The sequence below is a fragment of the Hevea brasiliensis genome, chromosome 17, assembly GCF_030052815.1.
Source record: "Hevea brasiliensis isolate MT/VB/25A 57/8 chromosome 17, ASM3005281v1, whole genome shotgun sequence".
NCBI classification, from domain to species: Eukaryota; Viridiplantae; Streptophyta; class Magnoliopsida; order Malpighiales; family Euphorbiaceae; genus Hevea; species Hevea brasiliensis.
In genome coordinates, this window is record NC_079509.1 from 5,273,839 (window position 1) to 5,333,021 (window position 59,183).

The 59,183-nt window shown below is 32.3% G+C and overlaps 4 protein-coding genes across 6 annotated transcripts; 2 read left to right on the top strand and 2 right to left on the bottom strand.

Moving 5' to 3' along the window:
* The first annotated feature begins 9,465 nt into the window (after positions 1 to 9,465).
* Positions 9,466 to 10,156, top strand: LOC110670205 (putative zinc finger A20 and AN1 domain-containing stress-associated protein 8). The gene has a single exon (XM_021832179.2). It carries the CDS (start codon positions 9,654 to 9,656, stop codon positions 10,080 to 10,082), a length of 429 nt encoding a protein of 142 aa, XP_021687871.2. The 5' UTR covers positions 9,466 to 9,653; the 3' UTR covers positions 10,083 to 10,156.
* A 2,177-nt stretch (positions 10,157 to 12,333) lies between these two features.
* Positions 12,334 to 13,238, top strand: LOC110670211 (putative zinc finger A20 and AN1 domain-containing stress-associated protein 8). Its single transcript, XM_021832188.2, has one exon. It carries the CDS (start codon positions 12,694 to 12,696, stop codon positions 13,120 to 13,122), a length of 429 nt encoding a protein of 142 aa, XP_021687880.2. The 5' UTR covers positions 12,334 to 12,693; the 3' UTR covers positions 13,123 to 13,238.
* Positions 13,239 to 15,580: 2,342 nt separating this feature from the next.
* Positions 15,581 to 17,479, bottom strand: LOC110670147 (protein PSK SIMULATOR 1). Its single transcript, XM_021832102.2, has one exon. The coding sequence runs from the start codon at positions 17,182 to 17,184 to the stop codon at positions 15,778 to 15,780; it is 1,407 nt and encodes a 468-aa protein (XP_021687794.2). The 5' UTR covers positions 17,185 to 17,479; the 3' UTR covers positions 15,581 to 15,777.
* A 6,209-nt stretch (positions 17,480 to 23,688) lies between these two features.
* LOC110670164 (cleavage and polyadenylation specificity factor subunit 1) lies at positions 23,689 to 46,186 on the bottom strand. Of its 3 annotated transcripts, XM_021832123.2 has the most exons (26): positions 45,572 to 46,186; positions 45,206 to 45,352; positions 44,892 to 45,045; positions 43,720 to 43,855; positions 43,167 to 43,312; positions 42,413 to 42,508; positions 42,266 to 42,318; positions 41,712 to 41,843; positions 40,588 to 40,639; positions 40,343 to 40,462; positions 39,903 to 40,037; positions 39,105 to 39,233; positions 38,723 to 38,800; positions 32,071 to 32,211; positions 31,516 to 31,610; positions 30,916 to 31,112; positions 28,290 to 29,077; positions 28,052 to 28,132; positions 27,884 to 27,949; positions 27,721 to 27,798; positions 27,159 to 27,389; positions 26,791 to 26,922; positions 26,446 to 26,622; positions 25,766 to 25,951; positions 24,578 to 24,960; positions 23,689 to 24,230 (listed from the first exon to the last, which is right to left on the bottom strand). In XM_021832123.2, exons 1-26 carry the CDS (start codon positions 45,892 to 45,894, stop codon positions 24,116 to 24,118), a joined length of 4,371 nt encoding a protein of 1,456 aa, XP_021687815.2. In that variant the 5' UTR covers positions 45,895 to 46,186; the 3' UTR covers positions 23,689 to 24,115. The 3 variants fall into 3 exon arrangements, with proteins under 3 accessions (XP_021687815.2, XP_057994904.1, XP_021687816.2); XM_058138921.1 differs by lacking the exon at positions 45,572 to 46,186 and having other exon boundaries at positions 44,892 to 45,025; positions 45,206 to 45,322; XM_021832124.2 differs by lacking the exons at positions 44,892 to 45,045; positions 45,206 to 45,352; positions 45,572 to 46,186 and adding an exon at positions 43,936 to 44,001.
* Positions 46,187 to 59,183: the final 12,997 nt, after the last annotated feature.

Consider the following 59,183-nt stretch of genomic DNA (forward strand, 5'->3'; position numbering starts at 1 on the left):
TGTTTATCGTGTTTACAAGTCGGGTGAGTCGAAAACTCCCCGTTGGAAAGTTCATTTTATGGCCGGACTCTGTCCGTTTGTTTTCTTGAATTTGGGCCCAATGGGCCTTAGAGTTGGGTTAATGAATAGTTAAGGCTTACTACGGGCCTCGGGGGCTTTAGGCTGGCCCAGGTCCTAGTGCCGATTCGGCCCATAGGTTGGGTCGTGACATAATGAGTTTTTGAAAATATAAACATTATTTGTTAATAAAGGCAATATGCGTAAATTAAATTATAAATATCTTAAATAATATTTACATCAAATTTAAGTTGACTTCGAATTTTATGTGCTACTCAGTATTAAATTTATTTATATAAATTATTAATTAAATATAAAATATATATTTTTATAATAATATTTATTTTTATATATTATATTTTAAATAAATAGAATATAAATATTTTATAAAATTATTAAAATTTTTAAATATAAATTATTAATAAAAAAAATATTTTGTCAATCAAAGAATAGCCTAACGAGTCTTACATTATCAAATTATTCACCTTTATAGTAAGAAAGAGAGAGAGCCACTTACTATATAGATTATTAAATAGAATATATAAATTTAAATAGTTTAGATATTATAAGTTTAATAATAATTGAATTTATGATGCATTTAAATAATGTATAATAAAATTTAAAATAAAATTTAAATATTAAAAATATTAATTGAATTTAAATTTAATATAAAATAATTTTTATAAATACTTTACCGTTGTTATCCCTAATTTGGAATCCATATGAGAAAGTTTTCAATAAATTTCACCGCTTCTCTACAGAGCACTTATACACATTTGATTTTGAGAATGTTGATCTAAGTATGATGGTCAAAGGTTGAATGCTAGGCTTTAAATAAGACTCGAATTTTTTTTGCCCTTTTCTATTTTCTCCCGTTTAGAAACTGAAATTTTATAAAAATTCAACTAAATTGAACTTTTTTTTTAATATCAATTTTCATTTTATAAAAAGAAATTCAATTTTTTTAATTTAAAAAAATTAATTAAAAACATAAATTAAATAAAATTATATAAAAATTTAGTTGATTTTTTTTATTATAAATAATCTATTCCAATGAAATTTTTTAGAAATTCTTTATGAATTTCAAATTCTTATTTATGAAGGGATGGGAGAAGTGGGAGGGGAATGGGGATAATAGTAATTTTGGAATTAAAATTTATTTTTATAATCGATTTTAATATCAAGTTTTGATTTATGAAAATTTATATTTAATTTAAATGAAGATATTATTCTATAAATGAAATAAAAATAATGATATAATTATTTTTTAAAATAAAAAATAAATAAATTTGTAATTTTTAATAAATTTAAAGAGAAATTATAATTTATCTCAAATTTTAGTATTTTAACTGTTATACGTTATTTTTTTTATAAAAATATCAAAGCCGTTGGATAATGGAATCGTTCTTCTTCCGTAATTTAATCATCTTTTCAATTTTATTAACGATTATTTTTTATCAATTAAATAACATATTAAAAATATATTTACAGAAATATTCAAATTTGAATGATCTAAAACCAAAAATATTCAATTAATGAAAAAACAAATAATATGCTTATGAAGATCGATAAAAAAGGATTACTTTAATGTTTTATACAATGATCTCATGCAATCAATAATCAAAATCTATACTTTTTCAGAGCCTAGTATCCATCTTATCACCCTTGATGATCGGATTTCTCTTAACCAAGAGTTCACGATCAGCGCTCTTGAAATCGAACGTATTAGATCTTTTATATTTACGAGGAGATCTCTTCCTAAAGAATATGTTCAAGCTTTTAAGATTGATCAATTTTTCACTCCAGAGCTTCACTGTTGAACAGTATGTCACCTTAGAGATTCCTCATTTATTAATCCCTAAATAGAGACAAGAAGGATACTCTCATCTTCATTTTGGAGCCGTTAGATTCATCCTTAACCTTCATAGCAGAAGAGGACTTTCAGTAAATGCCTAAGTCTCACTACTAAATATTCATTTCTTACAGTACGAACACGTTGTAATAGAGACATGTTTGACTACACTACATGTTGGGAGTGTAGTACTTACATTTTTCTCAAACTACAATCTCTCTCTGGGAGATTCACATCTTTGTACTGCTTTGAAAGTACAAGTACAACTCACTGGAGCAGAGCAAGTAACATCATCTATGATAAACACTCTTCATCATCAGATTATCTAACGATCACAAGATCATGCACTAGATCTTTCCCAAGCCTCTGTTTCTAACAATGCTTTGTTAGTTCTAGCTGACACCGAGATGACTCCTATGATCGTCTAAATACCCAAACAACTTCCAAGAAATGAGCTTGAGCAACTCATTCCAAAAGTCTAGTTAACCAATTATGAGAAGCTGCATGCCACTATGTAGCCCATCCAGATTACTGAATCTTCATTAAAAAGAAATGCATATGTGTAACGATCCAACCTATAGGCTGGACCGGCACTAGAACCTGGGCCAGCTTAAAGCCCTTAAGGCCCGTAGTAAGCTTAACTATTCCTCAACCCATGACTAGACCCACAATTTAGGCCCAATATGCATATAAAATAATTTAAATTAAACTGTTATAATTTTATTTCGGGCCAACTTAGCCCAGTAATTATCAGAAACTAAAATTAGGGGAGCCCAGCTCAACCCTGTTACATTATTTACAAACTATTTAAAACTCATAAAAATTTTTCATTTATTAATATAAAAACTTAAATTCTTACAGTCCCTGACAGGATTAATGCTACTACTAGTACATGCGGAGTTTTAAATTATAAATTTAGACAATAATAATACAGTTAAGTAATTTTTTCATAACCTGCGAGGAAAGGAACAAGTTATTCTGAAAAAAATCTCCTCCTGTAGCCTGGAAAAATAAGGTGAACAGAAATGAGCGTTCGACTCAGAGAATAAAATATCAATTTTAACCATAATCTCTATAGTTATCTAAAGCTAATGCACCCTGTTGAGTGAAATGCAACATCGTCATAAATTTCATACAAATCAAATCAAATAGGCAATTTGGACCACTCACACACCCGATAATGTCAAACAATACATATATAGAAGCTGATCCCCAATACAATCCTCTTAATCCAACCTCTGCCAGCGAAGATCTCAAGCCATACTTTCTCTTAATAAACCAAATACGGGTTCCCAGCGAAGAACTCAAACCGTGTCTACCCCGAAGGACCGGGTCCCAGTGAAGATCTCAAGCCGTGTTTACCTGTCCTGTCCATATCCAACACCATACCACATGCACGCTAATGCACGCACACTGCTCCAAATTACCACAAACAACATCCATGACACTTTAACAGTTGTGAATGCAATATAAAACGTGCCTAGAGTTCTTTGTGTTCCTAAAACTCCGAAGAGGCATCAGTTAGGGAGTACAATTTAGGAATAGTAAAAGGCTGAAACTATCTCTTATACTTCAATCCCTTAGGCAGGATCTTTAAATGTTTCGCTTGTTGGTATAAATCAAAACCAATAAGAAGGTCCTTGTCTGGAAGATCAAAACCAATGATTTTGGTCCATAGGATGCAGGTAGAAAAAAACTGAATACCAATTGGGTGTTTGGTAATCATATTTGTCTTGAAAACATTTTCATCTGCAGCTCTGAAGTACTCCGTATGTGGAACCCAATGGTCTGAAGGGAGGATGGCAGGGTTCATCATGCTTTTGTGAGCTCCTATGTCTAGAAACCCAATAACATTAATGGGTCTCTCATATTTCCTAGGCAGGATATGTAAAGGAACCAAAGGTATGGGAACAGTGTTTGGACCATAAGTAGAATAGTTGGACTGGATGTTTTGGGCCAAATAGAAAGGGTAATGGGCCTCAGAATCAGACTCTGAGTCTTCTAAGGATGGAAATTGGAGTTGGTCAAAGTCATCATCATCTGCTCCAAGAGCAGACATAGTTTCTTCATCTGGTCCTTCCTGTTCCGAGAACAGTGACTCAACATCATCATTATCCAGAGACACATGGGAGGCTTGTTGAATATGTTGTATGAGCTTTAATGTCTTATTTGGATTTTTAAGACAATTCTTTGCATAGTGGCCTCTGTTGCCACAGATATAACATCGATCAGTCTTGCGAGTACCCTGGCGTTTTCTCCTGAAATACTGAACTAATATCTTTCCCCTTGGATGCTTAGAGGAGTATTTTTTATTGGGATACTTCTGTCGATGCTTCTTCTTCTTTGTTTTGCGCACACAATTCTTCTCCTTGCATTTGATAGCCAAATGAGACTTTTGACATACATGCTTCAAAGTCTTGCTGTTATTAATAATATCCATGAACAGCTTCTGCCGTTCACACATCTTTTCTAGGTAAGCTAATGTCATTTGATGGATTTCACCAATTGAGATAGTATTTATGTCTTTTTTGGTTGCTGCAAGAGACCGGTGTAATTCTAGCTGTAATTCTTCTGGAAGAGAGGCAATGTATGTGTGATGGAGATTAATGTCATTAAATTCATTAAGGAGATAATAATGTTGAACCATTCTTTAGTAATGTCTTTCAATATCAGCTCTTTTAAGAGAGCAATAGCACATATAAAAAAACTCCTGGCGTAGTTGTTTATTATACAAGGAGGCATCTCCTAGAAACTCAAAGAAAATAGCATTAACGGCTTGCAGAATAGTCAAGTGGTTGGTAATCTTCAAGGGAGGCAAACTAGTCTTGGAGGGATCCAATTGCTCTAGAAAAGAATTCTTTTAAAACAGCATGCGAATCAGCTCCCTCTCTCAGCATTTGGACGTCTAACCATGCTTTGAACTCAACAAGGTGATCTCTCCATTTGGATGGATGGATGTCATCTAAAGTGAACCACGAACCAGAGCTAGGTTTAGACTGTTGTTGGGTATTTGGAAGCTCAAAATTTAACTCCACTTGTTCATCATCTGGAATTTCCACTTGGGGTTCCTGAGCAGGAACAGGACCTGTGGTTGTACCACTGGTGGAATCTGTAGTAGGGGCTGGACCCGTTTGGGAGGAAGTCGACTGTTGTCGGGGAGGATCAGCCATAAGTAAGGCTGTAATGTTCATGTTTTGACTCATTTTCAGTTTTAATCAGAATTTGCCTTCAGAAATAAAAATCTATGTGTTCTTAAATCCATGGCTTTCTAATTCTCTTTCTCTTTCTCCTGAAACCCTGAGAATGTGTATTAGACATGTATAGCCAGTGACACGTATACTCTGCACTTGCCTCTACAGAGGATTCTGTGTATCAGAAATGTCTCTGTAATTATATGAATTGCGACGGTCTCTTTATTATACATACATGCTTAGTACAAAAGGGCTCTACCCTGAGAGTACCTATGGAAAGGAAAGCGGCATTGAGCATTAGTGCGATTTATGTATGTATGGTGAGGAGCTCCTGGCCCCAATAGTTCAAAAGCATAACTGAATGGGGAATATGCTAGAGCAAGAATAGCTATGAAAGGATTTTGTATCTTATGTGGAGAGAATGGGCTATAAGGGATAGGTGTTTCGGGTGGTCTGTGAAGATCAACTTCAACCTGGGCTAACTGCTATTTCAGCCTTTTGATTTTTGCTTCTTTCTGATTGAACTTCATACCAAACTTTCTTTGCTGAATTAAGGATCGGAGATCCTTATCTAATTGGGTAATTTTGGCTTGTAAGTCCCTGTACATGTTTTGGGCAAATAAGGTGAAAGAATCCACCTTTTGATCAAGAGTGTGAGTTCTGGTGAGGACTTGATCAATTTTAGAATCAATACGCTGCAGTGTCTTATTTTGGACTGCTGCATTCTTCGTTTGCTAGTTTAATACTTCTTCTGCTTGGGTAATTGGGACTGGTTGACCCTCAGCATCGACCTTGGTGGAGCATACAAAAGGTCTCGTAGAGATCTTTGTCTGCTGGTCTGTTTGTTGTGCCAAAGGAGGAAAGTCTGCCTCATGTGAAGCAGGAGAAAACATCATACATGGTTGTACGACTGGTAGTGCAGGAGGTGGAGTAGACTTCAAAATAGGAGGACGAGGACAAGAAAGTCCTTGCTTTCTGAGTATTTCTAATGCAAGCTCGTAGACAAGAAGGGGATTCCTTTGCTTAGTCTGTTCATGAATCCTAGAAAAAATGTGTGAATAGCATAAGCTATTCAGGGATATTATTGATAACAGCAAGACTTTGAAGCATGTATGTCAAAAGTCCCATTTGGCTATTAAATGCAAGGAGAAGAATTGTGTGTGCAAAACAAAGAAGAAGAAGCATCGACAGAAGTGTCCCAGTCAAAAATACTCCTCTAAGCATCCAAAGGGAAAGAGATCAGTTCGGTATTTCGGGAGAAAACGCCAGGGTACTCGCAAGACTGATCGATGTTATATCTGTGGCAATAGAGGCCACTATGCTTCTCCCAAGGAAGAATGAAAATTCAAATTACCACAATCCTTAATTAAATTAGATTTTTATAAAATTATAGTTTTCGAATCAAAGGAAGGAGTTTCCAAAATGGTGTAAGCAACAAAGAATTTTGGTTCTATTTATAGCCACTAATCTAGCTTATCACCTTGGCGATGGGATTTTGCTAAACCAAGCGTTCACCATTAGTGTTTTTGAAAATGAATGTGCATGAATGCTCTTTAGGGAAGTGGTGATAGACTCATTTGGATCGTAAAGCAGATTGGAATAGGTTAAGTCAAACTCGGGATTAAATAGAGTTAATAGTCTGTATTCATGAACAAGTTCGAAATTAGAATATAGGGAGTTGATTATAGTCTTTCCTTACTTAAACTTGAATTGGAATCGGTTTGAATAGGCTATTGCAAACAAAAATGACTCAATTTATTATTTTTTTTTAAGGAAAAAAATTTATATTGGGCCCCTCTAATTTGTTTGCATTACAAACTATATAAAAGATGTCTAAATATTTACTGTAATTTGATAATATCTAAAGTCGTAACCGTTTCGAATCCAAATCATTACGGTTTAGTATTGAAATTGGTCCAAATTATAAGATTGACCGAAATCGGCAATTCCAGTACGAAATTGGCCCACGGCCAAGTCTAAGTGTTGAAACATGCAAAAAACAAAAAAAAACCTCTGTCACAAGGGCATTCAAACTCAGTGATGGTAATGGATAAAATATTTTTAAAATTTATATAATTAAAATTTAAATTTATTAATATGTTTAATATTTAAATTATTATAAATTTTAAAAAAATTATCATAAATTATTTAAATTCATAATAAATTTAATTATTATTATATAAATAATATATATGAATTTATTTATTTTATATTTTTATTAATAATTCATATAAAACATATATTTTTTAATTTTTTATAATTAAAATGAAGTATAATGAACTGAATAATGACTTGTGAGGTACAAAGCAAAACGTTACTATAAAAGTGAATAATCTCAATAAGATTATTTATTGATCATAAAATATATTTTTTTAATAATAGTTTATATTTTTAAAATTTATATTTTTATAAAATATTTAAATTTTATTTATTTAAATATAGTATATAAAAAAATATTATTATAAAATATATATTTTATATTTAATTAATCATTTATAAAATGAATTTGGTAACTGTACCACATAAAATTTAAACTTAACTTCGAATTCAGTATGAGTATTTTTTTATTAAAAAAATTTAAAATCATTTTAAATCTAATTATATATTATTAAACTATCTTAATTGGATCATATATTCAAAAATATTTGACTCTAGAGGAGAAGGCTATTAGGTTCAAACTAAATAAATCTACCGAATTGATTTAATTCAATAATTTGGTTTGTTTTATTTGGTAATTTGGTTCATTTTAGTTTTGGATTTTAAGATTCTAAGTTATTTTAATTTGATTTGATTTTGGGAAAGCAATTTCAGCAAAACCAAATTAGGGGAAAATAAGGTCCAAATCAAGGTAAAAATGTGAAACAAAGTGAAAATCAAATCCAAATCAAGGTAAAAATATGAAAATTAGATCAAATTAAAAAGCTCAAAATAATTTATTCAAATTAAACCAAACTAAATCAATAATATTTATAAATTCAGTTAATTTAATTTTATTTGATTCGATTTAATTTAATTCAATTTTCCTAATATTTCAGTTTAGTTTAATTTTTAATATTTATAAATTTAATTAATTTAATTTTCATAATTTAATTCAATTCAATTTGAATCAAATGCTCCACCTCTACTCAAAACCCGACTTGTTATTGCAACTCCCACGTATATTCTTTACGGTTGAACCAGAAGCAATTTTCGAATCGTTTCTTTTTAAAAGCAAAGTGAAGGTAATAATAATATTTATTCATTTTAAAAAATAATTAACAAATATACTAATAAATAAAAAATTAATAAATATTAAAAATGGAGGAAATTTATTAAAAGCAATGTCGTTTCATAGGAGCTGTGAAAATTAAAAGTGCAGCTAGTGTTTTTTTTTTTTTTTCTTACATTATTAGTTTAATAATTTCTATTCATAGATCAAACTACTATGATTATTCGATTGGATACATAAAAAGGTTTTGCAATTTATCATCGAATGAAACACCTTTTTCGTCAATTTATTAATTTAAATATTCTGTTCATGACCATTATTTTTTTTAATTATAAACACTTCAACTTAAATTTATTTAGAAAAACTATAATAATATGTTTTTTTTTTATTTTAAATCTATATTTTGTGTTGATTTAATGAAAATTATTTTTTTCTTTTTCAAGTAATGCTCTATTTTAGTTATAATAATAATAATAAATTATATAATTTCAATAATGAAAAATTATTGAATATACTAGATGCATATATATATATATATATATATATATATATATATATATCAATTTATATTTATCGTTCAAATCTTTTTCGCAATGATTAATAAAGTAATTAAATCATTTAAATTATAATAAAATACAAATTATTATTTATTTAGTCTAATTAAAAGATATATGATGAGATATTAAGGTGAATTTTAAAATATTATATAAATAATTATTGTACTTATTATAAATAAGGATAAAATTAAAAAAAAAATAATAATTATAGACAAAATTTTTAAAAAGTGACATATTAAAATAGACAATATGATTAATTTTTTCTTAAATTATAGAGAATTTAAAATTCACAAAACCGATATATTTTATAATTTGCTCCCAATAATTATTATACATGCAACTTTTTTATGTATAGGTAAGTCTTCAATGTGAATTAGGATGGGTATGTGCAAAACATCTGAAAAATAATGCTTAATGATTAATATATTTATTAGCATCATTAATTAATTATGATTAACATATTCCATTTAAATGGAAAGAAATCCTTATTCGAGAACTTTTCTCCTTTTTTTGCATTACAATTGCAAGTTGAAAGGACTTCCTCCAGAGAATGTTCCAGAACATACAGCAACCTTTCCTCTCAGGAATTTACTTGAACTTCAAATCCAATTCCAAGACTGAAACATAAATAAACAAATCCCTTCTCTTCTCTCTATATATATAACAAACGCTACACGTATTCTATTCAATTCATCATCGAATCTCACACACCAAGAAGATTTTGAGATCTTTCTTGTTCTCAGGGATCGTCTTCATAGATCATAATCATCTCAAGAAGAAGAAAGAATATGGATTCGCAGAAAAGCACATGTAATCCAATGTGCGCCAAGGGCTGTGGCTTCTTTGGGACAGCAGAGAACTATAACCTCTGCTCCAAGTGCTACAACGACTATATCAAAGAGGAGCTAATTGCTAAATCGAGTATGTCTGTCAAACCAGCAGCTACACCAATTGATACCCACCAATCTTTATCAACCAGGACCGAAGAAACGGATAGGACAGTTGCCTCGGGTTCAACCTTAAAGAATAGATGTGAGAGTTGCAATAAGAAGGTGGGTTTCACAGGGTTCGAGTGCCGCTGCGGGAAGGTCTTCTGTGGGTTTCACCGCTTCCCTAAAGAGCACTCGTGCACGTTCGATTTCAAGAGCGCTGATCGTGAACTCTTGGTTAAGAGAAATCCGATCATCAAGGGTGATAAGATGGATACTAGGCTCTGAAAAAGTATAGATTTTGATTATTGATTGCATGAGATCATTGTATAAAACATTAAAGTAATCCTTTTTTATCTATCTTCATAAGCATATTATTTGTTTTTTCATTAATTGAATATTTTTGGTTTTAGATCATTCAAATTTGAATATTTCTGTAAATATATTTTTAATATGTTATTTAATTGATAAAAAATAATCGTTAATAAAATTGAAAAGATGATTAAATTACGGAAGAAGAACGATTCCATTATCCAACGGCTTTGATATTTTTATAAAAAAAAATAACGTATAACAGTTAAAATACTAAAATTTGAGATAAATTATAATTTCTCTTTAAATTTATTAAAAATTACAAATTTATTTATTTTTTATTTAAAAAAATAATTATATCATGATTTTTATTTCATTTATAGAATAATATCTTCATTTAAATTAAATATAAATTTTCATAAATATACTTGATATTAAAATCGATTATAAAAATAAATTTTAATTCCAAAATTACTATTATCCCCATTCCCCTCCCACTTCTCCCATCCCTTCATAAATAAGAATTTGAAATTCATAAAGAATTTCTAAAAAATTTCATTGGAATAGATTATTTATAATAAAAAAAAATCAACTAAATTTTTATATAATTTTATTTGATTTATGTTTTTAATTAATTTTTTTAAATTAAAAAAATTGAATTTCTTTTTATAAAATGAAAATTGATATTAAAAAAAAAGTTCAATTTAGTTGAATTTTTATAAAATTTCAGTTTGTAAACGGGAGAAAATAGAAAAGGGCAAAAAATTCGAGTCTTATTTAAAGCCTAGCATTCAACCTTTGACCATCATACTTAGCTCAACCAAGATCAACATTCTCAGAATCAAATGTGTATAAGTGCTCTTTAGAGAAGCGGTGAAATTTATTGAAAACTTTCTCATATGGATTCCAAATTAGGATAACAACAATAAAGCATTTATGAAAATTATTTTATTTTAAATTTAAATTTAATTAATATTTTTAATATTTAAATTTTATTTTAAATTTTATTATACATTATTTAAGTGCATCATAAATTCAATCATTATTAAACTTATAATACCTAAACCATTTAAATTTATGTATTCTATTTAATAATTTATATAGTAAGTAGCTCTCTCTCTCTTTCTTACTATAAAGGTGAATAATTTGATCATGTAAGACCCATTAGATTATTCTTTGATTGACAAAATATATTTTTTATTAATAATTTATATTTAAAAATTTTAATAATTTTATAAAATATTTATATTCTATTTATTTAAAATATAATATATAAAAATAAATATTATTATAAAAATATATATTTTATATTTAATTAATAATTTATATAAATAAATTTAATACTGAGTAGCACATAAAATTGGAATTCAACTTAAATTTGATGTAAATATTATTTAAGATATTTATAATTTAATTTACGCATATTGCCTTTATTAACAAATAATGTTTATATTGTCAAAAACTCATTAAAATTTTTCCAACTTTTGCCACTATTAATGCAATGGTTCTTCCATTTATTTCTCTGTTAAAGCTCTGTGAAATAATTAATATGATCTTTGACTCGAATATTAAAGAAAAAACCCATTTACCCTTCCTTTACTTTGTCTTATCATTGCTTCCTTCCTTTTTCTTCAAAATAAAAATACAAATAAATTTAATTAAAAATCAACAAATAAAATGAAAACAACACTCATTGAGCATGAAAGGCTTTCCTTCGCAGCTAACAATTGAGCATCTTCTGTTGCAACTCCTCTCAAGTGGTTCAGCTCAGACATGATCCCAGCCATAATGATTTATGATCACAAATTTGAAGTCTACATGATCTCTTAATTTGCAGAGCCATTTTCGAACATTGTCAATCATAAACCAAAAACTTTATAGGGTAAAACAAAAACAAAAACAAAAACTTTCAGTTGAGCTATGATTGGAACAATTAGCAGGTGATGATTCCAACAACAAAACAATCTCCATGAGCTAACCCACTTCACTCTTTGTCCGCAGAAGTTTTGGGACCTTCCATTATTCAGCATGAAAACAGAGCATAAGGCAGTCTCCATAAATCTTGAATTTCATTTATAAATAAAATTATTTTATTTATGAAAAATTATAATAATACGAAAGTTTTTTTTTTTTTTTGCTATCAAACTATTATATGTTTATTTAATGAAAACTTTTTTTTTTTTAAACATCTGAAAAGTAGTATCATTAATTAATTACGCTTAACGATTCCAATTAAATGAAAAGAGATTGTTTATTCCTTATTCGAGAGCTTTTCCGATTTCCCTAATGCAGTTCGATTAGGAAACTGAAATCTGCTCCAGAGAAGATTCCAGGACATACAGCAGCTTTTCCTCTCAGGAATTGAACTTCAAATCCAACCCCAAGACTGAAATATAAATAAACAAATCCCTTCCCTTTTTTCTATAAATATAATAAACGCTTGAGTCGAATAAACACATATCCTAAACAATTCATCAATTCTAATCTCAAAATCAAGAACAACAACAACAAGAAGAAGTTTAGAGATCTTTCTTGCTCTCAGGTATCGTCTTCATAAATCATAATCACCGCAAGAACAAGAAAGGATATGGATTCGCAGAAAAGCACATGTAATCCAATGTGTGCTAAGGGCTGCGGCTTCTTTGGCACAGCAGAGAACTATAACCTCTGCTCCAAGTGCTACAACGATTATATCAAAGAGGAGCTAATTGCTAAATCGAATGAGTCTATCAACCCAGCAGCTACACCAATTGTTACCCACCAAACTTTATCAACCAAGACCAAAGAAACGGATACGACAATTGCCTCAGGTTCAACCTTAAAGAATAGATGTGAGAGTTGCAATAAGAAGGTGGGTTTCACAGGGTTCGCGTGCCGCTGCAGGAAGGTCTTCTGTGGGTTTCACCGTTTCCCTAAAGAGCACTCGTGCACGTTCGATTTTAAGAACGCTGATCGTGAACTCTTGGTTAAGAGAAATCCGATCGTAAAGGGTGATAAGATGAATACTAGGCTCTGAATAGAGAGATTATTCTATCCAACAGTCTTACGCATAATCTATAGATTTTAATTATTGATTACATGAGATCGTTGTATTTTAAAATTTCTTTCTGATTAGGGTTGAGATTCATCGTTTCTTGCTCATTTTAGGAATCTTTTTGTCGAATTTTGCTTTTAGATTAATTACTTCAATTATATATATAATAAAAAAAACATTATAGTAATTCTCTTTTTTTATCCGCATGAGTATTTAGTTTGTTTTTCATTAATCGAATTTTTTAGTTTTAGATCATTAAAATTTTATTAGAATTTTAAATTCTTTTTTATATTTTAAATATTTAGATCCTATCAGTTATTTTATCAACGTGTGCATTAAAAATAATTGTTAAATTAATTATTAAAAAATAAAAATAATAAAAATAAAGAGAGAACTTTTTATAAATATGTCCAAAATTAAAGCTCACTGGATTCTGATGGCATTGTAGCGCTAGCTGATGGGGCCTATATTGTTATCCAGTCCCTGGAGAAATTCTGCCATCTTGAATCTTGATGGAAAGTAATAGGAGCAGTAATCGCCGGACAACAATTTCCAATTTTCCTTTCAGAGTAAAAGGGGGTATAGCTAGTTTCAAAGATTAATTGGATGGTCTAATAAAGCGTCAAGAAAAGGGCTTAATTTGCATCACAAGCAAGCCGAATGGGTGACATTTTACATGTTCTGGCAAACACTGTAAAGCCCAGGCTCACTCCAGAGTAGTGTTTGGTAATGGGTACCCAGCCCAGCTGTCCTGTCTCGGGTATGGGTGGGGACCTGTTGGATCTTGGTCTCCAAATTCATCCGTGGACCACACGCATAGAATTCTGTTTAGGCACCTTGGTGCTTTTCCAGAATACTATTACAGATAACGATTTCTGCAAATCTTTTGGGTTAGGGAATTATGAAGCGGCTTATTCCCTGGCCTCCCTTCCATCAAGCTGCTGACCACATATATGATACCGATATTTAATTTGATCACTTAAGTGTGGTCCTTAATTAATTAGGAAATTCATAATGGTGCGGTTCACGAAAATTTTTTATGGATATAGACTGTAAAATAGAAAATAAATGAGTCAGAGATCTATCGGAACGTGAAAACTCCTCGACACTCAAATTAGAACTGATATCAGAGAAAAAATATATTAGATTAATAAGGAAAAAGAACATACCTTAATAAATGATATATTATCTTTATATAGAATATGGACAATGAATAATTTTGATAAGTCAACTATGTAATTATATAGATATTATCAATTAGCATAATAATAGGAATTTATTTCTATTTATAATGCATAATTATTGCTTATCTTTAATTAAGATTCTTTTTTTTTATTGAGTGGATTTTATAATGGTTGAACCGACTGAAAGAATCTCATAATTGAGCCATTAAATATCATTGGACTAATGAACTATTCAAAAACTAGAGTTACTAGATTAATTATATATATTTTGAGGAGTTATATCACATATATCTAAACTCAAATACATTTTCATCTTTAATTAGCCAAAACATATGGGGCTTTTAAGGAAATTGACATACAATAAGATTGAAAAAGGGTACGTGAGGTGGGCAAAAGGGATAATAATATGGTGGGGAGCAAAAGTGAGAAATTTGACAACATTTACAGAAAAAAATTTAGGAAAGTCCTAAAAAGGCACCACAAGCTGTAAGCTCAAATGAAATAATACCATAAACAAATGAAGAAAAAAGCATTGTGGATGATACAAGTGTGGGGTTTGTCCTGGTATTAATTCCTGCAAGATATGTTAAACAACCAACTAGTCCTAGTAATTAATTTTGAGATTGTGAAGGTAATCACATCACTCAACCCAATTTTGTACACATAAAACAAATAATAATAATTATAAGAAAAGCCTTCAAATGGTTAATTTAGATGACAAAGAAGCTCATTTAGTCTATGAAGTTTCAAATTTAAATTCTGTCATTAATCTTTTGATGTGTGATATATTTACGTTTAATTAATCTCATTCACATATGTAGTTATCCTATTATATATTCATTTTATTTATAAAATAAATAATATATGTATATATATAGCTGAAATTATATATAAGTCCTTTACCTTTTAATTTAGGTATAGGAGATAGTTTATCCTTGCATCATGCATGATCAAGTATACAAAGATTCCAATGTGATGATAAAGCAGCGTGACCTTAAATCTAAGGAATGTGGAGGACCCATTGACAATTGATATATCTAACTGCTTCTCTATGTAGGTTAGTTTATGACTTTATATCAGAAACCGTATTTCCATGGAAAATTATATATTAATTAATAAAACTAACCACACAAAATAAGAGCTTGAAACAGAATCTTGATTCGATTCGATTATAGGTATCAGAATTCAATAATAATATTCAAAGCTACTGCTTTCACGCGGTTGCATATAATTATATGATTGAAAACCCGAGCAACTGATTGAAAATGAAAGATTACTGAAATCATATCATGTACATATACTCATCTACATTGCCATATACAGATCGGGGTCAGGTGGAAGACAAACCCTCAAAAATCTGAAACGTAACTCTGTTTAATCTAAAGATCAAACATGATGAACTTTGAAACAAAAATTTATAAAAAAGAAAAGAAAGAAAAGAAACCATCTCCCTCTAGCTGGAACTCTTTGAATTAAGGAGTCCATTGAAGTTGGAGCATTCAAATAAGGCTTTAGCAGTCATCTCCCTTTCAAACCTCCATATATAATTCAATCCCACCAAAAGTTCTGTAATGGCAGCTTCTGTCTTCTCTTTGTTTGCAAAGAATAGCGTTTGCAAGAGAAGAACATTGGTTTTTGGCAACAAATTTTGCTGCTCAAAGCTCCTTTCACTTTGCCATTTAATCATATTATGTGCTAAAGGTGACAGCCATCCCAGTATCCTCCCCAAAGCATCCTTCCATTCTCCGGCGAGAACTGGATCGCTCGCCGAGAATCCTACTCCTTTCAATCTAGCCCTTAGCAAAGACCTTATACTGTTTGGTAGCATGGAGTAGAGATCATCTCTTGCATCGACACCAACTAGTTGAGGTGACCTGATCATCTTCTCCATAACTATAATCAAATTCGCATAGTGTAGAGCAAAAGCTGCCGCACCAAGCGTAGTTTCCGGTGGCTTTAGCAGCTTCGAATTTGTCTCGAAAAACCCATTAGCGAAATCTTTATTTCCTTCTAGTTTTGAGCTCTTTAATGACCCTGCCACAAAGCTACAAGTACCATGGTTTTCGGTCGGGTGGATAGTTGCAGAAGCAGAAAGACTGCGAGGTAGAGAAGTTGGATACCCATGTCCTATGTCAAAAACTAGCTTGATCCTTGCTAAAACAGTGAAGATAGACCTCACAAGCATCGAGACAACACCATCGAAGCTTCGATTCCAAAGGGATCTCTCCTTCAGATACTTGACCTGCTGTCTCTGCCAGAATATCTTCTGTTGAAGATCCATAATCTTCTGCTCTTTCGCTGTCGACTCATGTTCACTACACTGCAAGGCCTTTCTTAATCCATTCTCCAAAAAGGATAGCTCTTCCATCTCTTTATATAGTGTGGCTGTGACGGTCACGTACCTGTCCATCTTCTTGTTCTTAGCTTCCATTTCTTTGTAATTCAAGACCCAGCAATTAGTATCGCGACCAGAGTTGGCAAAGTCATCAAAGAGACGTTCAAAAAGGGAGAGATTAGAGTCCCCACATCGCTTGCTCAATCTAGAGACGGCTTTAGCAACGAACCTTAGATTCTCAGCCATTTCTCCGCATGCGAGGCCGAGAAGGAACGACTCATCGTTGGATACAATCTTCCGAACACCTTCGAGAGAGATGGATTCATTTCGCAAGCGACTTATGTTCTTATCGGAGAGCGATTGCCATAGATGTAAGAGCTTCGACATAAGTCCAGCGGTCTCAAAAGATAAAACCCCAACGTTGGACTTCATTGAAGCTTTTGGTATGGGCGCCGAGGTTATGACTGAATCGAAGCCGTGGGATATTGCAGTTTTCACTTTTATAAGCCAAGTTTCCACAGCCATATCGAATCTTTAATTGCAATTGCGTTCAAGAAACAACTGGGTGGTGGGCAGTGTTGATGTGGTGATTGGAAGGAAGGAAACGAGAGGAATCTAAAGGATAAACAGAGGTAGAAATTATTGAAGAGTGGAATTGCAGATCAGGGACAAGGATAAAAGAGAAGCAAGAAATTGCTAAGTATGGAGTTGAGGCTCGTGGGATGTTGAGAAGAGCATCACAAATAGGCAATAGCAATTTCAAATAGTTTCAAATTTGTAACACTCACGCACTCGTAGTGCGTGATTGATTTTTTTTAAATTTTATCTTACTATATATATTCTTTTACTGTTTTGTCTCTCATGGTTTAACACCACGGATTCATATAAGCGCGTGGAGTTACACTTGAGTTTTTTTTTTTAATAATTATTTATAAATCAATATTATATCAGTCGGTAAAAAGATAGTAATAGTGTTTGGACGGAGAGTAACACTTTTTCTTTCCTCAGCTAGCTTTCCATCCATGTACATTCGAGGGCGAGGGGTCAAGCATATCATTATTGGCTTTTTCCTTTTAAACTTTTATAACCTAATCTTTTTCTATAAATATGTTTGTTTATATTGAATTATTAATCCCCCAGCAAAGATTTTTTTATCATAAAGGGAAAAAAGAAAAAATAATAATATAGGTAATGATGTCATGAATTTGGCATCAAAATTAGAAATTAAATTAAGAAAATAGAGTCTATTACTTTATAAGTGAAATTACACTAAGTGCATCTAATAATTTAACTTTAATTATAAATTAATGAAAGTTTGGAAGAGACGTTGAACAATAAAAAGAAAATGTTTGAAATTGAGAAATAATTTCGATTGAGTATACATGTCCTTTTTAAGATGGGCAAATGTACTCATGGACCACCCCTAAAGATGGTGATCATATAGTATTATAATGTTAGGTTAGATCTTCAATGATATCGCAGGCTAAAAATATTGTGGTCAAATTGAGATCTTCTCTTATTGTTCATACATGATTAATTAATCACATTAGTTTCATATAAATCATTATTCATAACAGTAAGTGGATAGTCCATTTAATTATGTGATGTGATTCTACTTATTCATTTGGATCTTCTAATAGCTTAATCAAAATCATGTTAAAAATCAACACTAGAAGATTCAAATATACCACTAATTAGATCAAAAAATGCCATCCATGCCAATTTATTATACTTAGACTACTTATTTAGATAGTGATTTTATAATTATAAGGCGCTTACACTGAATCTGGCAAATGCATCCAAACCAAACTATTGGCTGCAGCTCTGCCAATTGTTTTGAGTGGCTGTCTTCAAGAAACATTTCTTCTCTGCCAATAAAAGGACCCTTTACTGATTGGTTTAAAAGGTGTTAGGGCTGCAGGGTATGCATAAAAAGTAAGAAAAAGTTAAAGATCAGTTCACACAAGAAATTTGAAACAAAGGGTTGTCAAAATATATTGATTAAGACATTGATTTTAAAGAAGAACACTCCAAATACGCCAGTTTAAGCTGTGAACGTAACACACTACATATATGTATGATCAGTACATGCTTCGAATTCATATTACCACTTGTCAAGTTGTATCAAAATCTCTACTATCGATGGATCTTGCATTCAGATTTGGGCATTAAAAGGGAAGCAGGGATCTGTGTGCTATTCGAGTTGACTAATGAGCCTACAAATGTAGTTATGGAGGGTACTGTATTATATACTGTATAGAAGCAAGCGTTAATACTAGAAAAATGAGCAATATATGAATATGTATTGTGGAAGCATGAAGAAAAGCCAGCTAGTTCACTCATTATTCACACCAATATGGTTAGTGTTGGGTTTTGGGGTCATCACAAGCACTCTAAGGGATGAGTTTTTGAGACTGACATTAGTGGAGGGAGATCGAGGGGTTTCACTTAATTTATTATTGAAATAAAGTTTGTTTCTTTTTTAACCATTGCCTACGAATGGAAGGGCAATGGAGGATGCCTATGTTTAGTTGTCGGATCATGAATAGGCAGCTATCCTACATTTCTATATATTGATGAGTGTGCCCTTTAAATCAATTGAGTATGGTAACTCTCTAATCTCTGTCACTATCTGCCTCATTGCACTTTGCTTTTGTTTATTCTTTTCCTTTCTTCACGTCTATAAAGTAATAGCAAAACAGAAGAAGAAGAATGACCAGTGAGGGAGAGCTAAATTAATCTATTCTTTTACTCTAATTTCTTAATTAATTTAGTAAGCACTTCTAAGCAACTTTTGATCTATGTTTCTGTAGCATTGTTTGTATACTAATTCCTTTAGTTTTGTGTACATATATACATGGAGAACTCTTGAAGAATCTTCGGTAAAAGAAGCCTCCCCGTACACTTGGTGTATGCTCAAATGTGGGCATTTGTCACCCCATTAATGGCTATCTATCAAAATTAATTATGCAGTGATTTAGTTAATTATATGTAAGCATCGATCGTCCATTTTGTTTCTCTAAATGGGATTTTGTTCTCTCATTCATCTAGTCTACTTCATCTTCAAACTCAAAGAAGATTGTTAATTCCACAGCTAACAACAATATTCATTCACTAATGATCCATGACAGTACCAAATTGGAGGGTTAAGCTATTTTATCTTTTAATTAAGTATATTACGACGGATCAATCAATTCAGAACCTTTTTTTTTATTTAATGAAAACCTATAAATAGAGTAATAATGTATAAGAAGTAGGTGTTCATCTCTTCTTTCACAACAGAGGGGAATTCAAATTCAAGTCTAGTCATTTTAAACACTTTTAAAAATTATAAAAAAAATTAATAAAAAAATACTCTAATTGGCAAAACCTAAGTGTTTAGGTCAAATATAACAAAAATTGCATGGCTAGATAGATATATATTGATTCTAATAATATGGCTAAGAAAATATTTTGTTTAATTTCTGAATGGAACCAATCAATTTTGTTATGCCACGCGGATGAATCTGACTCCATATGGGTGGCTAGCAAGCGAGCACGCGGGCTAGCTCTAGTCTAGTGGTGCCACGCAGCCCCAACGAGAAGCACTCGATCAAGAGTAAAATCATAATCATGATGAGTTCTAAGGAGTTGAACGGTGAGAGACGGCAAGTGAAAAACCCATTTTTATGGAAATGGGTTGTGATGTAATCATCCACATAGGTGGGCAGGTGAGATGATGATGCTGCCAGTTTCCTAACTTACAGTCCTCCACTTTCCCTTCTGTAATACAGCAATAGTGGACTCATATGGAAATGGGGGAAAGTATTCATGAAAATCGCATCATGACGGTATCTATAGTTGAGGCATGAGGTTAGCTTAAAAGGGCCATTTTGAGCCATAATTTGGGGTCAAAGCTGAATTCTTTCCTGATGAATGTCTCCCATGCTACAATTGAAGTCAGCCCTTGAAAAGTACAACTGTTTATATACCCAAATGGATCCATTCCATGTTAATTGCAGCAATTATATATACTCAGTTGGCCATATCGCACAAACAACTGTTTTAAATCCCACTATCATCAAACATCTATAATCTATTCAATTAACACTTGAATTTCATAGTCATTAGATTAATAATTAAACGTTCATCTCATAATATAAAAGTTACAGATATAATATAAAATTTTACATCTTAATTGTTTGAAGTAGTGGGGAAATTAAGAGATGGTTGTGAGATTTTGAAAAACGTTCTCTTCTGTAAGTCTTTTCGGTGTTGAAGATATATATTTGAACTTGAAAAGCTATTCATTTTTATATATAAAGCCAAAACATGCTTTAGATTTTGATGAATCATGGAATATAAACCTTTTCTGCTTACCTCTTTCAGATATTTGGTAGTCCATAATTTCAAACAAGTAATGAGCAAATACAAAATATATATAGTTGGGTTGCAAAAGCAGAAGCCTAAAACCAGATAGCGACCATAGATTACAAAACTTCGTCCTCATCCCTTCCCTACCTTTTTGGCAATTTCTAATCTATCCACTAACTGTAACTTTTAGAGCACGTACATTTTTATCCACTAACCTAAAACTAGATATGGGATGGACGATTCCTTGCTATATAGCTCCTTTCCAAACATCCTGTGACTTAAATTTTGAATATATTTTATAGACTTAAATTTTAATTTGGTTCGAAAATATTTGTATTGTAACTCAAATAAAACATATTGTGAGATATATAGTGGTAGCGAAAGGCACAAACTAATTTAAATATTGCATTATCTATGTATTTTCAAAAATATTATTAGAGTTCTGAGAAAATAAATTGGAGTTAGAGTTTAGAGAATTCTATGTGATTGTATTTTACTCTTTTTTATCATAATAAATTTTTTTTATGTAGATTTTATAGTTGAATTATATAAATCTTATGTTTAATTTATTTTCTTTATTTTATACTGTGATTGTATGATTGTGCGTGTGAATATTAAATTTATATATCTTTTAATATATTCCGATAAATAGAAAAAAGTCAGGTGAAGGATAAAAGAAAAATTGAAATTTTTATATATAATGTGTTCCCAAATATCCCAATGAACACACATGTAGAATGCAATATATATGTAAAAATGATCAATCTCATAAATGTGGAAAACCAACATAGAGATAAGAAACAGTGTACAATGGAAACACCATTTTCTTTATCTCGTGTTGTCACTTCGCTTGGTTTGAAAAAGCTTAGAAAGAACAAAACATTCATCTCTGCATATGGGCTGCATTCGCTTGTGACGTTGGCCTTGCCGGAAGGGATAAAAAAAGAGGAATAGAAACAAGAAAATAAAGGCAACAAGAAATAACAACCCCCCCCCCCCCCCCCCCCCTCCTCTTTTTTTTTTTTTTTTTTTTTTCTCCTTTTGGTACAAAATGATCTACAAAGATTTTGATTTAATTGGTGGCAAGAATGGTATCTAATAGATATAGCAATCACTAAAAAAAAATTTGTAGATTTGCAATAGTTTTAATCCATCTAATCGATTATTAATCAATTTAGTAATGAATTTAGTGATCTGAAATTGTTGTAATAAGCCAAATGAGTTGACTTAGAACAGTGCATCACATGGCTTTGTTTCAAAGGCAATTGAAGAAGGCAAAAGAAAATTGAATGGCTTACTTCGTTTTCAACAAGAGGTTGATGGAGACCTAAGTGAACATTAGTAAGATCCCACTATGAGTGCTTTTGGAAATTTGGACACCCTTAAATTGGTGAACTCTACTAATGTAAAAAAAAATATATATTAATTAATTAACCACAATGAAATAGTAAATTAAGAAAGGAAATGTTTTGAAATTTGATGTATTGCGCATGAGAGGAGACATAATATGGGCTCTCATTCATCAGAAATGAAGGGGTAGTGTTCCACTTTTGCTAGACATTCTTTGGAAGAAAATGGTCCTAAAGCCAAGCAAAATACACTTTAGAAACATCGCTTAATAGATGAGATGCTCTCTCAACACTTTGCCGTGCCCAATTGATGAATTATGCCCACGTGTGTCATCATCATTGTACGTACGTGGTAGACCAAATTATTCTATCATACCCACGTGCATTAGGCCCATACCCATTTCAATTTTCTTAAACCTTTTTCTTTTTCAAGTGATAGATTATAGAGAGTGGTAGTACAAAGGGAAAAAGAAAAGGGGTTAGGTGAATAATTCCAATCCCAAAGGAATTCAACACGAAAAAGGGGTCATATGTTCACCATGATTTTTAATTTTGGGCAGAGATTCTGAAGAAATGATCCCATTTGAATTTGAAGATCTCATTATCTGAAAATTCTCGATTATCAAATCCCATACCTAACATAGTATTATGGAAGCAATAAGTTTGAGAATTTATTCTTGATTATCTTAGCAATTCCCCTGAATTTGAGGAAAACTAAAATGCCCCAGACTTCTGTGAATTTGCTTTCCGTGATGAGAGAACAGGGAGGATTAACCACCCAATAACAAGGCAAATAATGACTCAAACACAGCTTTTCAACAAAATCTGCAGCCCTGTTTGCTAGCCTATTTACCCATGAAAAAGAAACCTTGGAGAAGGATAGCGGCTACCGTAGCTTTAATTTGCCAATCAACCTTCGCAGAAGGATCAGCCATTGATGCTCTTAGAAAAATATAGATTTGGCACTTAAACATCGTTAAAAGATGATAGCTCCATCGAGTTTGAATAGTCCATTTGTAATTATGGTTTGAACTTGTTCCCTTTCTTAAAAATATATATTAAAAATAATTAAAATTTTGCTTAAATATTTTAAAGTTTTTATGTTTAAGACAGATAAAATTTAATGCAAGACTAATTTTTAATAAATTCAAAATATTACTTTTCTTGATAATCGTTCAAATAGCAATATCATACAGCATATTTTGGTAGGCCATCATTGATTTTTCCCTCAATAAATTGTAAGTTTTATCCTTTACCAAACGGGTTTCTATCATTCAATAGCAAATCAAGATAAATTTGCTAAAGGCCTCTCCATCAGGCAGGATCATGTTGACCTTTGGGTTGTGCTATATGCACATATATATACGATAAATAGCTTCCAAGAAAATTTTGAAGTTTCCAATACATGAAATCGCTTTCTCAAAAGAGCAGGACAGAGAAATCTAGCCTACTAAATGTAAACAACATTAGGGCAGCTTATCTTTCTTTTGATACTTGAGAAGCTAAAAGGCTCTCAACACAGCTGTTTCAGTCGACCCTTTTCGCAGAACAACATATACAACAATTACTTGAAAGCCGTTATCCAGTATTCAGTATTGGTCCTCGCAAGGATCTTCAACGGGGACCCCAACGCAGCTTTTTACTAAAGTAATGAATTGCACCTGGCGGCACAAGAGCATCAAATAACGGCCCTTATAAAAAATGATTCAGGCCTTGATTAATCTTCCAATGAATTGCTTCTGGATCAGCTGGATTCACAAAAAACTTGTCCCCAAAGAAAGATCATTCAAATTCGATAAAATTTGTGCACGGGTTGTTCCGACCTGCTGAGCAATCTCAAGTTGTTCCTCCAATGGAAGCATCTCATAACTGCAAAGAGAAATCACATACAGAGTCTAGTGAGTAGTGACTGACCAAAATATGTCCAACATTCAACACCATTCAATAGAATCAAAACATATGTAAGAATTATAGGTGATGTCAAAGCATGCCTACATCATTGGGCATCACAAAGGAATACCCGGACAAGATCAAATCAGTGGAGTTGCAGAGAAAGAACTCATAGGAGAAACATTAGTGAAAAGCAAGTAGCAAATATTTAGAAGAGATGGTTATTTCCTTGCAACATAAGATGATAAGAATTGAGACCTTGAGGACATAACTAAAATTTCATTATGTCATTCTAGTCAACACAATGGCTTGGAACCAGAACTTACTGAGAAAGCAGCTCACAATCTACTATGCTTTCAGGGCCAGGTCGGTGAACCCTTCCATCTGCCTGAAACTGGCGGAATGATCTTGGATTTAAGCCAGCAACATGGGGAACAGCATCGATCAGTTTTTTCTGTAGTGACTGCAACCTACGAAATGTGAGCTCGTCAAGAGGGGCCAAACAACCAATGCTGCCATCGAGAGTAATAAACAATAAAGCAAAGCGATTGGTCTTATCAGAGCCAGGAGCAGTTCCACTTCGATCAGATGTAGAAAGCATTTGCAACCGTATGAACTTAGTCACATGGGCACCAACATGAAATTCAGCCCTTGAAAGCAGTTTCTGTCCTTTCCAGCTCTCGGACATTTTTGGTGCATAATAGAATATCTGTTTAGCACATATTTAGTATTCAGAGATGAGCTAAAACCAAATTGACCCCATCATTTGTCAATGTAAACTAAAAATACTATATTATACTCCTTCGTCACCCGAATCATCATTCTCATTCATTGTAAAACAACAACAATAGAGAAAGAACAATAAGTGTCACTTGGAACACAAGATAGAGTAATCTGCGTACACAACCTAAACCAAAAACCAAAAAAGAGCTTACTTTATCTTGTGTCCCAATCATTTCTTTTTGCTCTTTTTTTTTTTTTTTTTTTTTTTTTAATGATGAATGAGAATGATGATTTGGGTGATGAAACGAGTATGATATAGTGATTTCAACTGGTAATTGACAAATTGAATAGGATTCAAGAAAAACATAAATAGTCAACACAAGGCATCTGGATGGAGGAAATGTGGTTTCCTAAATACAGATAGTTCACTGAAGAAATCCTAATTTATTTGCTAAATATGAATCAATTCATGCCATCTTTTCTCCGAATCTCTATGAAAACTTTGCAATTTCAGCTCAACAATGCATCACTCAATAAGTTAAGGCATGGGTCCAGCTATGAATTATTGTTTCGGAAACAACAGAAAAGCTAAGTGTAATCCAAGCAATATAGACAAGTAAAAATGTAAGAAACAACAAAGGAAACTTGTCAGGTGACATTGAAGGTGACAAATTTCCCTTCAATCTACAGAAAGATTTCAAGATTTTATCATAACCAAAGAATCTTCTAACACTGTCAATCCATGTCTAGTGACATATCAATAAATGCACCATGTGATGGTATTGTCTAACCTGAATGTTCTTTTGTTCATCTGAAACCACAAGGCTAAGTGTACTTCCATCAATCAAAAACTCTGTTGCAAAACAATCAAGTGAACCAAAATCCTTTGCCAATAAGCTAAGTTGAGCCCCCTGCTCCTTCCAACTAAGAAAGTATATGCTTTTGTGAATATCACCCAATAGGATAAAATTCTTGACCTGCAAAAACTTGAAGAGCATTAATATGGTGCATTATTAAGGAGGAATAAACAAGTACATTAAAGAAGGTTTAGATCATTAGATTATAATAAATGACACCACAAATATGTTGTGCCACTTGTAACCTAATCACATGTCGTCCTGCTCATTACCTTAATTATAAAAATTACTGAACAAAAACTAAACACTAATGTTAACATTTAACAATCAAACCAAGCATTTGTAGTAAATAAAAACAAGCTGAACATGCAAGAAAATTTAAGATATTGCCCAGCAAATTAGGATACATGAATCCGGTCAATTCGATCAAATTAATTTAACCAAATTAATCATTTTTAATCAAAATGATTTTCTTTTCCATGAGCCGTGCTGACAAAAATGAAGCCAGTAGAACTTCAGATCAGATTATCTCACACCAATTAATAGCTACAATAAAAGGACTAGCATCTCTAAATTAATGATAATAACAGATGTTGATGTTCAGCAACACTTACGATATTTAAGCTTACAACATATAATGGTGGAGCATCATAAAAAGCAACACCATTCAACTCTGTACCAGTCCACTTGTGTAAAATAATTTTAGGACCAGAAGCTATCAACAGATGACCTTGTAGCGAGGCCAAAGCAGATATAGCACCTTTCAATTCTTTAGAATAGACTTCTGAAACCTGGAAAGCAAAGTGACTCAATTAACACTGAAGCATACAATATTACAAATACTAGGAAGAAAAAAGAAGAAATATTCGAGGAAATTGAATTAGAGCGCTTGGGTAGTTGAGATTAAGGAAAAAATGAAAAGAATTTGAGAGTAAAGGACTGAATGATCCAAAAAGTACCAAAACTTGAGAATTATCTGGATTTTTCACCACAGAAAACAGAAGCACACGCCCTCTTGCTGCAACATCCTCCCCTTGCAGATAAGCGGTCCCAATGGCTAAAAGTGTTTCATTCTCTTTTGTAGTTGTATTCTGCAATGAAGCGCTACATAAGTAAAAACTGAATCGCATACACACATCCAGAAATTACAGAAATATTTTCATGTTTTTAAGAAAGGAAATATAACCAAATGATCAAAAGTGCCTACATCGCAATCTCGTAAAACATCAACTCACAAAAATTACCAAAAGGATAATCCACAACTCTCCCATCCCACCTCCAAGAATAAAGCAACTGAATAATTGGAATTATGGAAGAGAATACATACAAAAAGTGTAACCACTCGAACAGTAAGTGCATTTTCAGAACTTTGCATTGGAATTGTAGCCTTAGTTTGCCAAGGGCCACCAGGTCTCTCTGGTTCCAAGATCCGAACCTCAAATTCTTCTACATTATAAGTTTGATGCAGTTCATCAGGACTTAAATTATGATTCTCAATCTGGTGGCCAACTTCTTGATCAACCAGTGACGAAAGAACTTGATTCACCGGCTTCTGAACCTGCAGAGAATATAGAGACAGCATTACTACTTCAGAATATGCTCCAGAAATAAAAATGTTACATAAAACCATATAAATAAATAAAACAAATTTTGATAGTAACATATATATTAAATTAAATAGGTGAACTGTACTACAGTATTGTTCAGATGTTTGAGGTGATGAACAATTTGTTCTACTTTCACAAAAAGTGCCAACGGCAAAAGTTCAGGTAAGGCAGTGTTTATGTGCAAGCCATGTCCACATGATATTACCTCATACAAACAGATAAGTGCATCACATATAAGAGAAAAGCAAGAACTTTTAAGTGGGAGATAGAGAAGACACTCACAGGAACAGAAACTATAAGCGGGTATAAGTTCTTCTCTGCAAAATAGGTCACTTGATGTGGAGTTCCCTTCAGTGGTACCTGATCAATAGGTAGGACTTCTGATGAGTAAATGAATAACTAGCTCTAATAAATAAGATAAAGGAATGGTGTGGAAAGGGAGGACCTTTTGAACTGGCCAATAATTGTCATAACTTGTTACGGATGGCAATTGACAAATCTTCAAATTACCCTATAAGATAGGAAAATGAAAAAGAACTTCCACCAAAGCTGAAGCATATTCTTGCAAAAAAAAAAAAAAGCCAGAGAAAAAAAAATCATCTTATTTTCAAACCTGGGAAGTAACATAAATGAGTCCGTGATTGCAGTTCACATTGTGAAGAACAGTGAAGGCAACAATTGAACCATCACATAACTGCAAAAAGAAAGTAAAACCTCACGGACAAGTGGTTGAGATTAAGCAACGGCATAATAGGCATTTAATAAGTTGTGTGCTTGCTCATGCAACAATAATTAAATGTCAAAAAATAAAATAAAATTTAACCCATTAGATAATAGAAAATACTTCTGACCTGTGGATGAACTCGCATTCGCTCTCTAAACACCATAAACCAAGCTGGTCTTGATCCAGAAAGGAAAAACCCTTGATAACCACTGATATTCTTGAAGATGGTAATCCTTTGGCATGAGGTCTCACTTGATGTTTCCTCCCTTGTGTAACTATCCAACGGTACACGAACAAATCGTAAATTTCTAAGCCTTGAAGAACTAACAATGCCTGGGCCAACAGAATTTTGTGCAGAAACAGAATCCTCTATTTTAGAAGTCCCATCTGGAACTTCAAAAAGGTAGGCATGGTAACAGAGTATCGTCCCATCAGTCAATATTCCAACAAGGAAAGGGCAACTATGATGTCCAGACCACATCTGCATAGCTAACTCCACAACCTTCATGTTGTGAGTACTTTCTTTCTTGCCTAGGCCAGCCACTTCTTCAGAAGTTTTGTTAAACATACCCAGTGAATCTGTGGCTGGTTCCCGCACATAGGTATCAACAAGATGGGTTTTTCCAGACACAAATTTATCAACAGAGAACACAGAATTGAAATTTGGCACATCAAATATTTCGAGTGCACCAGTTTCATAACAAACAATACAATATATGTCTCCCTGATCGTGTGGGCCACCATCAGCACCGTCTATGGCCTCACTAATACCAGTAGAAAGCCATGCATCAGTACTTGCCTTCCGCAGCCAAGGCTCTGGTCCTTTATCATGATACAGAGTGCAGGCAGATACTGATTTCCTGGAGTTTTCAAAGGCAGATGGAGTATTTGTGGAAACCATGCAAGTAGAAGGATCTGTAATTTCAAGTTAAAGATATGCCTAGTTACAATCCCCGAATGAGAAAATGGGAATGCTGAGCAGAACAAAGAGAACAAGAAAAACAATGTGGACAGTTGTAATCACAGCAAGACCCAAACATGAGAGCAACACACAGTATTGTGACGTGTGAACAAGGCATGAAAACACACAGAATTGGCCATCACAAAGAATGCAGAAAAAGGGAAAACTGAACCAAATATATCTTCTGAGGAATTTCATTGATGGAAATATGCAGGTGACAGAAAATGCAGAAGCGAAGGAGTTGTAGTTGGATGGAAACCATCCTTCATTATATTCTTGGATATTACAAAGCAGAAGGAATGTGAATTGTCATTTTTCTTTACTGGACAAAAACTCGTATAATACCTTTGTTGTCTTCTACCCAATCCCTCCACTTTTACAGGATTGTGCCCAACCCTCTATTTCCTATACTTTACCCTGGTGTTCAAAGTCCCGAATTTATTAATGTACTTATCCAGGGCATGATTAAACCAATTCAAACTTCAATACAGAAACATCAAAATCTTAATATATATACATGATCATAAACAAAACTTTAGATGACCAGAAACTGAAGTCCAGAATCCTCCATTCAAGACCTTTCAACAACAACAACAACGCAGAAAATTGTAAAGGAAAATATCGCAGGAAGGGCCAAAATACGACACATGAAGTAATGAAGCTTCAATGATACATTCATAGAGGTCAACCATCAAAAGAAGATGATTAACTGCAAACAAAACTTCAGACAAATCTAACTAAAATTTCCTGCATAAAATAAGGACTAGACATGCAATTACAATTTTATATTGTTGTACAACTTTGTTATTAGACTGACACAATCAACCATTATAAATTCATGAAACTTGTCATGCGAACCGACCAGGACTTACTGGCCAGCAAAGTAACCCAGCACATCACTGCCCAAACTATGATGGGAGGATGAAAGAATTTGGTTTTGAATCATTCATATAATTTGAACCAAACTGCAGTGTGTTAGGGGTGAGCAGATTTCGGTCTGAACCGAAAAACTGAACCGAACCGAGTTAATTTGGTTCAATCGGTTCGGTTTTAAAATTCAATCGGTTTGGTTCGGTTTATAAATTTTGATAATTTCAGTTAATCGGTTCAATTTAGTTATTATCATAAAAAAAAAAAAAAAAAAAAAACCGAACCGAAATTACTTGTTTTTTTAGTTCTAATTTCTAAGGTTTTTTTTTTATATTTTTGTTATTGAGATTTAATGTTGAAAATATGAAATCTTACAAAATTAGATTTGATCGGTTTAAAACCGAACCGAATTGATATTTATCGGTTTGGTTTGGTTCAGTTGTCTCTTAGTTATTGGTTTGGTTCAGTTTTCAAAATTTTTTATTTTTGATTTTCGATTTTATCGGGTCGGTTCGGTTTGCACACCCCTACAGAGTGTATGAAGATCTTTTTTGAGATACAAACCTTTATATTATCATAACCACATCACAATGAGAGAGAACTAGAAAGAACAATTTTCAAGGATGTTTTTATTATTTGTGGTATATAGGAACACCTATTAGAGGCCATGTATCAAATGATAGCCCTCCCTCATCTATTGAAAACCCCCAAATCCCTCACGCCAATTAGATTTGAACCTAGCATCTCCAAGTTAGAATTTCCCAGTTCAAATAATAAGGGCGCCCCCTAAGCAACAAATTAATGAGGATCCAATCATCATTATCATGGCACATGCAGCAGCTAGTAGCCTTGGAAAGAGTATAAATGATAAGATCAGAATAATCATTTTGCATGTCAAAAAGTTATTCATGACGAAACATACCTCCAATGAGAAGCCGAATACTTCCATCAGTCATTCTTATTAACACATATGGATCAGCAATAGAAACAGACAAAACTGTGGAACTCTCAGAACCAGAACCAGATTCAGAGTTTGAAGACCCAAAGCTTAAATTTTGAGTCATAAAAGAACCATCTAGAATTCGAGCACCACGTTCAAAGACCTGAACAACTCTACGCCTGAGGAAAGAGAAGAGGGGCAATGGATGAAGCAGAATATATAGAATTTTCATGTTTTATTAGTCTACACATTGAAAAGATTGCATAATGCTGTAGTGAAACATAATAGCACAAATGGAAACCTTATATTAAACAGAAAAGGTATACATTGTCATATAAAACCAATATCTGATTACCTGAGTTGCATACTGACAAAACTAAGCCAGTCCATGTGGACAAAAAGAATCAAGCAAATATCAATTGACGAGGTACTTAAATGAAATTTATTTTTAACAGAATGAACCAACAGTTGAGACCCATTTACAACTCATACACTAAATGGAAAGAAAACAAAAACAGAACTCAAATAAGCAACCTCCATGAAAGAATAAATTCAAGAAACTACAAATAGGTACAGACTAACCTTCCAAACAGATTGCCTGCAGCAATTGTCCTTCCTTGTACGAAATAGTCCACACTTTCAGTGACTTCTGTCAAATGATCAGCAGTTTCAAGTACCTATTCATCATAGGAAAATAGCACACATTGCAAAAGCCAATTACATGATGCTTACCATGGATTGTAAAACTAAAGAACGATTTAATCAAATTGTCTAACTCAAGCAATAATGATAGCAAGTACTATTACTTTAGCATGAACACAAGAAACAAAGATATGCAAGTACAAAAACAGGAAAAATAACCGAAACTGGAAAACCTGTTGCATGGCTATAATGATATTAATAATGGATCTTTTCCATAGTTGTCCTAATCCAGAAGGGAAATTAAAGAGACAACAGTTGTTTGATGATTACTGAAAGAACCAAAAGGTACATAAAAAATATTTCCCTTAGTTTTTCATAGTCATACCTCACAACTACCTCATAGCAAAAAAGTATATACAACATAAATGGCTGAAGAAGAAATAGGCACCAAATTTTGCAGATAACTTTTTTGTTAGTAAAAGTGAAGGAGAATACCATTGTGCGAGCCTCCATACTTATGATCAAATATGCATGATACTCATCGTCAACTGCAGCCATTCTAGATGTATCAACATTATGGCCACGTGCATTTTTATGGTAAACAGTCCAAATTCCTCTACAACCAGGAAGGTCAACCTGCAGATTGATTCATATGCACAATAAAAGGTGCGCTTATAACAAAAATAATCCTCCTTAGTGCTTCAAGAGACATGATAGATTAACAATCTAGACATGTAAAATTATGCAGATAACAATGTCATTTACTTAAAGCACTAAAGCAGTCATGCATAAAGACAATATAACAGCGATGTGTGAACTGTTTGTGCACAAATCATAACACACAATACTGTTGCCCATGTGACCGAGAAAGTAATGAAGAAAAAACAAACAAGTTAGACAAATAAATTCCCATCTTTATGAGAGATCTGTTTTGGTAATTGTACTTGAGAAGGGAGGGGAAATGTAAACAACACTGAAAGAGCATTTCTAAAAGTTACTGGACCATATTAAACACCAACCTCATGAGAACAAATGATGTTTTATCCATGAGAACCTCCAATGGATACCCTCACGGCCTCACAAAGGCATGGTAAAAGTAGCAATGAAACCAATTCCAACAATTGAGACATACTACATCCCATATGTTGGAATACCACCTTTGGGAATGTTAAGATATGTACCATAAATAGTTAGGATATGTGTATCTGTAGTGATTGTTTAAATATATTTAGGTACTAGAATTGAGACTATAATTACGCATTTAATTAAGATTGTATTTCCTATTTAGTTGTCCTGTACAGATTATAAATTGACACCATTGGCTTGAGGGAATAATTAAGCTCTTAAATCATTCTCAATATTCTTCTTCTATTCTATCTTCTCACATGGTATCAGAGCCCTCGGTGGGTCTGATTTGAAATCTGAAACAAAGTCCTCATAGGGAGGAACTTTCCCTCTTTTTTCGGTCACTTTCTGGGAGTCCGTGGCTATCACAGCCTAGCCTAGTGGATTACCCAGCCCAGGATCAGCCTCAACTATGCTGGTCCCATCACCTGTTTCTCACTTTTTTGTCACTACCTCTTCATTTAGTAGGCTTTTCTGACATATTTCTGAGCAACATTTCAGTGTGCTTCTATTGCCAACATGTCTGAGATTGAAGAGTCCTCCAATACAACCTCCAACACAGGTTCTGAGATTCTCACACCCATACCCAACACAGGTTCTGAGATTCTCAAACCCATATTTTCTTCCATTAGTAATTCACCAGCTATTACTACTGTTAAATTAGTAGGAAGTCAAAATTATATGTCTTGGGCTGCATCAGTGGAATTATGGTTTATGGGGTAGGGGTATGATGACCACTTGTTTAAAAATGCCATAAATATAGCTTTAACAAATAGAGCTTTAACAAATAGAGCTAATTGGACTAAGATTGATGCTCAATTATGTAATCTCTTGTGGCATTCTCTAGACCCAAAATTACTTAATATTTTTCAGTCTTGTAAAACCTGTTGCAAAGTCTAGACTAAGGCGAAAACCTTATATACAAATGATGTGCAGCGTATTTATAAGGTAGTATCAGATATAGTTCATCTGCAGCAAAATCAACAAGATATGTCTAGTTATTTGGGACAGGTAGAATTACTGAAAGATGAATTTAATTCTATCATGCTATGTACTGATAATATTTCTGAGCAACAGTGGGACAGGCTTTTCATGGTTTTGGCATTGATTGGGCTAAGACCTGACCTTGATTCTGTTAGAGACCAAATATTAACTAGTCCGGTTATTCCCTCTAGAGGATGTGTCTGCCAGGCTTCTACGCATCTCACTCAATAAGAATAGTTTCTCCGGAATTGAATCTTCAGTTTTAGTTGCACAAAGTAGAAACCAACCGAGATAGAGTACTTATCAGAGAGGCAAGGGTAAAAGGCTCCATTGCACTTATTGTGATAAGAGTAATCACACTCGAGACACTTGTTGGGTCCTTCATGGTCGACCACCACGCCCCCATTCAGTCAAATAATTTGGGCCGATCAACGCTCGTATGGCTCAATCTGGTGAAAATAGTATTCTTCCATTACCTGATGGAAAGGATCAGGTGTCAGATTCTATCCTATTAACTGGAGCTGATTATAAGGAGTATTTGCAATATCAAACAGCCAAACAGCAACCTTCTAGCAGTGATCATTCTGGAAATTTCTTTGCTTGTCTAACACAGTCTTCGCTCACTGGTCCATGGATCCTAGACTCCAGTGTTTCTGATCATATATCTGGTAACAAAAGTCTTTTCTCATCTCTAGTTTCTCCTCTGGTTTTGTCTAAAGTTACTTTGGCTAATGGTTCACAAACTTTAGTTAAGGGCATAGGAGAAGTAAAAATCTTTCCATCTATTCCTTTTAACCACAATTTTGTTCACTCCAGAATGCCTATATAATTTAATCTCCATTAGTAAATTGACTAAAAATCTCAATTGTTCTGTCATCTTTACAGCCGATTCTGTTGTTGTGCAGGACCGGAGTACGGGGAAGATTATTAGAGTAGGATGTGAGTCACAAGGGTTGTACCATATTTCTACTTCAAATTCTCCAGTTGCTCTTGCCTCTACCACTTATCTTCTTCACAATCGTCTGAGTCATCCGAGTCTTGCCAAATTGCAAAAATTTGTTCTTAGTCTTTCTAATTTATTTCTTTTGAATGTGAGTCCTGTCAACTTGGGAAACAAAGCCGTGTTTCCTTTCCCAAGCAAGTCAATAAGAGGGCTAAGTCCATGTTTGAAATTGTCCATTCAGACATTTGAGGTCCAAGTCGTGTCAATACAACTTTGGGATTTCATTATTTTGGTACTTTTATTGATGATTATTCTCGTTGCACTTGGTTATTTTTAATGAAGACTCGTTCTGAATTATTCTCTATATTTCAAAAATTCTCTACTGAAATACGTAATCAATTTGGTGTTTCTATTAAAATACTTCATAGTGACAATGCAAAAGAATATTTGTCTACTCCCTTTACTCATTTCTTATCTTCTCAGAGTATTACTCATTAAACTTCATGTGCTTATACCCCTCAACAAAATGAGGTTGCCAAATGAAAGAATCATCATCTAGTTGAGAATGCCTGCACTTCACTCATTCACCATAATGTTCCTCTTCGTTTTTGGGGAGATGCTATTCTTACTGCTTGTTACTTAATTAACCGAATGCCTTCTTCTGTTTTGCAAAATCAGAGTCCTCATTCCATTTTGTTTTCCGACCAAGATGCCCATCAGTTGTCTCTACGTGTATTTGGTTGTATTTGTTTTGCTCATGATCACACTCCAAGCAAAAACAAACTTCAGCCCAAATCAATAAAATGTGTCTTTTTGGGATATTCTAGACTTCAAAAAGGTTACAAATGCTACAATCCACTTACAAATAAATTCTTTGTGTCAGCTGATGTAACCTTCTTTGAAACATCTCCCTATTTTTCCTCCAACACCGCATCCAAGGTTTTTATTCCCACTGCCTCACCAGTTCCTACTCTTTCTCCACCACCAATCAGTCCACCACCTCTACACATCTACTTACGTCGTCCTCATCCTCCCACTAACACCATTGATGCTCCTTTGCTTAATACAGGTACAACACCGACTCCTGGTGACTCTTGCCCTCCTTCATCTTCACCTATTCCGGTCTCGCCTTCAACAGACGATGCTACTCCTGCCATTGCCATCCGAAAAGATATTCATTCATCTCGAAATCCTCATCCTATTTATAATTTTGTGAGTTATCATCGTTTGTCTCCTTCCTACTATGCTTTTGTCACCACTTTGTCTAATGTATCTGTACCTAAAACTGTTAGAGAAGCTTTGGAACATCCAGGATAGTGTAATGCAATGGTTGAAGAAATGATTGCTCTCCATAACAATGGCACTTGAGATTTGGTGCCACTACCAAAGGGCAAATCTACTGTTGGCTATCGATGGGTTTATACAATCAAGGTGGGGCCTAATGGCCAGATTGATAGACTTAAAGCTCACCTTGTTGCAAAAGGCTATACTCAGATCTTTGGCCTCGATTACAGTGATACCTTCTATCTTGTGGCTAAGATTGCCTCGGTTCATCTTCTTATTTCCTTAGCTGCCATCCATCACTGGCCACTTCATCAACTGGATATCAAAAATGCTTTTTTTACATGGCAAGCTAGCTGAGAAAGTTTATACGGAGCAACCACCAGGGTTTGTTGCTCAGGGAGAGTCTAGTTTGGTGTATCGCCTACGGTGTTCTTTATATGGCTTAAAACAATCTCCAAGAGCATGGTTTGGACGATTCAGTACTATAGACCAACAATTTGGAATGTCTCGGAGTGAAGCTGACCATTCAGTATTTTTCCACCATAATGGCCATGATAAGTGTATTTATCTCGTTGTTTATGTTGATGACATTGTTGTTAAAGGAAATGATCATGTTAGGATCTCAAAACTTAAACAACACTTGTCCAGTCATTTTCATACTAAGGATCTTGGAAAGCTAAAGTATTTCTTGGGGATTGAAGTGGCACAATCCAAGACAGGTATCGCTATTTCTTAAAGGAAATATGCTTTGGATATACTGACAGAGACGGGCATGTTAGACTGTAGACACGCAGATACTTCTATGGATCCAAATGTCAAACTTGTTCCTAGATAGGGGGAGCCATTGGAGGATCCTGATAGATACCTGAGATTGGTTGGAAAACTCAATTATCTTACAATCACACGCCCAGACATCTCATTTGTTGTAAGTGTGGTCAGTCAGTTCCTTCAAGCACCATGTAGTAGTCATTGGGATGCAGTCATTCGGATACTCAGATATATTAAAGGAGCTCCAGGACAAGGCCTATTATATGAAGACAGGGGTCATTCACAGATTATTGATTACTCAGATGCAGATTGAGCAGGTTCTCCTTCAGACAGACGGTCTACTTCAGGATATTGCATCATTATTGGAGGTAATTTGATTTCTTGGAAAAGTAAGAAGCAAGATGTGGTTGCTAGATCAAGTGCAGAAACGGAATATCGAGCTATGGCTTTAGCAACTTGTGAACTTATATGGTTGAAACAACTTCTCCAAGAGTTAAAGTATGGGGAACTTAAATACATGCAGCTAATCTGTGACAATCAAGCTGCACTTTACATTGCCTCTAATCCAATGTTTCATGAGAGAATGAAACATATAGAGGTGGATTGTCATTTCATCAAACAAAAGATTGAATCTGGGTGTATTGCCACTAGCTTTGTTAGCTCAAATGACCAATTAGCAGATATCCTGACAAAATCTCTCAGAAGCTCTCGGATTGAATATATTTGTAACAAGCTTGGAGCATATGATTTATACACTCCAGCTTGAGGGGAAGTGTTAAGATATGTACCATAAATAGCTAGAATATGTGTATCTGCAGTGATTGTGTGAATATATTTAGGTGCTAGAATCGTGGCTATAATTACGTATTTAATTAGAATTGTATTTCCCATTTAGTTGTCCTGTACAGATTATAAATTGACACCATTGACTTGAGAAAATAATTAAGATCTTCAATCATTCTCAATATTCTTCTTCTGTTTCTATTTTCTCACAGGGAACAAGTCCCACATCAACAGTGTACAAGAAAAATTAAAGGGCATATAAGTGTAGGCAAACCATAGCCCAATCTCAAATCCAATTTGGCGTGTAACATCTAGCTTGCCAATTTGATATTCACACTCCTGGATCCATGATTCTCAACATGGTATTTGAGCAAGTCAAGGCCCAATTTCTGTTTCAGTTCAATTTTTTGGTGTTGCCACTACATTTTAGTTTCAAGTTTCAAGTTTCAAGTTTTAACTAAATGTCAAGGTTGCCACTTGAAAGGGAGTGTTAGAATATCACTTGTGGGAAAAAATCCCACATCAATAGTTTACAAGAAAATTAAAGGGCATGTAAGTATTGGCAAACCAAACCAAAATAACTTAGGCCATTTTGATGATAGAGAGCCCAATCTCAAGACCAGTTTAGCATGTAGCATACCAATTTGATATTCACACTCGAGTCCATAATTCTCAACACCAAAATTTAAAACAACTCTCGTACTTAGATAAGTTGCCATTTGCACATTTTAACCTTAGGCAAGGGAGGGTTAAAGATAATAAATAATGCAGTTCTACGAATTCTTCATTTTGATAATCTACTAAATGGAAAGAAGACCTAGTCAGTGCTACTCAGTAATCAATACTACTCCTGCAAATTGCAAGTGGAGCAACTTATTTGAAATGTTGATCGCATACTTCCATACATCACACCTTGGTGATATGAAAACTTTGCTCCGTCTTACTGTCCCCTTTATGAAAGGCATATGCAACTCATAATAAGAAACTTTTAGATGCAATGTGAAGTTTCAGGATGTTATTGTCATATCGGTATGAACTTTGTTTCACATCCCAATTTCTTAAAATGATTAAATTTACAGTGATGATGACAATGATGATATTAATATGTTTGAAACACTAATAACTAAATAAAATTCATGATAATGACAATTTTTTATGCAATTTACTACGAAGGAAAGGAAGCATATCAATATGTACAAACTTAAAACCTAAGCTATTTTCCAAGCAAAACTCAATGGAAAGTTAAGAGTCAAGACCAACCTCTGTAATCATTTCTGGGCGAATTGACTGCCGAAGAACACAAAGAGCACCATTTTTCCCATGACCAGAGCAGCATACCTGAAGTACCAAACAACATAGGAAATATAAATATTAAAAAAAAAACTACATTTTATTGTAGCCTGAAATATATAAAATAAGGACCATACGCCAGAGGTCAAAGCCTCAATAAGTAACATGAGCACGTAGCAGCAGCACTACCTAACCCCAAAATGAGAGAGGAAGCCAGCAAACACTTTTGAATAAAACCCCAAGGTAATTTACTATATTGTTTCATTTTCCGTAATCTCTAATGATCTTTCAAGATTAACATGTAGAATTAAACAAAAAAAAAAAAGCAATATATATAACATGCCTAACTAACCAGCTCATAGTTGCTTTGTTTGGCCATTCCAGTTGCATTTGCATCAGCATTAATCCTTAGACCATATGAGAAGTCTTTCAAAGGACCAACATTGATCAATGAATCCCTCACGGAAAATGAGAAATTTTTCTGCATCCACGAAGGCAAAAAGAAAGGAAGAGAAGGGGTTGGTGAGAGATAAAAGGTAACTATTACTAGGAAAAACTCAAGTGAGAATATAATTAGTATATAAAAGCTGCTAAAATACAACAAAAGTTATGAAATGATAAATAAAAAAATCTGCCATAGAAGTCAAGATAGCAGTTTTGTCAAAAGCATTACAAGATTAAAATGCATATATATGGTCTTACAAATGAAAAAGGGAATTGAAGAATAATTGTGTTAAAAAAGAGCAGGAAGGGGAATAAACCAAGCACTAAAGAAAGGAAGGAGTGGAAATAAACAAAAGCATCATTAAAAACGTTATAAAAATGTGCTCTATACAATTATTCAAAACCACCAATAACTACAAATGGAGGTTGTTCCTCTCTCTCAACAGCTCTTCCCTCAAAACTAACCCAATGAAGATTAATAGGTTGTTTTGGCAAGAATAATGCACCATATGGTTGCCAAATATATAAAAAAATGTGGATTAAACATTATCTAAATCAAAATACACCAGCACATAGAATTGTACAGTCATTTTGCTGTATAATTGTTGGGTCTTATAAGCCCTTTTCCTAGAGAAATTGTTCTTACTCCATTTCTACAAGATTCTACATGGAGGCAAACATAAAGGAGAAAATAAATTTCACCAACCTGTGTGGATTCTGTATTGTTGGCAGTCGAACCATACAAAGAAAGCTCCTCCCCACTAACCATGTCTTGCAAACCGTCAGAAGGGGACCTCTTCAATCGCTTTGTTGTAGGAACATCACCTTCAATATCTCCAACCTGTAGCAAAACATTTTCCCAAAATTTATAGAAAAAGGATCACAAATATCATTGAAACAATTATTCTGAAATTCATAATCTCTGAAACTTACTGAAGACAAGAATGAAAAGGAATTTCTTTTTAAAGTTTATCAGCAGGTTCCTTTCGAAGACCAGTTTCAAAACAATAAAATTAATTATTAGATCTAAAGATGATAATATTAACTATATGATCCAAAAGAGACGGCTGGAGCTCAGAAGCCGAAAAATACTGTAAAAACTTATTACTTCAACTAAAGAGAAGTGGATAGCTTCCAATACAGCACCTCTTCTTTTAAACCAGATGACACCAATGAAGATCCCAATCCATAAGTAAATTGAACGAGCAAACTGTCCCCCAAACGACTGGCCAGAAAAAATAATGAACTCCCAATTGTTGTGATGTCCTACAGGAAGTTTAGCAAATTGTGCCGACAGAATATGGTCAAGCTTTACAATAGTGAAACCAGCATAATGAATAGATGCCAAGCAAAAAGTAACTTAAACATGAAGTCTGGCAGTAGAAACTAACCGAAGTAAGTACTGAAGCTTTAGACTTGGAAAGATCAAGCCTCTGCACAACCCTTCAAGGGGGAGGAAGAGCATAACAGTCAATACATGGGCTATCCACAGTGAAACTCAACTGATTCCATGACTACAACTACATAGAAAACTAAGAATTTTATATATATATATATATATATATATATATATATATATATATATATATATATATATATATATTTCACGCTCATCATATTAAAAAGTAGTTACAATATTGTTTTTTAAACTTTAGTTTAACTCTTTTTCCCCTCAAGGAAGAGTAGTTGAGAAGATTCGGCTGTTTTTAACATCTTGTTTTGTTAATGATATTAAAATTTAAATTTGACAAATGGACCGAATCAATGTGCCAATGGCCTACTGGTCTTGATACTTCATTCTTCTCAATGGAAGAGTTGACTAATTTAAAAAGAATAAAGAAGCATTGGTTATAATTTATAAAAACTTGTAAAGCATGACGAGGAAAAAAGAAAAATGGCTTCTCAAATTTCATCACTAAGACAACTGAACAAGGTATCAAGACTGAAAATTCAACTTTACATAACACTATCAAACAAGAAGCAACTGTTCTAAAATTATATACCAAGCTAAATTTTCAAACCTGACTAAATGAGTACCTTCTCATGAGAGTCAACTTTCCTATCCATGTACATATGTTTAATCATTCTTATTCCAATTTTACAAATAGATCCATGTAGCACTGCAGAGTAATAGTCAACACAGCACTAAATCCTATCACAGGAGTTGTACCAAGAATCAATATCTCTGACCAATATTACTCCTTAAATCATCTTCTTAAGTGAAACTTATAGAATTTATAAAATCTAGTTATAAGCTAGCCTCAAAATCCAAGACATCAACCTTTAATTATGTGAATGTAATAAAACCTAATAATCATCCAGTTTATTGATATAAAAAAATAAATACATAAACATCTCAGTACTTTTGCTTGCTTGTTATCACAACAACAAATGTATAGTAGTGCCATGAAATACTAAATCATAGCAAAAATCAATAACAATTCACCAGCTCTTATCCTTCAGTTTAAAAGATAATAAGAATCTTTGCAAGTAATTGAAAGAAGGCAACATCTACCTTCCATCATAAACAAGGGTCAATAACAAAAGTTCCCCATTTTTGGTTGACAGCAAGGCAACATCATTTAATAACCAAGCTGCCTTGGCGGCATCAAGTTCCACGCTGAAACTTGCTCTTGGAAGCTCTTGACTGCCAAATGAAAAAGAGTAACAGTTAATCCAAGAACTCTGTCTCCTCTATCCAAGTACACCCCCAACCCCCTGTGTTTTTTCCCTTCTCTCCTCCTCTGACTAGCCATTACACTAACAGTGAAACAGGTTGTAACAGTTGTCCGTCAGTGATTTGCAAATCACAGGAGGTGTATCAGAAAATATCAAATCAGCCCTTAAAAAATCTGATACATATTGGCTAATAACTAATACCCTATTAACAACTAAAGCGAAGCTATACATGAAGAATCCAATTTTTTATATTTATAGTAAAAAAATAAAATTTATTGACAAATAAGGTCAATCACTTTACTTCCTATGAAAATTTTTGCTTGTTCCAAGGGACAAGGCTATAGCATATGTGTGATATTGTGTGAGTAAGTGCATGAGAAAGAAATGGACCTGCTATCAACAGAAACAGCATAGTTGTTCAGGGCTAATGCACAAGTGGCTGACTGTACAAACAAGAAGAAAAACAGAATGAATCCATAAACAACCAGAAACAGCTGTTGCAATTAAAGTGTGCCAAAAGCAATGAAAGAAGCCTACCTCACTGTGATAGTGGATGGTGTTTGCACAAATAACAAGAACGCCACCAATTGGTGATGGCACTGCAAGCAACTTGTAAGCATCATGCGGAAGATTCTGACAAATAAAACACAAACAGGAAATAATAACAAATTTTTCAAACCACATAAATTTATTTAGATGATCATTATCATCATGTGTGAGATAGTTTATTATTTTACATATTGTCCAGTACAAAAGGAAAATGAGTAATTTCAAACATTATACACCATACTTGAAAGCCAATACATTTTTAACAAATATGAGAAGGATTCGTGACAGTTACACTAATCAAACTTGATGCTTTGATATTTAATGTTAATCAATTGCAACATGCCCAATAACATAAACAATTTAGGATTTGTTTGGTGTTGCAGTTCGTAACCAGTTAAGGGTTTGTTTGGTATGGCAATTCGTACAGCTATTGCGAAAAGCACTTTTTTAAATATATTAGTTAAAGAGTATTAAAAATTGATTAAAAAATAAATTTGATATGTTATAGCCATAAAAACACTAAATTAACAAAATAAATTTTTTCAAACTGTTTTTTCAATAGCACATAAAATGGTGCTTTTTCTAAAAAAAGCTTTTTTTAACCCTGAAAAAAAATGCCAAAAAAGGCCTTAATCTAACTTCACCTGCCACATTTTAGGAATTAAGATCCTGTCAAAAATTTAAGATCTCTCAATACATTGCAAATATTCTTCAGATAGGTTCATTAGAGTTAACAACATACCACAACTGACCATATGAGAGTAGGCTGCTTCAAAGTTGTGCTGATACTAAGAGCAGCAATCATGCAAGTATGATGCTTCCATGAGACACGCCCAGCCCAAGTAAGCTCCCGCTCATGAAGGATAACCACCACAGGCTCAATGTAATCTACATGTTACAACATTTTTTTAATGAAAAGTTTACATGCTACTTAGATTACACCATCTGGTCGATCACAAGAGACACCATATGATAACAATTTCCAGCAGGTGTATTTCACAATGCCTTTAAATCTCATTGCCTTATTTTCGTCCCCCCAAAATAAAGTCCTAAGAAGGAGAATTTGGATTCAATAGTTCTATCCTTTAGAATTTTTGCTGTTCTCAACTTGTAGTTGCAAGTTCAAAATCTTTACCATTTCAAAGTGCAATAGCCCTAGACGCTCATGTCCCCTGACTTTCATAAACTAGTAACCCCTTTAAAATTTTATCTACAATACTCAACTCAACTCAACTAAGCCTTTATCCTAAAAATTTTATCTACAATAAAAAAAAAAATCCATATATTAATCATACCATGTACAAATATAAAATCTTTTACATGCTTCATGTCCAAGTCTCGTAGATTGATAATGTAGGATGATTGGATTCGAGCAGAGATAGCACCTCCTGAACCAAGAGCATCATCATCTCCAACCAAACCAGAGACAGCCTACAACCAAAATTTCAAAGTCAACTTACATGAGAAGGAAAAAAAAAAATCTTAAAATTTGTAAGATCAGTATCACTTACTGAGAAAACCCCTGCTTTCTCCGAGGAAATATAAGAAGGGGTATTAGTCATCTAGGACATTCTTTTGCTGTCGGTTTGAAAAAAAAAGTCCGATCATGCAATTAGATTTATTGAGCGTTTTTTTTTTAACATTTTTAGTCAACTATAATCTACTTATTGTGCTGTTTTTGATGAGCAATGTTAAAAAATTTCATAATAAGAAAGGCCATTTGCGATAATGATACAGAATACTAATAGCTAATAGGAATTACTAAGTTCCTCTCCTGTTTAAATTATTTGACCTTCAGAATTCAGATATAAGTAAAAATGGAACCACAACCTATGGAAACTCCCAATGGCAAGTCCAACTTCCACTGGAGAGGATTGCCCTATCACTTAAACTTCAACTGGCTCATTCCCTTGCGAAGATGATAGATGATCATTCTCCAGTTCTCCATTAGGGTGACTCGATAGCTAAAAGTAGGCATTCAGTAAGAAGTAAGTTTGCCTTGTGGCGTGGATACAAAAAGACAAATGGAGAACTTAAAGGTACATAGGTTTACAATGTTTACATCAAGGCAACATCATATTTGCACATTTACAATACAAGAACATTTTTTCATCCAAACAAAAACGTTTAAACATTTATTTGAACACAGGCCAGTTTGCTATGAAATCAACATAATGATCTTCCGTTCTAGTTTTAGGAACATGATCCATCTCAGAGGAAAGTTTTATCAGTTACTGAATCTATAATGCAATCAATAATAGAGATATTAATGTTTAATTAGATTAAGAGGTAAAATATAGCTGAGCACCCTTACATTCTAGTTTGCTATGAAATCAACATAATGATCTTACATTCTAGTTTTAGGAACATGATCCATCTCAGAGGAAAGTTTTATCAGTTACTGAATCTATAATGCAATCAATAATAGATAGATTAATTTTTAATTAGATTAAAAGGTAAAATTTACCTGAGCAGCCTTAAGTATTATCATCTGCAAATCATAAACAAGAACACCACCACATCTGCCTTGAGGATCAACCTTTACTGACGGGCCTCTTGCAAAAGATTCTCTACCTCTTTTCAAATGAAGCCAATCTGGACCTTCAAAACAGTGCATAGAGCTGAAAAGGGAACCCACATCTAAAATAAGAACATAGTTTCAAACACACAAGAAAGAAAAACATGATGCAAAACATATTCCTTCATATTAAACAATTTAGCCTGGGTATAGACAATCCAATTGACAACCACATAATCAAGGATATTTAGCTTATACTTTACCTTGTGCGGAGTCCATGTATTGAATCATCAAACTCCAAAACTGAAATCTTTGCATCTTTAAATGCCAGAATAATAGAATCTCTTCTTCTAGAACCATCACCACTTTCTATAGGCAGCACTGCCATTGACTCCACGTTACCATGCAACCTACAAAAGTAATTTAAACAATCAAAATCAACCCTTTTTTGTAACTGAGTTAAACTAACATTAAACTGCCACTTTAAGAGCGAAACGCTAAATTTGATTCTGCAATGTGTGAGGAGCTAAAATGATATTGAACGTTGGAGGGAGTATAGTTCTAATGCCAAACGAAGTTCAGCAAAACGATAGCTTTAGACATCTATATGTAGCTTAGATGGAGTAAACCTGTAGTGGCAAACAAGCTCGAGCGAAGCCCCGGAGACCCCATCCATGACCCCACCCCGCTTCGGTTCACGGGAATTTCGAGACTCTCTGGTGCCTTCTTCTTCAACTCTAACCACATACACTTCGAGAACATTACCGGCGGTCACAATGAGGTTGGGAACGGAACCAATTCCACGCTTCGCAGGCCATTCGGACTCAATATCGTCGGACTGCATCGAAGGAATTTGAGGGGCAAGGTCTGCGCGGCAATGCGTGATGAAGCCGGAGGCGCAGTTCTCGATGCCGGTGGGCAAGTGCATCATCTTGTAGGCAGCGAAGCTCATTGTTGCGGTGATTTGGGGTTTTAGGGTTTGAAATTGGAAAGAGAGAGTAGAGGGAGGGGCCGGAGAATGGTTAGAGTGGAGGTATTGGGAGTGTGAAGATAAGAGGGAAATGGCCTACCCTCAGTCTGTGTTTGGCGAGAGGGAAATGGCCTTGCAGCAGTAAAGATCGACAGCAAAGCGGCTAGTTTGTTTGTGGGAGTTTTAAATTAAAAGTTTAAAACAGCAATGGCCGATGGAGCGGGCGGGGTTTTAGGGCGAGATAGAGTAGTACAGCAGTGAACTAGTGATGTTGTAGGGCTTTTCGAAATTGGCATTAGCCTATAATTAATTCATAATTTTTAGTATTTTTTATTTTTAAATAATTAAAATATTATTATTTTGATAATTGAAGACTTGAAGTAGTTTTTTTTTTTTTTCAAAACTTCATAGTTGGGGGAACATCAAATTATGAGTTTGGGGATCTAGATTTTGGTCGAGAAAAACTCCATTGATCGGACATGGGAGATGGTGAAGGCGATGAATAATAATAATATATAAGTTCGTCATTGAAAGATTAGGGTCTGTTTATTTATTAAAAACAGTTGTATATTTTTTATTTTTTAAGAAAATTATAGTTTTTAATTTTTTATGAAAAATAAAAAAGACATAAAAAATATGTTTATCTGTAAGTAATTAAAAATAATTTTTCAATTTAAAAATAATAATAACTCATGTTATTTATAATTAAAAAAATAAATTATTGTAAAAATATATTTACAAAACTTATTTTTTAAAAATTTTTTAATATGTATTATTTGTTTATTTTATAATAATATAATTAATTTTTTTATCATTATAACTAATTTTTTTAAATAATTATTCGATTTTAGAAATTAAAAAATTAAAATATTATTTTAGTTATAAAAAAAATTATGATTTTCCATTTAGAAAACAGAATATTTATTATAAAAAAATAGTGAAAAACAATTTAGAGTTGTTTTTCAAATTTTAGTTAACTTTTGAAAAACTGAATTGATTTTTTAATTTCCATTTTAAAATTAGATGAAAATATGAAATTTTATTTTTTAGTTTTCTTAAAAAAAAAAAACTTTTTAAAATGACTCTAATTTTTCATAAGTGAATCGACCTTTATATCACACAAAATTTTTAAAATGTTTTATTATACTCTAACTTTTAAAAAAAATAAAATTAAAATAACTATATGATTTCATACCAAATGGTACATAATATAATCAAGCTGAAATGGATTATTGAAAAGGTCATTGATAGAATCAACTTATAATAAAATAATTTAACTTGTATACAGCTTCTTATAGAAAATTATAGCAGGTGAATGGGGCAAGGGCCTCGCAGCAATTTGGAGTTGGAGTGGGGATTTTCCCGATAGGGAGCAAGGCGAGAAGGGTTCCCATAAAGACTTTGTTTCTTTTTTTTTTTTAATTTATTATAATATAAATTTATTTTATAAAAATAAATTATAAGTTAGAAGTATTAATTTTAAATATAATTTTAATGATATATTTATTTTTAAAAAAATTATAATAATTAAATACATAAATTTTTAAAAATAAATTATTTTTTAATAATAATAAATTATTATACAAAGTAGATTATGAGTATTCAAGGCAGGAAAAAAGTATTCCCACATCACTTCGCATAAATTAAGAATGAAATATAGTGAAAAATAAATTAAATTCAATAAATCGAATTGAGCTCAAAAACAATTGCTATTATTAGCTTATTTACCTTAAATCCCTAATTTTTCTGGATCATTTTACCATTATCATCTCGGTATTCAATCATAAACATAAGATGGAGATTGTGAAGCTTGGAGAGCATGTCAATCTCCATCTTGCCTTCCTCGCGGGTCCTTTGACTTACTATTTATTTGAATATTTAATTATACAAGAACATTAGAGAGAAATTAAATAAAGAAAACAAAAGGGGAAAATTTTAATTTGTTATTTTTTTTTATTTATTATATTATAGAAAGATATTTAAATATTTTAAAATAAATTATACTTTTTTTTCATTTTTCTTTATTTTCCATGAAAAAATAAACTATTAACTAAAAAGTCTAAAATTTTTCATGAATTGCTCATTTTATAAAATTCTTTAAATTGGGGACAATTAAATAAAAAACTTGTGAATTGGAGAATTTTTATCAAATTCTCAAACTAGAATTTAGAAATTTTGATTTTTACCATTAGAATGTTGGGTAAACACAATAAGACTAAAATCAATTTTATAATTTAAGTGGAGAGCAATTTATTCATGATAAACACTTTATTGCTCAACTATGTGAATGAGAAGAATGAGATATCATATCAAATCTTAATATCATCAAAACTCTTTCTTATCATAAATAATTTTCTCTAAATCATTTTATGCACCTCATAGACCATGGTTAACACCTAGCATAGCATGCCATAGTCACCCAATCAATAATAAGGTTTACCTTAAATGAACCTATAATCATATGTTACCATGCACTATAATCTTTCTGTTACAAAATCTCAATTCGAGCTGGAGTCATGATTTATGTAAAACCCCATTTGCTATTAATATTATGTTATATTTTAATTCTAGTTATTGATTAAAAAGATTTTCTTATCAGAAACTCTTTTCTGATTAAATCTATATGTCCTGGCCAGGAACTTGAAACATCAAGAACAATCAAATCAAAGCTACCTCTTTTCCTTTATTGCTCGGCATATTCTTTTGGGCAATAACCAGCATGTTGAGTAAACCAGCCAAGGTGCATTCATGTTTAGTCATATGGAAATTTATCACAAAATTCCCAAATGACTCAGGAAGGGACTGAATGATCAAATCCGTCTGCAATTGGAAATCCAAGTTAAAGTCAAGATGTTCCAGCTGCTCAATTAGCCGAATCATCTTATGGACATGATCCCCAACATTCTGTCCCTCAGACATCCTCATGCGGAATAGTTATCTAGATATCTCATACCTAGCATTCCTGTTGTGCTCACCATACAACGCTTGTAGGTGAAGGAGGATCTCACTCGCACTCTGCATGTTCTCATCTGCTTCTATAACTCATTACTCATGGAAGCAAGCATGTAACACTTAGCTCTCATATCATGCTCCTTCTACTTGTCCAAAGTTTCATGTTACTCTTGAGTGGCCTCTGGAGGTAAGGGACCAGGAACATTTAAGTCTATAACATATCCTATATATTAAAGGTTCAGGACAAGTTTCAAATTTCTTAGCTAATCAGATAGATTAGGTCCTGTCAACCTATTGCGATCAAGTATGCTTGCAAGAATATTGGATGGTGGTGGTTGTTCTGTACTCATTATTATCAGAAAATTAACTGCAGAAAATAAGCAGATTAATTAGTAAATATATCATGCAATTAACCAAAATGATTATGGTCTTTTAATCAAATTGGTTCTCCCACTAACTTAGCGAATCATACACTTCCAAAGTAGAAAACTGAAATCCTAGTTGGATGGATTTCTAGTGGGTGATTGAATTCTTATAATCCTATTGATCATCCTCAGGCACATCCATTATTGGAATTACAATAAACTATAAGTGAGCAGCTCCTTACCCATCACATCTCATGTGAGGTTCAATCCTTTACTTAGCCCCTAATGGTCAAAATCCCAGGCACATCCATTATTGACTTATCTTGCATTAGTTAAGTTGATCCCATTGAGCCAGTAAATATGCAAATAATTTTAATATCCTTAGGCACATCCATTATTGGCCACCAAACCATTTACATATTTACAACGTCTCATACTTAACAATTATTCTTAAGAAAATCTCTTAATTAATTGCATCATATGCAACTATTTAAAATTTCTTAAAATAATTGGCCAATGGAGGGACCATATTATAATTACTTTAATTATAGCATGTCCAACTTAATCAGTTGTTTGGAAGATTTTGTGGTCGTCCTAATTACTATTATGGTCTCACTTTGCACATTATCCATTTAGTATGCATATATCATATACTTGCATACATTCTCATACATCCAGTGCATTCTTGGATAAATTGTAAATATGGTATGATCATGGACTTTCTAAAGGGATTCAATTATAAGCCACCAATAATTGAATCAGGACATTCCTAGGTGCATTTCATTCATTCATATTACAAGAGTTGCTGAAAAAGTATATAATCAACACTTGATCTTGAATTCCTCCCACTGGTCCCACCAATGCTCTTGACCTCCTTGATCTTCTTGCAATCAAATTACATAGTAATCCTTGGCATACTAAGGTAAATTTACGAGAACCAAATAAATGAAATTACAACCCGAAAAATATTACAACCTTTATAATACATGCCCAAAATAAATTAAAAAAAATTAATTAATTTACAACCCAAAGAAACATAAAAAAAAATAAATCCAATCACATTGGTCTTTTATAGTACATGATCAACCATCATGCATATCACTATTTAACAATTAAATAAAACATACATACTTAAACTAAATTGAATATCTCATATTCAACTTAAAAATCCATATTTGAATATGATTCAAATAAATTTAAAAATTCAGATTTAAATCACATTCAAATAAATTTAAAAATTCATATTTGAATCACATTCAAACAAATTTAAAAATTCAGATTTGAATCACATTCAAATAACTTTTAAAATTCAGATTTGAATCACATTCAAACAACTTTAAAAATTCAGATTTGAATCACATTCAAACAACTTAAAAAATTTAGATTTGAATCACATTCAAATAACTTTTAAAATTCATATTTGAATCATATTAAAAAAACTTTAAAAATTCAGATCTGAATTAAAATTTAATTGTGTGATTAAAACACCTAATTAAACATTTTAATTAGTCATATGATGAACCTTAAATCATGTAACAATTGCAGATTCCAAGGCCAAACCGTGCGCACCACTTTGGAGACTATTGATGCGCACCATTGATGGTTATCAAGCACATGCCGCCACCTTTGCTTTTTGAACCAGCAATGAATAATCATCTCATGATCAAATCACACAATTAAATCATATATTAAATAATCTAAATGGCAAATATAGTGGCTCTGATACCAATTGAAGGAGCGAAAGCATACACAAGTTTAGATCATTGAATTCAAAAATTTTTCGTCTAGGATCACATGCATCATGCAAGATTTATTTTTTATCTATTTGATTTCAATGATAAACATCATATTAAAACTCTTTTAATAGATTTTTGGATCTACATTTACCATTTAAGATTTTAGAATTAACAGATTAATTCATTAGAATCCTAGATTAGATCAAGAACAAGTGCACTAACCTTTTTGATGCACTGCAATATGTTTGGTACCTTTAGGATGCGACTAGGACACCAGGTGTTGTCTCTCTAGCTTGTCCACACCAAGATCACCAATGACAGCCCCTTGAACAGCTTCTAAAGCTTTTTCAATCAATTAAAAAATCAGGTTTTGGCTTTTAAGAGATTACAGATGTAAACAGGATACTAGAAATGATTTCTAGTATTTTTAATTCAAGAGATTGTTGGCTAATCTCTTTGAATTGATGAGAGATGAAGAAGAAGAGAGGGAGAGGCAGGCAGGCAAGGGTGGCGGCACCAAGAGAATACAACAGTTTGTCTATTTTGTTCTTTCATCCTTACATTTATATAGCTAAGTTACTACTTAAAACCCTTGCCACATGTCACATTCTGATTGGCTCTAGATTTAATTGACCCAAACACATTGTGCTAAGTGTCAAAACTATATTTAATCTTGACTTTAATCATTTTACATGATTAGAAGATATATGGTAAGCTTATGTGTAGTGCTATATGTCACCATCTCATGATGTCACATGTCACCCTGTGAAATTACCAAAATACTCCTGTGTCTTAATTTTGAGTTCTCAACCCAAAATAATTATTTCTCTTATTCTAATCAATTTATATCAAATATAAATTAATTAACTAATCTCTATTAATCAATTTATCATTAATTAAATTCATATTTAAACACTTTAAATATAAATTTAACTTATATTATTCATCCAATAATCTAGATTTTGTTTCAAGCCATGCTAGGGACTTTGCAATCTAATTGCAAACCAAACCTATTTAATTAATCAATTAAACTCTTTAATTAATTAATTAAATCATATTTAATTTGGTGATTACTTGTGTATGTGTGTGACTTACTAGGCTCATCACTAATTGGCAATGAGACATGATATCGACTCTTAATATCATCAAAACTCTTTCTTACCATAAATGATTTCTCTAAATCATTTTATGCACCTCATAGACCATGGTTAACACCTAGCATAGCATGCCATGGTCACCCAATCAATAATAAGGTTTACCTTAAATGAACCTATAATCATATGTTACCATGCACTAGAATCTCTCTGTTACAAAATCCCAATTCGAGCTGGAGTCATGATTTATGTCAAACCCCATTTGCTATGAATATTATGTTCTTTTTTAATTATAGTTCTTGATTAAAAAGATTTTCTTATCAGAAACTCTTTTCTGATTAAATCTATCTGTCCTGGTCAGGAACTTGAAACATCAAGAACAATTAAATGAACATAGGATTTTATCCTATTTACTTAGGGTAATAGATTTCATCTTGATCAACACCTACCTCCATATACAACTAATAGGAGCCAACACATGCCCATATACCCATACACAGTATAAGTATGAAAACAGTATCAAACTCAAACCACCTATATACAAGATAATTGTGCTATCTCAGATCTAAAGATTATATGCACTGATATGATTTATGACAATACATTGACAAGAGTAAACTCCATGTGCTTGTCATAAATGTCACTAGTTCAGCCTACTTATCATATATAAGTGTCTATCATGATTGTTATATGGCATGAGACTCACCATTCCATCTTATTTACATCTCATATAAATAACTTAGGAACAAACATGATTACAATCTTTCTAGATAAGTCATGTCCTTATTGTGAAGTATCATCGATTGTAAACTAATTTATGATACTTTGTACTAGAAATATTGTCACTCATATTCTTAACAACTTAAGAATATAATTTCTAACTAAATATTAATGGACCTTTTCTATTACACATAAATATATTATGCAAATGGAAAAGTAAAAATGCCTTTTATTAATGAAAAATGTACAAGATACATATTAAATGATATGCTATAGGGCATACTACTAACACTATTCACTGTATAATATTTTGAGTAACCATTTGAAGCACCAGCTCTCTCCAATATTTTAAGGTCTGTGTAGTACATATATTTATGTGTTTTTTTTTTTGAATGATATGTAATAATAAATTTCATGTTAAAAAAAAATAATTTATGTATTAATAAAATATTTTTAAAATTTTGTAGTGAAATTAAATATTATATAATTATATAATAGTGTAGTTAATAATTTGTATTAGTTAAAATAAAAAATATTAGTAATAAAATTTAAATATTCTATTGTAAAATTTAAATTTGAAAATTTATTAGGTTTAGAACATGATTTTATGTGTAAATAAGATAATAAAATAATAAAAAAAGGAAAAAATAATATTGTTATTTTGAATATTATTCATAAATTTGTTGAGGGAAAAAATTAGGTGAAAATAATATAAAATGTAATTGAAAAGTTGTAAATAATGAAAAAATATTAAAAGTATAAAAACTAAAAAAAACGTTGAGGTAATTTTTTTTTTAATGTGTATTATATTTTTTGATAAAACTAATTAGGTAAAATATAGATAATATATTACGTATTTTTTTAAGAAAAATTTTATAGAGTACTTAAAATAAATATGAGGTAAATTTATATCATTAGAAAAATTTTATTATGTAGTATAAATGTCAATATATTATTAGATTTAGGAAAATAGAATAAAATCTACATATATATATATATATATTATTTTTTATGTCTAATAAATTTATTAGTGTGATCAAAAAGTTTGTATTAGTAAAAATATAAAAAGAAAAATTATTATTAGTGAAATTGATATATTATGTTGCAAAATTGAAATTAGGAAAAGAATTGTTTAAAGTATAATAATTTAAAAGAAATAGATTGAAATGATTTATTTTAATATGTCTTATATTTAAAATAATTAAATTTATATTATTATGAAAAAAAGATATAATTCTATAACTTATTTGTGAATATGTTATTTGATTTACAAAAAGATGATAATTTTTTTTTTTTGTTTTTTGCCTAGTTAATCGTAAATTTATTACAAATAATTACATTAAAATTTTATATTATTGCAAATATTGGTCATATTGGTTTAATGGAAAAGCTAATTATATTATGTTTTGTTTTGCCCTCATACATTAACTGGTCCAGTTGTATGAAATGGTATTAAAATTTTTATGTCTAAAATTTGTATTCTATTTATGTGTTATTTTACGTGTATATTATAAATTATAAGAAATGTTATTTTTTATATGTGAAGATATCAAGTCCACGTTTTGGTACTGTGTATTGGGACGACGAGATTATTTTAGGTGATGATAGATATGATTATTGTGGGGGTAGATCAACTGTGTTTAGTATTGGTAGTAGATTAAAATATGCAAATCTCGCAATGAGAATAGTACATACAATTTCGTTGATAGAATGACGAGAATTCATTGAGCGTATCCTTTTTAGGAAACCAAAACTGAGCAAAGGTAATTTGAATTGAGCTTGCATGGATTTGAGAAATGATGATGATGTATCAATAATGTTTAATTTCATTGAGCAAATTAGGGATTTGGAATCAATCGAATTATACGTTGACATTTACCGACCCGATGGTAGTATAAATGTAATAGATGAAGTAGGCCCATCAAATGCTAATACATTAGAAAATGCTGAGGTTGCGGATGATGTCAATAACAGTGAAATTGATGTTTGAATTCAAGGTCATGATGTTGGTACAAGTCAATTGGATATCGAACATGAATTGGACGACAGTGATTATGCATCAATGATGAAGATGAGGAAGATTCAGAAGAGGAAGATGAAATTTTTTATTACAATGATGGCACAGATAATGATGATTGTGGTGTCAAATTAAATTTGGTTAATTACTATAACAGTAGTGTGTCAAATCTAGTTATCCCGATTGCGCCTCCTCCACCTTACTTAGAAATAGATTTTTCCTTATTAACTGTTGACACATTCTCAAAACTGACGTCTTCTTCACTGTGGGACGAGTCGAGGGAGTTTGAAGTTAGTGTGTTATTTCCGTTAAGAGAGGCTGTTAAAAATGCTGCTAAAAAATATCACATGTTAAGACACCATAACTTTTGTAAGGAAGAGACCAAGAGTCGAACATATGCTATTAGATGCAATGATAAGAATAGTAATTGTAAGTGAAGAATGCATGCGTCCCGACAGGAATGTCTAGATGTATGGAAAATTACTCGTTACAATGGACCTCATACATGTTCAAATCCAGCCATCTCAAAGGATCATTGCAAATTAGATTAAAAAATTATTTGTCATTTCATAATGCCTATAGTTGAACAACAACTGAGTGTAAAGATTTCAGCCTTACAAGCTGAATGTAAAGACAAAATCAGTTGTGAACCGAGTTATAGGAAAACTTAGAAGGCAAGGCATATGACAATTGTAAAGAATTATGGAGGTTGGGAAGAATCTTATGGTCGGTTGAGATGATTAATGACAACATTGTGCAAGCAAAACCCTGAATATTCTGTCCTAATTGAAGATGATGAATTATTTATTGAAAATCATTTAGTTTTGGGATACAGGGTTTATGACAGAATGTTTTGGTCATTTAAATAATTAATCGAGGGATTTAAGCATTGTCGCCCTATTATATGCATTGACTCTAATTTTTTGTATGGGAAGTATAAAGGATGTTTATTTTGTGCAACAGCCCTAGATGGAAATAACCATATCTTTCCCATTGCATGTGCCATTGTTGATTGTGAAGATAAAAGGAATTGGGACTGGTTTTGTCACACCTTACGCCTCTGTAAGGCATAATATGATCTCGTAGTATACCCAATGAATTACCTACTCCGTCTACCGGTAACCCATTAAATACACTATAATAAATTTTAAAACAATTTTCTTACTTTTTGAAAGTGGTGAGCTTTTATAGCAGGTATTGAAAATATTTACTTAAAGTTTAAAGACTAGTTAAAATTTTTATCTATTTCTATTTTTACGCAAATTTTAGAAAATTTTCGGCAGAGTACCGTCTATATTTGGGAAAAATAGTTCTTCAAACACTTGTAAAAACACTTCCAATAATTCATTTCATCAAAAATCAACCACTACCACAGCATAAATCAACATAATTTCTCCCAACTCCATAATTCAAAACAATTCTCAATTCAATTATCTTCAAAAATAATATTAAATAACTTCATTGATATTCCACTAAAGAAAAATTAATTTAAATTCATTACAAAACTCAAAAATAAGTTTGAACATTACAATAATTTGCATTTCATTACATACCAAAATAATATTACAAGAGTTATTGTATAATTACAAATTAATTTAAATTCATTACAAAACTCAAAAATAAGTTTGAACATTACAATAATTTGCATTTCATTACATACCAAAATAATATTACAAGAGTTATTGTACAATTACTCAAACAATTTATATACATATAATTACATGCATAATCAAAATCTAATATACAAGGGTATACCTATAATATACTCGAGGCTAGTCACAAGCAGTCTTCAAGGTGCAGCTGCAAGAATCTCACTCAACTGCTCTATCTCTACTCTCACCTGCGACAGCATACAAAGCTATCGCTGAGTGGTGAACTCAGTGGTACACAACTATAATTTAAAATGTAATAAAATATACATTGACAATAATTATATCAAAAATTTTGGAATCTCGAAATTTAACCAATTTCTAAATGTCAAAATTTTCATTGCCAATAATAATAGTCACTTATTAAAATAACCTTAATCAAATTTCAATTTGTCAAATCACAACTGAAACAATAAAAATAACTCCTGCAATTATGGAAATAAACAATTATTTTAACAAAATCATTTGTATACAATCTCATTTAAAATCACAATTTCTTATCAATCAAAACCCATTTTTTATCTCACTAACTATGCAAGACTAATCCGAAAGGGCCATCTTCATGGGCGATTCTAACTCCCTATGGTCGGGGAGGTCGAATTGGGATTCTAACTCCCTATTATTGGGGAGGTCGACTTATCGTGCACAGTACACACCACAATAATGCAACTTCCGAAATGGTCAATGAAAAACTTATATCTAACTTCTAATAAGAGGAGAATCTAAACATGTGCGCATACCATGGTATTCAAAATAAAACAAAGCTAACTCTATTGTCTCCTCAACAAATGAGAGAGACGGGTAATAACCTAGTCAAGTATCTATAATGAGATATAAAACAATATCATTAATCTTTTTATCCTTTTTGTGAGCATAAATCACAACACAATATTAATTGAAGATCAATTCCAATATTCCACAATTTTTTTTTATGCTCATCACAATCCAAAATAAAATTTTGTATTTTATTCATGCAAATTGCCTGTCACAATTCAAAACATAATTCCAACGTAATTTTCAAAACATAATTTATCCAGTCCAAAATAATATTCAATAATTGTTGAAATAATATTTCACAAAACTAAACTCATGCTTGCTATACTATTTTCAATAATCATTGAAATAAATCCCATAATTAATAAACATAGTACATAAGGAAAAATGAAATCATTTAATTACGTAAAATATTCAAAATAAATTCAATTAAAAATTAGTTGTTCACAGACCTTTTTTGTCAACTCAATTTACTCAAACTTTCATTTCTCTTTCGAAGATCCCTTTCCAACTGAAACACATAAATTTAAAGTGCTTCAGTATCCATTTCTAATACTTAAATTCCAACAATTTCTTTGCAGACTTATCCTACCTATTACGGTTTATAAATTTCGGGTCTTTCATATTTTTATGTATGGTGGCACTATTCATGACACTATTCAAGTCAAAATATTGATTTTTCTATACTTAATAGGTTTATTAGTTCTAATTGCACTCATATACCACATTTTGAGTGTCAATTTTGTTGGCATTAATTGCCAATTCAATTTCTAAGTCTCCTAAGAGAATTTACAATTTTTCAATTTTAGTCCCTTATTTTCTACTGTTTCATTGGTCTGGTTACTGTGAGAATTTAGCTAAGTGTCCTTCATCAAAGTTATTCCTTATTGTCTTAGTTTTAATTCTCTTTTTGAATCACCCCATTTAGAGTTTTGTAGCCCAAGTTATGCCTATTTTTCTAAGGCTGGCCTGATTTGGTGTTACTCAGAATTATGGGCATTTTCTGGATACTGGCAGTTTTAGTGTGTTGATTGTAGATGATTTTTTGGATAGGTTATGGTCAAAATTTGGGTTTGTTTTCTTCATGAAAGTTGTAGGGCTATGTCTCAGCTTTATATCAGTATAAGATTTAGGTCATTTGGACCTTCCTAGACCAAGTTATGGTCATTTAAGTAACTACTGTTCATTTGGTTATTTTTGTACAAGGCAATGTGCCCAAATCCGGATTTGATCTAATTGTTCACTAAGTTATGGTCATTTTCTGGGCATGATTCCTGAATGAAAAATGGTTCATTTTGTGTCTAGTTTCATTCTCAATTGGCCTTACACCAATTGGTTAGTAAATTTTCAGTTTTGATCCCTGAAATGGACCTAGGTCAAGCTATCAGCATACTGAACCTAACCAATCCGAATTGTAACTGGGTTCTATCAATTCACACACACCACAAATGGTCTCAATTGACCATTTCTAACCATCATTAAGATCATTTACATCCATTGAATATTTGCTATAATTTTTTTTTCAATTTTTCACATGCTCAAAACCCTAATTATATAAAGTTCAAATCTAATGCATTCAAAGTGCACATTCAATGTCTACATACTTCATTCACCCTAAACAACCAATCAAACACATCAAGATCATTCATTTCAAATCCTAACTAAGGCTGGAGGAAATTCTTCTTTAATCCCCCAACAATTATTTTCTTTTGATTTTAAGTTAAGATCTAAGCTACTTACACTAAAAATATAAGTATTAAACATAAATTTTCAATTTAACTCACTAACCTTAAACTTTGAAGTTCAATCTTCACTTTCTTCCTTTTCTTCTTTTCTTTCCTTCTTCTAAAGCTTTCTCAAGTTGATCTAATAAGTTTTTATGGATTAGTTTGGGGTCAAAGTAGGGTTAAGTGGTTATTTTAAAGCTTGAACTCAAGCTTCAATGGTGTAACCATGGTGGCTAG

Excerpts from the sequence above, each read along its gene's own strand:
- LOC110670205 (XM_021832179.2), top strand. The coding sequence starts at position 9,654 with ATGGATTCGCAGAAAAGCACATGTAATCCAATGTGCGCCAAGGGCTGT.
- LOC110670211 (XM_021832188.2), top strand. The coding sequence starts at position 12,694 with ATGGATTCGCAGAAAAGCACATGTAATCCAATGTGTGCTAAGGGCTGC.
- LOC110670147 (XM_021832102.2), bottom strand. The coding sequence starts at position 17,184 with ATGGCTGTGGAAACTTGGCTTATAAAAGTGAAAACTGCAATATCCCAC.
- LOC110670164 (XM_021832123.2), bottom strand. The coding sequence starts at position 45,894 with ATGAGCTTCGCTGCCTACAAGATGATGCACTTGCCCACCGGCATCGAG. Across the intron at positions 25,952-26,445 it reads ATGTTGTAAGCTTAAATATC|GTCAAGAATTTTATCCTATT; the intron begins GTAAGTGTTGCT and ends AAGTTTTTGCAG. Across the intron at positions 24,231-24,577 it reads GATTGTGAGCTGCTTTCTCA|TTATGAGATGCTTCCATTGG; the intron begins GTAAGTTCTGGT and ends TTCTCTTTGCAG.